The 53,799-nt window shown below is 48.8% G+C and overlaps 24 protein-coding genes across 24 annotated transcripts; 12 read left to right on the top strand and 12 right to left on the bottom strand.

Annotated features, from left to right (window-relative positions):
• Positions 1-1,446: 1,446 nt before the first annotated feature.
• Positions 1,447-5,175, top strand: FIESC28_04824 (uncharacterized protein; the record flags this gene model as incomplete). Its single annotated transcript, XM_031158971.1, has 5 exons — positions 1,447-1,879; positions 1,946-3,244; positions 3,294-4,603; positions 4,656-5,061; positions 5,114-5,175. The coding sequence occupies 5 exons, from the start codon at positions 1,447-1,449 to the stop codon at positions 5,173-5,175; spliced, it is 3,510 nt and encodes a 1,169-aa protein (XP_031016923.1).
• A 592-nt stretch (positions 5,176-5,767) lies between these two features.
• On the bottom strand, positions 5,768-7,219 carry FIESC28_04823 (uncharacterized protein; the record flags this gene model as incomplete). Its single annotated transcript, XM_031158970.1, has 3 exons — positions 5,768-5,813; positions 5,867-7,048; positions 7,107-7,219. 3 exons carry the CDS (start codon positions 7,217-7,219, stop codon positions 5,768-5,770), a joined length of 1,341 nt encoding a protein of 446 aa, XP_031016922.1.
• Positions 7,220-7,946: 727 nt separating this feature from the next.
• FIESC28_04822 (uncharacterized protein) lies at positions 7,947-8,570 on the top strand (the record flags this gene model as incomplete). The annotated part of the gene is made up of 2 exons (XM_031158969.1): positions 7,947-8,420; positions 8,496-8,570. The coding sequence occupies 2 exons, from the start codon at positions 7,947-7,949 to the stop codon at positions 8,568-8,570; spliced, it is 549 nt and encodes a 182-aa protein (XP_031016921.1).
• A 363-nt stretch (positions 8,571-8,933) lies between these two features.
• Positions 8,934-10,514, bottom strand: FIESC28_04821 (uncharacterized protein; the record flags this gene model as incomplete). The annotated part of the gene is made up of 4 exons (XM_031158968.1): positions 8,934-9,001; positions 9,054-9,342; positions 9,391-10,398; positions 10,464-10,514. 4 exons carry the CDS (start codon positions 10,512-10,514, stop codon positions 8,934-8,936), a joined length of 1,416 nt encoding a protein of 471 aa, XP_031016920.1.
• Positions 10,515-13,199: 2,685 nt separating this feature from the next.
• FIESC28_04820 (uncharacterized protein) lies at positions 13,200-15,702 on the top strand (the record flags this gene model as incomplete). Its single annotated transcript, XM_031158967.1, has 2 exons — positions 13,200-15,364; positions 15,414-15,702. 2 exons carry the CDS (start codon positions 13,200-13,202, stop codon positions 15,700-15,702), a joined length of 2,454 nt encoding a protein of 817 aa, XP_031016919.1.
• A 449-nt stretch (positions 15,703-16,151) lies between these two features.
• Positions 16,152-17,417, bottom strand: FIESC28_04819 (uncharacterized protein; the record flags this gene model as incomplete). Its single annotated transcript, XM_031158966.1, has 2 exons — positions 16,152-16,792; positions 16,844-17,417. The coding sequence occupies 2 exons, from the start codon at positions 17,415-17,417 to the stop codon at positions 16,152-16,154; spliced, it is 1,215 nt and encodes a 404-aa protein (XP_031016918.1).
• A 662-nt stretch (positions 17,418-18,079) lies between these two features.
• On the bottom strand, positions 18,080-19,162 carry FIESC28_04818 (uncharacterized protein; the record flags this gene model as incomplete). The annotated part of the gene is made up of 1 exon (XM_031158965.1): positions 18,080-19,162. One exon carries the CDS (start codon positions 19,160-19,162, stop codon positions 18,080-18,082), a length of 1,083 nt encoding a protein of 360 aa, XP_031016917.1.
• Positions 19,163-19,679: 517 nt separating this feature from the next.
• FIESC28_04817 (uncharacterized protein) lies at positions 19,680-21,651 on the top strand (the record flags this gene model as incomplete). The annotated part of the gene is made up of 2 exons (XM_031158964.1): positions 19,680-21,534; positions 21,584-21,651. The coding sequence occupies 2 exons, from the start codon at positions 19,680-19,682 to the stop codon at positions 21,649-21,651; spliced, it is 1,923 nt and encodes a 640-aa protein (XP_031016916.1).
• Positions 21,652-22,016: 365 nt separating this feature from the next.
• Positions 22,017-23,098, bottom strand: FIESC28_04816 (uncharacterized protein; the record flags this gene model as incomplete). Its single annotated transcript, XM_031158963.1, has 2 exons — positions 22,017-22,900; positions 22,951-23,098. The coding sequence occupies 2 exons, from the start codon at positions 23,096-23,098 to the stop codon at positions 22,017-22,019; spliced, it is 1,032 nt and encodes a 343-aa protein (XP_031016915.1).
• Positions 23,099-23,376: 278 nt separating this feature from the next.
• Positions 23,377-24,214, top strand: FIESC28_04815 (uncharacterized protein; the record flags this gene model as incomplete). Its single annotated transcript, XM_031158962.1, has 6 exons — positions 23,377-23,388; positions 23,496-23,539; positions 23,678-23,731; positions 23,903-24,041; positions 24,097-24,150; positions 24,206-24,214. The coding sequence occupies 6 exons, from the start codon at positions 23,377-23,379 to the stop codon at positions 24,212-24,214; spliced, it is 312 nt and encodes a 103-aa protein (XP_031016914.1).
• A 548-nt stretch (positions 24,215-24,762) lies between these two features.
• FIESC28_04814 (uncharacterized protein) lies at positions 24,763-27,111 on the top strand (the record flags this gene model as incomplete). Its single annotated transcript, XM_031158961.1, has 5 exons — positions 24,763-24,984; positions 25,032-25,120; positions 25,173-25,762; positions 25,811-25,948; positions 25,997-27,111. 5 exons carry the CDS (start codon positions 24,763-24,765, stop codon positions 27,109-27,111), a joined length of 2,154 nt encoding a protein of 717 aa, XP_031016913.1.
• Positions 27,112-27,463: 352 nt separating this feature from the next.
• On the bottom strand, positions 27,464-27,961 carry FIESC28_04813 (uncharacterized protein; the record flags this gene model as incomplete). The annotated part of the gene is made up of 1 exon (XM_031158960.1): positions 27,464-27,961. One exon carries the CDS (start codon positions 27,959-27,961, stop codon positions 27,464-27,466), a length of 498 nt encoding a protein of 165 aa, XP_031016912.1.
• A 2,041-nt stretch (positions 27,962-30,002) lies between these two features.
• FIESC28_04812 (uncharacterized protein) lies at positions 30,003-30,908 on the top strand (the record flags this gene model as incomplete). Its single annotated transcript, XM_031158959.1, has 1 exon — positions 30,003-30,908. The coding sequence occupies one exon, from the start codon at positions 30,003-30,005 to the stop codon at positions 30,906-30,908; it is 906 nt and encodes a 301-aa protein (XP_031016911.1).
• Positions 30,909-32,636: 1,728 nt separating this feature from the next.
• Positions 32,637-34,187, top strand: FIESC28_04811 (uncharacterized protein; the record flags this gene model as incomplete). Its single annotated transcript, XM_031158958.1, has 1 exon — positions 32,637-34,187. One exon carries the CDS (start codon positions 32,637-32,639, stop codon positions 34,185-34,187), a length of 1,551 nt encoding a protein of 516 aa, XP_031016910.1.
• An 807-nt stretch (positions 34,188-34,994) lies between these two features.
• Positions 34,995-35,973, bottom strand: FIESC28_04810 (uncharacterized protein; the record flags this gene model as incomplete). The annotated part of the gene is made up of 3 exons (XM_031158957.1): positions 34,995-35,168; positions 35,228-35,777; positions 35,885-35,973. The coding sequence occupies 3 exons, from the start codon at positions 35,971-35,973 to the stop codon at positions 34,995-34,997; spliced, it is 813 nt and encodes a 270-aa protein (XP_031016909.1).
• Positions 35,974-37,027: 1,054 nt separating this feature from the next.
• On the bottom strand, positions 37,028-38,958 carry FIESC28_04809 (uncharacterized protein; the record flags this gene model as incomplete). Its single annotated transcript, XM_031158956.1, has 2 exons — positions 37,028-38,158; positions 38,206-38,958. 2 exons carry the CDS (start codon positions 38,956-38,958, stop codon positions 37,028-37,030), a joined length of 1,884 nt encoding a protein of 627 aa, XP_031016908.1.
• A 2,192-nt stretch (positions 38,959-41,150) lies between these two features.
• FIESC28_04808 (uncharacterized protein) lies at positions 41,151-42,568 on the bottom strand (the record flags this gene model as incomplete). The annotated part of the gene is made up of 2 exons (XM_031158955.1): positions 41,151-42,344; positions 42,407-42,568. 2 exons carry the CDS (start codon positions 42,566-42,568, stop codon positions 41,151-41,153), a joined length of 1,356 nt encoding a protein of 451 aa, XP_031016907.1.
• A 942-nt stretch (positions 42,569-43,510) lies between these two features.
• On the top strand, positions 43,511-44,495 carry FIESC28_04807 (uncharacterized protein; the record flags this gene model as incomplete). Its single annotated transcript, XM_031158954.1, has 2 exons — positions 43,511-43,727; positions 43,783-44,495. 2 exons carry the CDS (start codon positions 43,511-43,513, stop codon positions 44,493-44,495), a joined length of 930 nt encoding a protein of 309 aa, XP_031016906.1.
• A 365-nt stretch (positions 44,496-44,860) lies between these two features.
• FIESC28_04806 (uncharacterized protein) lies at positions 44,861-45,448 on the top strand (the record flags this gene model as incomplete). Its single annotated transcript, XM_031158953.1, has 3 exons — positions 44,861-44,947; positions 45,006-45,149; positions 45,200-45,448. 3 exons carry the CDS (start codon positions 44,861-44,863, stop codon positions 45,446-45,448), a joined length of 480 nt encoding a protein of 159 aa, XP_031016905.1.
• A 575-nt stretch (positions 45,449-46,023) lies between these two features.
• Positions 46,024-48,028, top strand: FIESC28_04805 (uncharacterized protein; the record flags this gene model as incomplete). The annotated part of the gene is made up of 6 exons (XM_031158952.1): positions 46,024-46,261; positions 46,335-46,515; positions 46,575-46,791; positions 46,844-47,134; positions 47,183-47,899; positions 47,951-48,028. 6 exons carry the CDS (start codon positions 46,024-46,026, stop codon positions 48,026-48,028), a joined length of 1,722 nt encoding a protein of 573 aa, XP_031016904.1.
• Positions 48,029-48,186: 158 nt separating this feature from the next.
• FIESC28_04804 (uncharacterized protein) lies at positions 48,187-49,154 on the bottom strand (the record flags this gene model as incomplete). Its single annotated transcript, XM_031158951.1, has 2 exons — positions 48,187-48,846; positions 48,900-49,154. 2 exons carry the CDS (start codon positions 49,152-49,154, stop codon positions 48,187-48,189), a joined length of 915 nt encoding a protein of 304 aa, XP_031016903.1.
• Positions 49,155-50,166: 1,012 nt separating this feature from the next.
• Positions 50,167-51,585, top strand: FIESC28_04803 (uncharacterized protein; the record flags this gene model as incomplete). The annotated part of the gene is made up of 1 exon (XM_031158950.1): positions 50,167-51,585. One exon carries the CDS (start codon positions 50,167-50,169, stop codon positions 51,583-51,585), a length of 1,419 nt encoding a protein of 472 aa, XP_031016902.1.
• Positions 51,586-51,885: 300 nt separating this feature from the next.
• FIESC28_04802 (uncharacterized protein) lies at positions 51,886-52,338 on the bottom strand (the record flags this gene model as incomplete). The annotated part of the gene is made up of 1 exon (XM_031158949.1): positions 51,886-52,338. One exon carries the CDS (start codon positions 52,336-52,338, stop codon positions 51,886-51,888), a length of 453 nt encoding a protein of 150 aa, XP_031016901.1.
• Positions 52,339-53,149: 811 nt separating this feature from the next.
• On the bottom strand, positions 53,150-53,440 carry FIESC28_04801 (uncharacterized protein; the record flags this gene model as incomplete). The annotated part of the gene is made up of 1 exon (XM_031158948.1): positions 53,150-53,440. The coding sequence occupies one exon, from the start codon at positions 53,438-53,440 to the stop codon at positions 53,150-53,152; it is 291 nt and encodes a 96-aa protein (XP_031016900.1).
• Between the last annotated feature and the right edge of the window lie 359 nt (positions 53,441-53,799).

The following is a 53,799-nucleotide window of genomic DNA, read 5'->3' as shown; positions in this document are numbered from 1 at the left end:
ACATCTGCTTCTTTTGTTATTTCCTGTATTCCCAACAGTCAAGTTAACAGGTACTCATCTTGAAACTTTGGTCGATTAACTGTGCATGGTGTAAAGTTCGTGAGTTTACCGTTTCAAAAGACTGTTTCACAGGCGTTAAAGCTTTATATGTTTATGCATAAAAGTACGTACCAGTTACTGTATCTCATGGTGAAGTCTGAAACTCAATTCACGTAGGACGGGCATGATTTGATATCTTCCTAGATACAAAAGTGCCTACCTCATTCCAACCATGGAAGTTCAACGTGTAATAGAGGGTTGCTTGAGCCGTTTGGCGCTGTCTCATTACAGCTCAGCCTCTTTGTACGCGTTGTCATTTATAATTTAAAGTCCTATGTAGATCAGTTGCTCAAAGAATCTATCTATTTCATGACGCGAATTCTTTCAGATTTTGTTGAATCCTTTCGACGCACAGCAACTCCAGTTTCAAGAATTACCCGTTGGGCTTGACAGACCCTTGTATGGCCCATGCTACAGTGCATATAGTGGCTAACGCCATTAACTGGAGAGCTACGCCGCCGCAAACTTCAAGAACCGGGCTGGTCTAAGCTCTTCTCTTGGCTTGGGCGTAGCTTGGGACCTGACCTGACCTGACTATCCGACGATTGGGCTTCCAGATCTTCTTTCTCTCTTACCTTGACTAGCAGATTCTTTGGAGCTAGCGTCCGCTTTGTTGCCCCTGGCAGATCAAATCTCAAAAGCTATAGTCACTGTGAATATTAATTAGAGGTATTTTGTTTGTTTTGAATTCCATTGTATGGAACTTTCCAACTTGCCTGGCTTAAGTGCCCGCTTAGCTTACCGCTAATCTACTCTAGGGATTTCGAAAAACCCCGCCAAGTTTTACCCCCCTCCTTCCATCCAATTCTTCTTCCGTGGGCTCCCCCCAAACCTTCCGATTTCGATTCCTCAGGTAGGTGCTACTGTATCGCAGGTACTGTACAGGCAGTACCTTCCGTCACTGTTCAGTTCACTGCGGGATGACATCTCCCACCACAGCCTTAGGTTAACTCTTCGCACCTTCCAGTTCCCACCTTCATTCCGCTGCAACGGCTGGGCTTAATAACCTAAACCCTTCCTTCCTCTCAACCTCCCCTCCTCCTCTACATCTCCACTCGCCAGCTTCGGCTTCGTCCACCTGAAGCTTGCAGGCGAACAAATATTACCACTATCACTTATCCGCACAAGAACACGCAGTCAGGATCTGTCGTGCTGTGTGATTGGTACCCAACTTGACGACACAAGACGTCAACTGTCTTGTCGTCGGCTGTATTTTACAAGCGCCCGCCCGCCCTCTACTAACCAGGTGTCGCCGGGTACTTTCACCTGATATCGGTTGTCTTCTAAGACTTTCCCCCCTCCAACCTTTTGTCGTCCTGCGCAACGCATCGCGCACCCGCCGCCAGAATGAACGACGATGACGCGATTCACAACATTCACAAGAAGATAGAGCGGGAGAAGGCCCTCATCAACGCTGCCAATTCCATGAGGGCACAGACAAACAATGAAGCTGTCAGATCCCGTCTCGACTCCCAGATGCGCGATGGCCGCCGCAATCTCCAGTTTTTCGAAGAGAAGCTTCGTGATATCCAAATGCGCCGTGTGAACCAAGGCGTTGGAGACATGTCTCTCGGAGGACCATCTGACGAGGCCGGTGGCCCTCCCGCACCACCACCAAAGGATTCCAGCAATCCCGCGGGGGATAGAGGATCATACGGCTCCGGCTCAGGACAATACAGCCAACAGGGCGGCTCCGATCTCATGCCCCCGCGTCATCCCTATGCACCGGGACCTGGTGGATCGGGCATTCCGAAGGCCCGTCCGAACTTCACCAAACTAGGTTCGTTGTTGCTATGCCACTTTCTCTCCATATCCTCTCATGTATATATCGGCTAACAAACTTTAGACTTAATCAAATATGATACGCCGCATCTGGGCCCCCGTATTCAACTCATGCTGTCACAGATTCAGTTCAAGCTCAATGTTGAGGAGCAATATCTCAAGGGTATTGAGAAGATGGTTCAGCTTTACTCCATGGAGGGTGATCGGAAGAGCAAGGCCGACGCAGCTGCTAGGAAGGTTGAAAGCAAGCAGAAGATTCTACTGTTGAAGCAGGCACTCAAGAGATATGAAGAACTGCACATCGATGCGGACGTTGCAGATGCCCAAGATGGTAAGTCAGCGTTAAACCATGATGACCGTGAGGCTGACAAAGAACCAGATGATTCAATCAACGCCCCCAATCTCAGGAAGCCCCTCAGCGGACAGCTCTCGATTCGAATGATAGCGATCAAGGATGTCGACCACGCTGCAACTGGACGTTTTACGAGAGGTCCTGAGACCTTTATTGCTGTGAAGGTTGAGGATACCGTCATGGCTCGCACGCGAGCGTCCAGAAATGACCGCTGGGAGGCCGAGTTTCATACCATCGAAGTCGACAAGGCCAACGAAATCGAGTTGACGGTTTACGACAAGCCTGGAGAACATCCTATGCCCATCGGTATGCTCTGGGTTCGGATCTCCGACATTGTTGAGGAAATTCGTCGCAAGAGGATCGAAGCTGAGATGAACAGCTCGGGCTGGGTTTCTGCCGATAGAATGGGAAACACCAGTGCGGCCCCTACACAATTCCCCATGAGTCCTTCTCAAGGCTCTTTCGGAGCAGGTTCTCCATCGGCCGGTGGTGAGCAGGGAGGTGACTCTGGTCCGTTCGGAACTGCTGGTCCTCAGCCGCAGGTACAAACAGGACCTATTGAAGAATGGTTCAACCTCGAGCCGACTGGACAGATCCAGCTTCAGTTGACGTTCAACAAATCTAACAACAACAGCCGCCCCATCGACCTTGGTCTTGGTCGAAAGGGTGCCGTTCGTCAACGAAAGGAGGAAGTCCACGAGATGTACGGCCACAAGTTCGTGCAGCATCAGTTTTACAACATTATGCGCTGTGCGCTTTGCGGAGATTTCCTCAAGTACTCAGCAGGCATGCAGTGTGAGGACTGCAAGTACACTTGCCATACTAAATGTTATTCCAGCGTGGTGACAAAATGCATCAGTAAAAGTAACGCGGAAACTGATCCTGACGAGGAGAAGATCAACCACCGTATTCCCCACAGATTCAACCCTTATTCCAACATGACAGCAAACTGGTGCTGCCACTGCGGTTACATCTTGCCTTTTGGAAAGAAGAACTGCAGAAAATGCTCAGGTATGTACATAAAGGTCATATATTCGTCACGCAGCTAACAATATGCTAGAATGTGGTCTCACTGCTCACGCTCAATGTGTCCATCTTGTCCCTGACTTCTGTGGCATGTCAATGGCTGTTGCCAACCAGATCCTGGATGGCATAAGGACTCAGAAGCAGAGACAGGCCAAGGTTTCTTCACTTACGGAAAAGACACTACGACCTGGAAAGACTAGTCCTACGAGTACCAGCTCACCAGCTCCCTCTTACTCCAGTTCGGCTGCTCCTTCTTACCAGTCAGGACCAGCCTCTCCAGAGGCGACAGAGGCTGCCAAGATGATATACTCGAACCAGACTACACCAAGACCTGGTGGCCCTGACCGAACTTCCTCCAGTTCACAAGCCGCGGCTGCAGCATCGGCGGCTATGTCTGGTGGACCTGGTGCTGCCCAGCGACAGCATTCTGATTACGGACGTTACAGCGGAGGCTATGACCAGCCACAAGAAGATCCCTATGCTCAAGGAGGTCAATACAGTGCGGGCGGCCAGCAACGCAAGTACAACCCTGCCGATTATGCTAACGTCAACCCTGGCTACGGAGGACAACAACCTGCTGCTCAGGCTCAGCGACCTGTACAGCAGCAGCCGGCCCAGCAACCCCCTCCTCAGTCACCGCTACCTCCAGTGCCACAACATCAGTCGCAGCCCCAGCAGCAACAAGCTGCTTATCAGCAGCCCTCAGTGCCAGCGCATAAGCCTCAACAACCAGAAGCCATGTCTCCTAAGCAGCAGTCGGCAACTGGCGGCAAGCAGTCGGCTCCTTTGGCTACTGATCCTGGAACTGGCCAGCGTATTGGTCTCGATCACTTCAACTTCCTTGCTGTGCTGGGTAAGGGTAACTTCGGTAAGGTCATGCTGGCCGAAACCAAGCGATCCCGAAAGCTCTACGCCATCAAGGTGCTCAAGAAGGAGTTCATTATAGAGAATGACGAGGTTGAGAGTATCCGCTCCGAGAAGCGTGTGTTCCTGGTTGCCAACCGAGGCAGACATCCATTCTTGACAAACCTGCACGCATGTTTCCAGACAGAGACCCGTGTGTACTTTGTGATGGAGTACGTTAGCGGCGGTGATCTGATGTTGCACATTCAGAGGGGCCAGTTCGGTACTAAGCGTGCGCAATTCTACGCTGCTGAGGTCTGCCTGGCACTCAAGTACTTCCACGAGAACGGTGTTATCTACCGTGATTTGAAGCTCGACAACATTCTTCTCTCGCTTGACGGTCACGTCAAGATTGGTGATTACGGTTTGTGTAAGGAGGATATGTGGTATGGCTCGACAACAAGTACCTTCTGTGGTACCCCTGAGTTTATGGCACCGGAGGTATGTATCTGGCATTTATCTGTTCCTGGTTCTCTCCGCTAACAGTCAGCAGATTCTTCTGGACAAGAAATACGGTCGTTCCGTAGATTGGTGGGCATTTGGTGTGTTGATTTACCAGATGCTTCTTCAGCAGTCTCCTTTCCGTGGAGAGGATGAGGACGAAATCTACGATGCCATTCTTGCCGATGAGCCTCTGTACCCCATCCATATGCCCCGAGACTCAGTCTCAATTCTTCAGAAACTGCTCACTCGTGAGCCCGACCAGCGACTCGGAAGCGGCCCAACTGATGCCCAGGAGGTGATGAGCCAGCCATTCTTCCGCAACATTAACTGGGACGACATGTACCACAAGAGAGTGCCGCCTCCTTTCATGCCTCAGATTAAGAGTGCCACGGATACAAGCAACTTCGACTCTGAGTTCACTAGTGTCACTCCAGTTCTGACTCCAGTTCAGTCCGGTAAGTTTCGCAGACTTTCGATTGCCTTTCTTAGTACTAACATAGCCACCAGTTTTGTCACAAGCCATGCAAGAGGAGTTCCGAGGCTTCTCATACACAGCTGATTTTGATTAAACGACTGCACACGAGATTGACGATTTTGCAATGTTTTATTGAGACAATGGAGCCGCGGTGAGGTTAGTGTCTTGTCTATCGGATACCCAGGAGCGATAGTGAAATAGATGGCCGGGCACCGCGGGCAGGTGATGTCGGTGCGCGAACCCAACGTGGGCGTCAGGATAGGACAGCCCTTTTCATGTTCGCTCGTTTATAGTGGTTAGTATTCAGGATATAGGTAGTGGATGAGCAAAACGTATGATGGTATGGTTAGAATCATATCAATAGCGACGCAAGCGTATTCAGTGGTAGATGAATAGCTTAGACAAACAGCATATGGATGGTTGTCTTGTTAATAGAAGCAGAAGGGAGATAAAATGACAGACACCAGTACGTTCATAGCGTTTTCTAATTTGCTATGGTTTATTCAATTACCGAAATCTTTCAACTCGTACGGGGCTGTTTGGGTGCTTAAAGCTTTAGTGTTGGGTCTCACTTGTGCATGCACTCATAAGTTCGGAAGTATATTGAATTGTTTTAGTTATTTTTTTGCCTATATTTTATTTATCCCATGTAATTGTCCATCTCTTCTAGATTTCTTCTAATTCTTTTACGAGGTGTACTCCTTCTGGAGGAGCTTGGCGATAGTGTTGAGCCTGGGAAACAAGTTAGCAGGAGTGTTGTTACTTTTTATGCGGATAAAACTTACTGGATGTTGCTGGTACCCTCGTAGATGGCACCAATCTTGCTGTCGCGGAAGTACTTCTCGGCAAGACCCTCACGGACGAAGCCCATGCCACCCATCCACTCAATGGCAGATCCACTGACACGTCCAGCGACCTGAGAAGCATAAAGCTTGGCCATAGCAGCGTCCTTGACGAAGTCCTCACCAGCCTCCTTCTTGCGAGCAGCAGTGTAAACGAGAGCGCGAGCGGCAGTGATCTCGGTGTAGGCTTGAGCAAGCTGGTGCTGCATACCTTGGAACTCACCAACCAGAGAACCGAACTGCTTACGGTCATTCCAGACATAGCGAGCGGCGTTGTCAAAAGCACCAAGAGCGAGACCGGTCATCTGAGCAGCAATACCAATTCGACCCTCGTTGAGGATGCTGATGGCGTACTTGTATCCCTGGCCACGCTCGCCGAGAAGGTTCTCCTTGGGGATCTCGACATCGTCGAAGTTGATAACGCATGTGCTTGAGGCACGGATACCAAGCTTCTTCTCCTTCTTGGCGATGGAGAATCCCTTGGTGCCCTTCTCGACGAGGAAGGCAGAGATACCCTTGTAGCCCTTGCTGGGGTCAAGGTTAGCGAAGACAATGAAGAGATCAGCCTCCTTGGAGTTTGTGATCCACATCTTGCTGCCGGAGATCTTGAAACCATCGGCGGTCTCAGTGGCTCGTGTGGCCATGGCAAAGGCGTCGGAACCAGAGACAGGCTCGGAGAGACAGAAAGAGGCGACGGTGTTTGTCGCAAGGCGAGGGAGCCACTTCTTCTTAATAGCAGTAGAACCGTGCTTGATGATAGCCGTGTTGCAGAGGGTGTTGTGCACATCGACCAGGACAGAAACAGAGGGATCAGCGCGCGCAAGCTCCTCAATGCCGATGATGGCAGCGGTGAAGTTCATGCCAGCACCGCCATACTCCTCAGGAATCTCAATGCCCATGAGACCCTGCTCAAACAGCTGCTCGACAATAGTAGGATCCATCTCCTCAGCCTCGTCCATGTCACGCGCGCGAGGAAGAATCACATCTGTGGCGAACTTGGAGACGGTGTCAACCATAGCGGTTTCGAGCTCAGAGAGGTGGGTGATGGGTGTAGGAGGGATCTCGGAGATGTCGACATGTTCATTGCGGCGAGATGTTGTTGTAGAGAGGGGACGAGCAGTGTTGCTGAGGCAAAGGGTTAGCAAGCACTCTGGTATAGCTATTTCAGCTTTGTTGCGCTTACAGATTTGTTCTTGTCATGGAACGGGGAGCGGTGGCTCGTGGGGCGATGCGCTGTGTAAGACCTCGTCCTCCCCTCAGCGCAGGGCGCATAACTCGAGTAAATGACGAAGACATTTTGAAATTTGTTGTGTTGAGCAGAAGTATTGAGGAACAGGCAGTAGGCAGTAAGAGGATTGTAGGAGGTAAGAGAAAGGTGGCTAGGTTAGAGCAAGGTATGAGGCGGGTATCTCAAGACGATCACAAGCCAGACGATCACCCAGCAAAATAAGCTTAACACAATGTATGAAGGAGAAATATGAAGATGAGAAAAAGATCAGAGAATCACAATGTCAATTATAAAACCTCGGGTATATACAAATCATCCTTCGCCCCTGGAAACATAGTCACGCCTACCTTATACGGCTGAAGCGGTTGAAGAATCTCATTGTTCGGCCTTTGGCAGCCGAGGATAACCACCGAGGTCGAGGATGAGTTCGGTACTATAACGGTAATCATGGCTTTGTCGATTTTGGGGTTCAATGGGGGATGCGGGGAGCAACAAAGATGCGCCGGCGATTAACCGCTGACGTCAAAGACATGCGGGTCATTGAGATAGAAAAGCCGGGGGTTTGATGTTTGATGCGGGTCTGGCAGTCCAGCATGTGACATGATCCTGACCTGGACGGATAATCTAAGCTTCCGAAAAACACTCAAGCTCCACGTGATGAGATTCGAGAGGCTGAGATTTTGATATTGGCGTTGGTGAAGCTCGAGATTCAGGATAGAGAGAGGCCGAATACGGGATCAATTCGACCATTCCACACGATAAATTATATCAATCCGACCATAAAGATCGCCCAAAATGGTCGGCTCTATCCTCCGCCAGTTCTTCTCCCCGGCGACCCGTCGTCCCCTCACCACGGTTCTCTCAACACCACCAAGTCGTCTTCTACAACCGTCTATCCGAACGTTCACTACCACAACACCCCGCGCTTTCGCTCCCACAACCGCTCGCCCTGCGACTCTGAACCAAGTTCTGCGTGGAATTCGAAAGGGCAAGCGCGCTCGCCACGCTGTCTCCCCCGCTCTGTCCAACACACACTGCCCAGCTCTTAAGGGTGTGTGCCTCCGTGTCGGTGTCGTTCGACCCAAGAAGCCCAACTCCGGTGAACGAAAGACTGCTCGTGTGAAGCTCTCTACCGGAGCTGTCGTTACAGCGTATATCCCCGGTGAGGGACACAACATCCAGCAGCATAGTGTTGTTCTTGTGAGAGGAGGCCGTGCGCAGGATTGTCCTGGTGTGAGATACCATCTTGTTCGAGGAGCTTTGGATTTGGTATGTTTCCCTTTCCTTCTGATGTCTGCATAAGAGGCCCAGTCATTATACGAGATCAGCTATTAACATTTGCAGGGTGGTGTTGCGAGCCGAACGACAAGTCGAAGCAAGTACGGTACGAAGAAGCCTAAGAAGGCTACTGTTGGTTAAGCGAATTCTTAAAATAATGAATTAGATGCGCAAGTTGGGTTGAAACGATTGGTGGTAAAGCAAACGGCATTAAAACCGTGTCGATGATATAGAACAGGCTGAGACCATGTATTGATATTGTACACTATTTCAAGCATAAAGAAGACATGTAAACGATCCCAACCCATTCTTGATTCATAGTTCTACGATCAAAGCTGTCCAAAGTATCTCAAACCCAGACGCCTAATAATAGTTCCCATAGGAACTTCTCCTAATGCATACCCATTGTTTGTAGCTTAGAAACAATGACGACAATCTACCGAGCATAACAACCTGTATGATAAAGTACAATCCTTCCTACACACTCTTTAAATCATTTTCGTCTTAGTTCTGTTGCTTCTCGAAACCCTTAGGCTTCTCCAGGCCGTTGAGCTCGTAGAATCGGGAAGTGCCTGGCATGACGTTAGTGTATTGTTTCACATGCAGTGGTTGGAGAACACTTACAAGAGTAACCCTTCCAATCAAAGTTGTTATCGGGGTTGCAGTGGCAACGGAGATCCAGTCGTCGCTGCTCATCGGTTGGGCAGTGAGTGAAAGGAACGTGGTAGTAGGCAATATCCTCGAAGAAGTGAATTTGTTCCTTCTTGAGAAGAAGACCAGCAGCAATAGAGTGGACAGGAGCATCACCCCATCGCTCGTAGAAGAAACCGCCGTCCTTGTCAAGAGACTCGAAGAAATCGAGGTAAGGCTTGCTGCGGAGCCAGGACAAGCTACCAACCTCAAAGTTGGACCACTGGAAAATGTTAGTTTTGGATCATCGAAATATCTCGAATTAACTTACGAAATGGCACTTGTTGTAGTTTTCACCGCCATCGTCACTGAGGAAGCGCATAGAGTTGCCCTCAGCAATGTGCTCGGGGTGGTTCTGCATGAACTTCTTGGTGCTAGCCCAGAGAGTGGGAATGGTGTCGATGTACTCGTAAAGAGAAAGAACGAAACTGTACTTCTTGTTGTTCTCGTGCATGACGCGGAAAGGATCGTAGTGAATGTCGCAGAAGAGCTTGACGGAGGGCTCAACACGCCAGTAGTATTCGTAGTTCATCATGAGCTCCTGTCGGAAGAAGAAACCGGACTCGAATCGGCACATGTGACGGTAGCTGATAGAGTCACCGTAGATGATCTTGCGCTCATGCATATCCTCACGGACCTTGCGGGCCTTCTCCTGGTCAATCCACTCGGGGAAGGACCAGTGCTCCTCGGGAATCAGACCATAGTGAGTCTTACCAGAGCAGAGAGAAGTGGTAACTTTCTTGAACTGCTCATCGAAAGGCTTGTCGTTAAGGAAAACCCAGTCATAGTTGTATCGGCGGTTGAAACGATCCTCAACCTGGCGAATGGACTCGGCAATTTCCCAAACATCCTGGTTACGGGCGAGAGTGACAAAAGTAGCGTTCATACGGGGGCCGGGAGCGGTGCCCTGAAGGTTGTTCCAGCCAGGGTCGTTGGGAGACATAGGCATCTTAGCCTCAGCGAGGTCACCAGAGGCGGGAGCATCAGCGGGAACCTTGGCAGCTTCAGAAGCGGGGATATCATCAACAGAAGCTCCCTCGCCAGCAGGCTTCTGAGCGGGAGTTTCATCCTTGTGAAGAGCAGTGTCGCCCTCTTCAGTAGCAGGCGCCTTCTGGCCGGGGAAGTTGACATTGTTGCCCGCATCGTTAGGCTTAGGAACAGTGCCTGCACCTTGTTGGGAGCTGGAGCTTCCAGGACCGCCTGGGAAACTACCGACGTTACCAGGAACGGAGATAGTATCGATCTTGGAATTGGAGAAAAAGTAGAACATAGTGAGCGTCTTAAGGAGTCGTGTTAGCATGTGGCAACGTCAGCTGTCATGAACCTCGCGCAAGAGAAACATACGAAAAGCGCAAGCGCAATGTAGCGCACGTAGCGCGTATGACCGGCAGCCATGGTGAAGAAGGAGTGACGACACAAAATCGCCAACTATAGAGAAGAGTTGGAAGAAAGTGGGAGGTTTAAACAGAAGAAAAAGAAGATGGATGTTCCAAAGTCGACGTTCTGTTGCGCACGGGGAAAAAGTACACCTCCACTACAAGGGAGCCAGGGTGCCAGCTAAGGCAGATGGACCTGATGGGCTGCACTAAAAAAAGAACCCTTTCTAGATGGATGTTGGCAACAACTTCCCCAAAATTGATACTGTACTGTACTGTAAATCAGAGAAGAGTAATGTAATGAAAAAGAGAGATTCGAAATATGATGAACATGCTCGTCATAAGAGAGAAAAAGAGACTGTCGGTCTAATCCATAACAAGAGCAGTCAATTGCATCCAGAGACGCGCAGCAGGGTGTCGGTACCTCGACCAGGCTACGTACTGGAATGGGATGAACAGCGTGTTCTGGGGAACGTGCCCTGTAACAGGATCGTCGCACCCGTCAATCAGGTACCGCAGAGACAGAAAGCGATAAGAATTTCACCTTTGCACGTATCTTTTTACAGGGGCTAGACGAAGAGTACCTGACTGACTATGCCATTTACGTCCAAGAGCAAAGTATCGTCTCAACGACATGTACTTCTCATGAGCTGAACCTCAGGGTGGCTGTCTTGTCGAACGTTAGCCTCTGACGTTCAGGGGGTGCATCTTCTAGTGCATGTTAGCAGGCAATAGATGTCTTCTATCTGAAAACTATTGCCAAGTCCAGACGCTTTAGCACAATGACAATATTTTGGCGTGTCATCAACATTTCCGTACATACAATACGAAGAAAGGTGGGCTGGTTTGGAGGATTACGACAACAGGACTGATCAGTGGACAAGGACAAGGATCCCCCATCTTGCATCTTGGAGACAGCCTGCTTTCCACTGTCGTTTTCACAATTACTCTTTTGAGGTACGCCATGTGCTCGTTCAGAACGTTTGGAATGAGAGATCGGTCGAAACTTCAAGCCTCAAAAATGGAGGAATTGGCCAGACAGAAAATCTGTCCCCGGAATGGACAAGTGTTGCTTGTCGAATGCATCACCAGTTGCGCTCGTATTTGTTGATGAGATGGATGTGCCCCTTTTACGTTTCCTGGGCTTGTTTTAGGTTGACAGGTTTTGACGACCTTGTGTCAACCAGCGCCGCAACCAGCATGCAGCGGTTGCAGTGCTATCTCCACCACCAGGCCTCTAGATGAACGGGATAAAATTTTACAAGCAATTCGGGGGTGATCCTGCTTGTTCTTATTTTTCTGTTTTTCGTGCATGACAGAAAAGTCGTAAAGGTTGTCGGTGACCTCTTCTGACCCCTTTACAATCAACTTTGTGGCACAAAAACCAATAGTCTAAGCTGGCTTAATGCGTCTAGATTGTCTCTTTGCTGCTATGAGAGTTCGCTCTCAAAGCCGCATTATCCGTTAATTCAGCTGTTTCTTAGCCAATCGACCTTTTGCTGAGGGACCTATCCCATCATGAGGATATGGGTTTGTGTTGCATTTATAGGTGCATTTGGTGCTATATGTGCTGCAGATAGACCCTCCAAATGATTGACGGTACGAGCCAGTCAATAAGAGCCATGGAGATTTACATGTTTGTGGCTGGGGATTGCTACATCCAAGTAATTTGCCAGGATTCAGTGTTACCTAGACGAACGAATCTATTCGCTGCAGTACCCCGCAGTATCGTGAGATAAAGAGTGAATGAGATAATGGCGAGTTTAATTGGCAACTGAATGGACTAACAATACAATGCAATAACCCAGCATTGAGACGTCATTGAAGCAATTGACAATCGCTCGAATACATGCTCCACGTGACTGGGCACGTGTTTACTGCACCACTTGTGATTCATGGTGGGGAAGCGGGCTTGGAGAACAACGTTGGCACTTCGTCGCATCATCGTTGGCTTCAGAGCTTTGCCGCGCATCAATAACGCAGCGCGCCCTCTCTCCCAGCCAGCTGCCTTAGGTTTGACGACCATAAAACTTTTTACTAGAGCTTCGAAACACTTCCAACCCTCAGCTACAGCCAGAACAGTGCCCTCTCTGCATGACTGGCTACGATACAAACATCTTGAATCCGATTTACTGGAAGACATCATGATAGATTTGTGCGCGCTGAACGATCCTGAATATATCTCCTTCTCTTAGTGGTGAGTGGTTTTATCTCACCTGTCGCTTTCTGGCCCTGCTCGATCTCTTCGGGGCATCCCTTGACATGTGCTCGACAATCCTTGACGACCTTGGATCCGTATGCGAAATCCCTCCAAGGTTGAGCTTCTATCAAAGAAGCCTCCCTAGGGAGATCAAAGTCAAAAGGTTCCCTCCTGATCTTGCGCCTGCCACACGGCAAATGGCAATGCGAGCTGAAATAGCTTGGCAAAAACAAGAACAATGAGTTCCACGGCATTGGGTCAATGGACAACCTATTACGGGTAGCAGAGAAATCGGGTAGCACAGCGAATGCAGACATACTGTCATTCATTTATGAAGAGGTGGCCAAACCCCTTGGGGTTGGGCTCAGCAAGTCTATGGGGCGTTTCCTGAGGATACCTTGAGCGGGGCACGGAGCTCAAAGCGACAGCGGCTGAACTGGCGTCGTTCCTGTACTAATTTCTTTCATAGTACAATTGACGTCCACTCGCCCAAACTCTTTCAAAATGTCCTTTTTCGGTTTCGATAATGCGCGCCATAACACGGCAGCGCCAGGCTTCGCCCAAGCCCACGACCCTTTTGCCGGGCTGTCGGGCAGGGATGGAGACGATGATGCTCTCGACTTTGAGGAGACTTACGATGGTCTTGGAGACCAGCTCGAAGAGACTGGTGACGCATTCAACGATGATACCTTCGGAGACAGCGGGCCAGCGGTTTCGAGAAATGCTGGCAAGGACTTTGACTTCTTTGGCCAGACTGCAAAGGTTGCCGATGCGATAGAGGAGGAACATGTCCGTTTCCATCGCCAACCGCCAACCGCCAGACCAGCTGCTTCAGCTCAGGCACCCGCTCAGGTTGATCAGTATGCGTCGGCCGATTACCAGTCCTATTACGGCGGACAGCCTTATCAGCAGCAGTCTTACCAGCAGCAGGCATTTCAGCAGCCAGTGCGATCTGGCTATGAAAAGTACCGCAGCCATGACCCCGAGCCTCTTCCTGATCTGCACGTCGATCGAAGCATCTGGGGCATTGGACCTTCCAAGCCTGTTCAACAATCATCGCCTGCCCCCGTTCCTGCAGCTCAACCTGCCGCCAGCCGCAAAGTCATGAGTTTGGAGGAAGTTGAGGCCGCGATGCGATCTCAGCCCAAGCAACAGACTCCTCAGCCTCATGTTGCAGATCTCTCTTACCAGCAGCCCCCTCCCGGCTTTGCTGCCCCTCAGCACCAGCCTCCCCAAGCTCATGGGCACGGCCATCCTGTGACCATTCTGCAGAGACCTCAGAGCACCCAGTCGAAGTCCACGCCGCCAGTTCCTGGACTGCAAGGGACTCCTGTCCAGCAACACCAGCAGCTTCATGCTAACCCGACTCAAATTCTGCAGAACCCTAGCCGTGCCGGCTCGGATGCGCCTGCACCTCAGCACGGCCACCATGCCAAGCAGCCCCATGGAGCCGTTCCCAGCGCCGCCCAGTTGCAAGCTCATCCCCAGATGCAGGAGATGTCGGAAGAAGAGAAGGCCGCCTTCCTGGACCAGGAGACCAAGAGGGCTAAGCGCAACCACAAGATTTGGCTTTTGTCTAAGGATAACGGCCTGATGACACCTCAAGACAAGAACTTCATCACCCGCATCCAGCTTCAACAGCTCGTTTCTGCTACTGGCAACCCTGTCGAGGGATCCGATGCCTCAATCGCCGAGGACTTCTACTATCAAGTTTACAGCCATATCCGAGCCGGCCAGCGCCAGAACCCCAGTCAACCCCTCAGCAACTTTGCGCAAACCTACCTGTACCAGACCGGCAGCCGCCAGGGTGGTATGCGGCGACATGGTCGACCAGCCGAGAACCACTTCCAGCGAATGGAGCAGCAGGTACAGCGAGCTGTAGAGGCGGCCAAGAACAAGCCCAAGAACCCTCAGTTGGTCATCGCAGGTAGTCTGGGAAAGATCTCTTTCAGCAACGCCAAGACGCCCAAGCCTTTGCTCAGCATCAAGCGCACCGAGAGCGAGCACCAGCGACCAAACAACGGCAAGAAGGGTTCTAGCCTGGACCGAAAGACTATCTTGCGAAATGTTGAGAAGGTATACCAGACCCTCATGCAAATCGAAGATCATGTCCGCCTTATCCCGCCTCCAATGACCAGCCCTGATGAGGAGCTTGAGAACAAGCACAAGGAATGGGCTACTATTCTGGAAGCCTACAACGCCAAGCTCTGGCAGGAACTCAAGGTTCACGAACAGATCGGAGTGGTTGTTCCTCACCCATTTATCGCTTTCCTCTCGTGCGCCAAGGGCGAGAAGGCCATTCCTCGACTTTTCCCTCATCTTTCTTTTGAACAACGAACCACCATTTTGACCATGATCATCTACCATCTCGATCAATTGGATGTTGTCCAGGGTGCTGCCATCATACCCGGTGAGGTGACAACAATCAACGCGAGAATGCGAGAGAAGATTGAACTGTTTATCTCTACTGTTATGCCATCCCTCATGCAATACTTTAACGACACTGGCTTGGATATTGTTGATGGCGTCTTGAACCTCATTGCTACAAAGCTTAATGTTGATCTTATCGCTAGATCTAGAATTGGTGTTTCCATGCTCACGCTCATTCTCAGTCGTGCCGTTCTTCTCAAACAAACAGGAGCCGGCACCCCTGAGCAATGGGACAACTGGTAAGTGAACCCATACTCTCACCGCATTATTGTCACTAACAAGTAACAGGGACCGAACATTTGAAGTTTTGTTCAATAGACTCGAGCCTTCACTTCCTTACATCTTCCCAGGAAGTGTCAACACCGGAGAGGACGTGTACGTATGGCAACTCCTCGCAGCCATGGGCGTCAGCGCTACTCACGATCAACAAACCCGCTTGGTCCTTGCTGTCAAGGATCGTGTGCTTGATACTGTCACTGTTTCAAAGACACTGCCTGCTGCCATGGGAGCTGAGCGATTGAACAGTGTCAACCTGTTCATGCGATCTATCGGTTTGGATGTCGAACTTCTTCAGTAAACAGATGTTGCATACGCAAACATGATCTTGTCGATTATTCTTGGGCTTTTCTTTCTGGGCTGGCATATAGGAACGAACATGCGAGAGAATCGGGGAAAACATGATGCGACACGACGAACGGGCTTTACATGCTGGCGAAAGAATATTGGGAGTAAGCATACTGGGTGTACAAAATTCTTAACAGCGACATGGAGAGTGCTTACAGCACTCCTGTATACCGGCATACCGTCTGATGATTACACATGGAGAGAGTTTGGGAGGACTCTTGTCCATGGAGGAACTAGGTTATATCGTACTTGAAAATTTACGCGTTTTTTGAAGCAATCATCTTTTCTGTAGTGTGATACTAGATGCATTTCTTTGCGTCTTCTATGTATATCGCAGATCCTAATACGCCATCCATGCAACCTATACTATCCTGACTCGTCCATTGACCTGGACTGTAGACCTTATTCATCGACATTGACTGTCTTTGAAGCCGCAGCCCTAGGTTTAGCTCCCCGTCGAGCAACGCCTCCTGCCGCCCCACCGCGTGGCCGAAGTTTAGGTTTCCGTGACTCTTCTGATTCTGGTGCTGTTTGCTCTGGCTGCTTGCTGGCAGCTGGCTTGGGTTCTTCCTTTATGACAGGCGCAGGTGGATCCTTCTTCTCAATCCCACTGACGGCGTAGAGAAGATCCTCGTCATCCCATCGACGTGCGAACTTTGGTACTGATTCCTCAAGCACCTGTTCATTCTCTTCGGCGCCATCGGCCTTTTCTTCCGCATCTTCCTCCTGGGCAGGGCGTAAGAATAGACTCTCGTTATAAACCTCCCATGCGGCCTCCTCGTTCTCATCTGTGTAGTGCATGGTACGCCAGTGCTCAGTCTGCACCGATCTTAGACGGTCGGCCATGGTCTCTGTTGTCACAGCGTCGCCATCGCCTGTGGCCTTGACTGTCATGTGAATTGCGCGGGCAGTTCCGCCTGCTGTTGTGGGAGCAGACTCCTTGGTGGTTGCGGCCTGTCGCTCCTGCTGGACAGTTGCGTCGATGTGGTGGAGTTGAGGTCGGAGGTGAACAAGTGATGAAACGGGTGTGAGATGGAGGTCCTCTGCAATCGAGATTAGAAATTGTATAGAAACATAATAGCTGTGCAACTTACTGCCCTGGAATACACCAACCATGTGTTGGACTTCCTTGTATTCAGGATATTGCCCACCCAGTGTCTGTGTACGAAGAACCTTGTCTTGTCTGACAGCCTCTTGCCAGTCCATCACCTCGTCCTCATCTTCTGTCTTCTTTCTCCCACTTCGAGTCTGAACTGTACCGAAGCCAAAGCCACCGGCTAGGCCGTGACTACCACCGTTCTTAGTAGCCATCGAAGCGTTCAAAGTCTTTCCCCACTTGAGGCCCTTCTCACGGTCGTACGCTACGGTGTTGTCAAGAGGCACATCAACTTCTACCATGCCGGCTTGAGCTTTGACACGCAGTTCGGTTGGCGGAGGTCTGGGAGCGTCATCGGTGCGGTTGGGGTGTTGGAGAACGAGAAGACGACGGCCTAGCGGTAATGAAGGATTGATGAATACGTTATATGTCGCGGTAACGGGATCGTCGTCTTCGTCGTCTATCGTGTTGGCGTTGTCTGTTGTGGTGGAAGGCTTGACGTTGGAATCGACGTCCATCTGGTCAACGTCCATTGAGGCAGCAGAGGTCGGTGTGGCGGTTGCAGAAGACATTGTTCAAGATTTCTCTGAGTCAGATAAGCTATTGGGGAAATGACTTGAGAAAACCGGATTGAGAATCCTCAAGATTAGTCGATTGAGCTTCAAGTATAAGTCGGTCTTCAAGCTTGCTTTGCGACAATCTCTCTGCGCAACCAAAGATAGCAAACCTGAGCTCACAGATTTACGACGATCTTGTATGCTAGTTAGCAGAGATGTATAGAAGCTACAACACTTGCGACAAGTTCAGTACGAGATAGAGCAAGGTTTGCGCTGCGAATGTTGAAGCGTCAGAGTTGGGAGGGGCGATCGCAGAGAAATTTCCATATTCGTCCCCCGCCAAAGTTTAGACTGTTATCTTATCAACTCTTCAAGGGTCAACTCAGCGTCACGAACTACCAGGTACCTTAGTAGGTGACCAAGGCTACTGGCATGGATCTTTTCTGGTTTTAACAATGTACGTCAATTAAATCTCCAATAAAGTTCGGTTCGAGGTGAAAGAAATGTTTGGTGAACTAGTTCAACACTGATTAACATTTCTACCCCAGAAAGCGTACAATTCTCTTGTTACTGAGACTCCTTTTACGCCGTCAGAAAGAACCATGACATAAGACACGATGATCCTATTATCTGGCCAAATTCGTAGTCTAAGCCCATATCTATTAAGATGGTTCCATTCATCGGTTCTTGCCACGGTCTCGTCGTCCGCCCTCCAACATCTTGGCTCTCTTGTTGAATCTCTCTCCAATACCAGCTCCCATACCACTTCCACGGGGTCCATCTGTTGTGTCGATTCCACGCTTTCGGCTCTTGTCCAGCAGGGCACGAACATTTCCACCAGACTTCTTGGCCTTGGTAAGACGATCGATGCGGTCGACACCCTCTCCCAGGTTGTGCCAATCCTCTCCTCCGAATTGCATACGACCACTGCGGCCAGCTTGCTTCGCCTTCTGAGCGCGATCCTTCTTGCTCTCCTTGGGAAGACGTGTGAAGTTCATTTCTTCGTACTCCCGGCGCTCTGCCTCCTCCTTTCTTTGGGCATCGGTCTTCATCTTGCGGCCACCCTGGACAATTGTGGTACCAATGCTGGGCTCTGCCAATGGTGCAGCGGAGAGCTCTGAAGCCACAAACTCATCCATAGTATGCGACTTGCCTGGACGACGGTCGAACTTCTGTGGTCGTTGGGGAGCTTCCATTGTTTGGCGCTCTCTCTTGGGAGGTCGATAGACACCATCGGTTCCTGCCTCACGCTCTGCGCGACGGACAGTGACATCGTCAGCCATGGCGCCAGGCTTATGCGACATCTTCTCAGCGTCCACCTCCTCGTCTGAATCTTCCTCTTCTTCCTCAGAATCCGATCCGGCAGCAGCCCTGGCCTCCTTAGCCTGTCTCTCGCGCTCTGCATCGTCTGCCGTTCTGAGGAATCGGTCAATGGAGAAGCGAAGTTTCTCTTCCAAGGGTCTTGCTCCTCTCTCGAGATAGAGTCGGAGTTCTACCAGTTTTGCTCTAACAGATTCGTCGAGTTCGGAGTCGCCGTCTTCGGTATTTTCTGAGTTTGTTTTCGAGTTGCGCAACTTAAGGAGAATCAAGAAGACCAGGTTTTGTAGGTACGAAAGAAGAAGCTCGTTCTTCACATCTAGAAGAGAAATACCATCCTTCTGGTGTTCAATGGATGCGAGTTTAGGCGTCACTTCGAGTGCTGAAGAAAGCGACTGTGTCAGCGACGTCAAAAGCGCCGGTAGTGTCGTAGGGGCTGCCATGGTGATGTGTTCGTCTGAGATGGTAAATCTCTAGACAATTAAGAAAAGATGTCTTGTCAAAAAGTTTAGAGCGCTTCAACTTTTTAGCGGGGCTTTCTTGACTCGACTCCACACTGGTCGTCACAAGCCACATGCGCCACAGACCCCCTGGTTTGCCCAATGTCTCACTTCCCTTACTAAGCCACTAACTCACTGGAACTTGGCCAGATATTACAGCAAGTGCATTGAAGCTCCCTGTCTAACGTCTCATTCTCGCAGCTATACTCTGTACTGCTGGTTTGATCAACCACACGATCCTCTATCCTCAACAGCCGAAAATAGAGAGGAATTATCAGAGCTGAACTTAGGAATCGGGGGGATCATTTTACCATCGATCCATCTTTCTCGTCGTCTTCAAATTGCGGGTCGCGCAAGGCGTCGTCAGCTTGGAGCTTAATACGAGAGAGCTTCAGCACCCAGCTTTCGCAACGCCCTTTGTTCAACCTTCGCAAGTCTGCGCATGACATAACTCGTCAGGATGTATTTCGGAGAGTTTGCGCCCTCGAAGGCGCTTCTAACATCATTGCTCGCCATCCCGCAGTTAACTTCCGCGTTTTATCTCCCCGGTGTCGCCCCAGCTACCTACAAAGAGGGTGACAAGGTCCCGCTCTACGTCAATAGCATCAAGCCTGTCGACCGATCTCAAGACCCGCGATTACACGCCGTTGTCTCTTACGACTACTACCATCCTGCGTTCCAATTCTGTCAACCCAAGGACGGACCCGAGTATGTTTCGGAAAGCCTGGGTAGTATTCTCTTCGGAGACCGTATCATGACTTCTCCATTTGAGCTTGTCATGGGCAAGAATGAGACCTGCAAGCCTCTTTGTGAAGTCAAATACGATGAAAAATCAGTCAACTTTGTCAAGAGTCGCATCGAACAAGGCTACAGTCTGGAATGGTTGGTGGACGGACTGCCAGCTGGTCAGGAAGTTCTTGATCAGTTAACTGGCACAACCTTCTATAACCCTCGTTTCTTGTTGGGTCAGGATGACAAGGACGACAACATTCTATTCAACAACCACTACCAGATCGTCGTCGAGTATCACGAGGTCAACAATGATCCCAACCAGCGCCGTGTGGTTGGTGTTATCGTGCAACCTAGTTCCAAGGAGTATGGCGGCAAGGCTGATTGCGGTAACCATCAGCCCATCGTTTTGAGTGGAAAGGAGCAGCACGTTACTTTCAGTTACAGTGTCTTCTGGCGCAAGTCGGAGACTGCTTGGGCTACTCGTTGGGACAAGTACCTGCACGTCTTCGACCCTAAGATCCACTGGTTCTGGCTTATCGACACAGCCATCATTGTTGTAATTCTCGTCCTCACCGTCATGTCCATTCTTGTGCGCGCTCTGAAGAAGGACATTGCTCGTTACAACCGTCTGGACCAGATCGACCTCGATGATTTTGGTGGTACCTCGGTAGTTGAGGATGGCGTTCAGGAGGATTCTGGATGGAAGCTGGTTCATGGCGATGTGTTCCGAAGCCCCTCGCGACCTCTTTTGCTCTCGATTTTGGCTGGAAACGGTGTTCAGCTGTTCTGTATGACTGGTTGCACTATTCTCTTCGCCCTTCTCGGATTCCTCTCGCCCTCAAACCGTGGATCTCTCGGAACCATCATGATTTTGATGTACACTGTTCTCGGATTCGTTGGTGGTTATGTTTCTGCTCGAACCTACAAGGCCTGGCAAGGTGAAGCCTGGAAGCTGAACATTGCTTTGACCCCTGTTTTGGTCCCTGGTGCCGTCTTTTCCAGCTTCTTCCTCCTGAACCTCTTCCTATGGGCCAAGCAATCGTCGGGCGCAGTTCCCTTCACCACTATGCTTGTGATTGTCGCCATCTGGTTCATTATTTCGATTCCTCTCTCCTTCGGTGGCTCTTGGCTCGGTTTCCGTTCCCCTCAATTCGAGCCTCCCGTCCGCACCAACCAGATTCCCCGTCAGATCCCACCTGTGAGCACCTACCTCAAACCTGTGCCCAGTGTGCTCATCGTTGGTCTTCTTCCCTTTGGTGCTATCTTTGTCGAGCTCTTTTTCATCATGAACTCGATCTGGTTCAGTAGGATCTATTACATGTTCGGCTTCCTGTTCCTCTGTTACGGTCTTATGATCGTCGTCTGTGCTGCCGTCACCATCCTGATGGTGTATTTCTTGCTATGCTCCGAGAACTACAACTGGCAATGGAGATCGTTCCTTGCAGCAGGCATGAGCGGTGGCTACATTTTCCTGAACTGTCTCTTGTATCTTGTTACAAAGGTCAGGGTCAGCGCATTCGCCGGTATCGTTCTTTACGTCGGTTACAGTGCTATCATCTCGTTCTTGTTCTTTATCCTAACAGGTAAGTGATACCTCTCGAATTTTTTACTACATGATTCTAACTTCTTCAGGCTCAATTGGCTACTTTGCCAGTTGGTGGTTCGTTCGCAAGATCTACTCATCTATCAAGATTGACTAAGAGGCGACATTTCGCCAATGCTATGAAAAAACGAATCAACAGTCATAAGTGATTTATGAAAGAGATGGGATGCGGCGTTTGTAACAATACGTGTACAACCAGCGTCTGAAATTTTACGTTCACCTTAAGCCGCTGCTCGTATGTCAATGAAGGATACAGCGGCGGGATGGTGAAAAGGGCCCACGGTGTTGCATCAGCTCGCAGCAAGTAAGGAGTAGATTTCTTCTCACTTAGACGGATTTCAAAAATCGGGATAAGGCCTAAACAAAACCTGAGCCGCGTTGGCTACTGATGAGGGGTATTATGTTTCTGCATTGTTTTAAGCTCGTTATAGATATCAAATTCTTTGGCTCTTATGCCCTCGCTCAATCATCGTCGTCGTCATCGTCCAAATCGTCCAAATTAGTGAACTGGAACTGCGCCTTTTGTTGCGGTGGTCCAGTAGGGCTCCTCTGCTCTCCAGGGGCAGCTGGGCCATTGACCAGGCTTGCACGCCTCCAAGCCTCTTGGTCTTTCTCTCTTTGGCGCTCCCTCTCGATGCGCTGGCGCTCGCGTTCTTCGCGAATCTTCTTCTCGCGCTCTTCCTGGGCAATGCGATCCTCCTCTTCCTTCTTCTTTTTCTCTTCTTCCTCGCGACGCTTGCGCTCTTCCTCCTCGGCAGGATCGTAGCCCTTGGGATTGATGCCCTGCTCAAGCAGAACCTGGTGAGCGGCCAGAGAGCCTGCGCCAAGTTGAAGATCGTTTGGCCATGGGAGGAAGACTTGGTCGGTCAAAGGGTTCAAGAACTGGGTCCACTCGCTCGGAAGGTTGGTATTGGCGGATAACGTGGACTGCTGTGTTGCTGGATCTTGTGAGACATGTGGTGTCCCATTCATGACTGCTGGACTTTGAACCTGGGAGGATGGAGGCGCAGATGGTGTCATGACGGATGCTGTTTGCGAATCAGGTCCAGGAGTTTGAGCGCCGGGTGTCTGGCCTTCGGGCGTAGGCGGTGCCGCTGTTGCTGGCACAGGTTTGATGGTCCCAGCAGGGGGCATGGTCGTTTTGCTAATCCGCCTAGCATAGTTGAGCAGCTCCTCGTAAGCGATGGGATAGCTGGGACCAGCTGGGAAAGTCGTGGTGTGCGTTGTCACAATATCCTTTCGGGTGGTTGCGAGGTTAGAGAGTGTTTCGCGAATCTGGGCATCCAGAGCAGCTGAGGATTCGCGCAGTTGCTGTATACGTAGATAATTGTTCTGGTGTGTTTGTACTAAAGTCGCAGTCAGTCGCTGGCGACTCTCGTAAGCAAAAGTGAGCTACCTTCTTCCAAGCCCTTGCTCAGCTCTTTGTCCGCTACATTGAGTTCATCGCCTTGTTGTATGGAAGGGTGAAACTTGGTGACTGAGTCAATTAAGTTCGCGAGGGCTTTCTCAAGTCGCTCAAAGCGACCGTCAATATATGTGTCCATCGCAAGCCTCAGCGCGAATGACCGAGATATGTATGATAAAAAGATAAGAAAGTAAATAAAGGAATACAAGGCTGCTAAGTTGGAGCAGGCGTAGCTTGAAAGTCAGAGCGGGTCTTCGTTCTGTTATTGGCCAGTTATCTCTAAGCTTCTTTTCACGCCTGAGGCCAACCCCGATCTTTCCCGTTCGGCAAACTCGCGCATCCAAGGCCATTCTTTTACGACGACGAAATCGACGAGCAATTGAACCGACACAGGCTTCCACCGCCCTACGATTCAAGATGGTTTCCTACGTACGTCCGAACCCCCCGATACAGTCGCAGACGACAACCCTCGAATAATCGTCAATGACTTTCAGCTCTTCGGCAAAGCGTTCATAAACTGACGTGATTATTGACAGACTCCCATCCGCATGGCGGAATTCAAGAGCAACTATGGTCCCAAGTATGTCTTGTCCCTCTATACGGTCGTCGATATCGGTCGGCGAGTTTCACGATCACACGAGCGAATTGCGACTTTGGAGATATCGAAATGGGCGAATTGAATTTGGAAATGGTGACGTTGGCTAATGCTCTGCAATAGGTACCATGCTCAGCCCAACCTTGCTGGCTACACCCCCCAGGCTGCCTTCCGAATGTGAGTTGGAATCTTTGAACGAGAATTGGTCGAGAAACGAAAGCATGCGAGCGAGTCGAAAGTCCAATCTCCCTTCCGTTGCCCCGGATTCATTCGATGTACAACCGCGGTTGAGACGAACTTGGTGGATGAGGAAAACCTGGGACAAATTGATGAACGACCATGCTATAGGACCGACCAATTCAATCCTCGAACGAATGCTGACCGGATAATCAGTGCCTCCCGTCTGGCCATGTACGGTGCCCCTGCCGCTGTTGGTGTCCTCCTCTTCGCCAACGGTATCCCCCGTGTCCAGCGTGACGTCCTCCAGGTACGAATTAGCATAAGGTCATGAGATATTGATCGAGATACTAATTCCCGTACAGAAGATCCCCTTCGTCGGTCGTTACTTCCACAAGGAGGTCCACCCCGCCGACAACGTAAGTTATATGTGCATTGTGAAGCTATTCAAGTCAAGTACTAACAAGAACTTAGCCCTTCTAAATTATATGGTGTATTGCGGAAGATAGACGTTGCTCAGCGCCGGTGCCGGCTCTCCTTGTAAAGATATTCCAATAGACATGTTCTGAGCCTTGAAATTTGCTGTGAAATGTACGGTCTGTGATTGGTTGATGTTTAAGTGAACAAGGAGAATCATGGGCAAGACATGATATAAATAAACAATATCTTTGAGATATGAATGTGATAATTTTAACTCAATTAAATATCCCTGTGATCAATACCGCTTCTTGGTCGTATAAGTTTCGCACTTCAAGTGTCCTCGATTGTTCCTAGTGCTGCCTGTAAGTACCTACAGTGTAGTGTACATTGATTGACTGCGGACCACTATTTTCCTCCGACACGCGATTCAACCGTCTTACATCAATTTCAAGCCAATACTGCCGCTCGTTATACAACTTTTTTTTTCTCCTTATCTAAATTCGTACTCTTAACTCTCTTAAACTTTCTAACTTCAAGGTCATGCGGGGCTTGACTTCTTGATAATTTCTTCTGTGCGACTCAGTCAACTGCTTTGGTGAACACTTGTCAGGATGGAATCCTCAAGCTGGTATGAGCTACTCACTGGCGACTGGCTCAGTCGACCAATGCGAGCAGTATTAGCCTGCGTTCTCACTGTGCCTCTCGTCCTCTGGCCTCGAAACAAATTCCAAGAGGGCAATCCTCGCCTCTTTGCTTTGTTTGTTTATTTACTTCATTTTGCGACCATCCCCTGGCTGTATCTGGTAACAGAACTGGTCCCTGAACCCTACCTGGTAAGTCTCCCATATATCGGCAGGTCACAGTAACTGATACATGATAGGACGAGGTGTTCCATATACCTCAAGCACAAAAATACTGCCAGGGCAAGTTTCTGGAATGGGATGACAAGATCACGACACCCCCAGGCCTGTGAGTCCATCGCGCAAGGAGTCGATATGTTATAGAGCTGATCAATTCTTAGATACCTTTCCTCATTAATTACCCCTGGTGTAGTCCAGCGCAATGGGTACCTCGACTATGCTTGCAGTGTGCAGAACCTGCGGGCCTTCAATGTCTTTGCTCTGGCCGTCCTAGCCTACTTGGCTTTGCAGTGTCGCCGTGAGATCGAGGCACGCCTCTATGAAGCTCATTTCTCAGGCAAGCTACGCATCACTTCGCAGTACGCACTACACACTGCCTTCAACATTGTCTTGTTCCCACTGCTCTTCTTCTTCTCTGGGCTGTATTATACCGATGTTGCATCTACTGCAGCCGTTCTGGCCGCCTTTTTGAATCACCTAAAGCGCATGGGAAGAGGTCAGAGCTCAATTCTGAGTGATCTTACAACGATTCTACTTGGTGTCTTCACACTATTCTTCCGCCAAACCAATGTCTTCTGGGTGGTAGTCTTCATGGGCGGGTTGGAAGCTGTCCATGCTATCAAGACGTTGAGACTTGAACATGTTGACCCACCAGTCATCTTCACACTTTCTGAGCAGCTCAAACATTACGCTTGGAGGTATTCTCTCGGAGATGTCCATGATCCCCCACTACACATGATGTGGCCCGATGGTAAGCCAGAATCATAGTTGTTCGGGATGTCGCTAAACGCATAATCAGATATGATATTTTGTGTCCTAAGTCTAGGCATCGCAGCCGTCTGCAACCCAGTTCGTGTTCTTCGACAAATATGGCCTTATATCACTACACTTGTGATGTTTGCGGTCTTCGTTGCCTGGAATGGCGGTGTTGTGCTTGGTAAGTTGTTCGTGTTTTACTACTACGCTCAGAACTAACCAGTACCAGGCGACAAATCCAACCATGTCGCGACTATTCATCTTCCACAGATGCTCTATATCTGGCCTTTCTTTGCATTCTTCTCCCTTCCACTTCTCATCCCATACGCTTTCTGGTTCATCAACTTGATACTTTTCTTTCTTCCTACTGGAGCTTCGAAACCAGCTCCTAGGACACCTCCTGAAACAGACCAATCATTCAATCCGTCTCGCTGGTTATACAGCAAGTCTTCGTCCAGGAAGTCTAGCAAAAAGGAGTCTAGCTCCGAGAAAGATGAAGTTGTTGATACGCCTAGTAGCAAAGCCCAAGAGGCATCGAAGGAGCTACGAATCTTCCAGCTCATGTTCGGCTCCAAGATCTTCCTGTGGCCCCTTTACCTCGTTGGAACTATCATACTCTCGATAGCCATCGTCCGCTACAATACTATCATCCACCCATTTACTCTGGCGGACAACCGCCATTACATGTTCTACGTCTTTCGATACACTATTCGGCGAGCTTCTTGGATTCGATACGCCTTGGTCGTTCCTTACACTTTGGCTCGCTGGATGACCTGGGGCACAATGGCTGGATGTTGTTCGCAGTGGTTTAGGGTTTCTCATGAACCAGCGTGCTCTACATATGCGAAGCACGATGGTGACCGCCCCTTCTTGAGCCATCCTGCCTCTACTTTCAGTGGTATAAGAACACGGAAAACGACCCAAGAGCAGGACATAGGTCAGGCTTTGGAGAAGGACCCTTTAATGGCCTCTATCGAACCAGCGACCATCTCAACCGGCCTGATTTTCTTGCTTGCGACGACTCTGTCGCTCATGACAGCTCCCCTGGTCGAACCTCGTTACTTCATCATTCCCTGGGTGATGTGGAGGTTGCTTGTACCTGCATGGAGATTCCATGACCACAGCGGCTCTCGCGGGCTTTCTTCTATCCTAGAAAAACACCCAAAGACCAGGCCGTTGATCCTATTCTTTCAGCGCTATGACCTGCGTCTTATACTCGAGACGCTTTGGTTTATCGCGATCAATGCGGCGACGGGGTACATTTTCCTCACTAAGCCCTACGTGTGGAAAGCCGAGAACGGCACAGTACTAGATGGTGGCCGACTCCAGCGGTTTATGTGGTAGACTTCAAGGTGAAGGAGAGATGCGAAGTGGTGCTTGCAAAAAATAATCTTTTTGTATTTTCGTCTTTGCAGGCACATCTGAGACTTGAAGTCTTTCCATATGTAAAATATACCCTTTCAATCACTGAACGCCGTACCCGTGGTCCATGTCCTGACCGATCCATAACCGTAACCATAGCCATACCCAGTTTCATATCGAGTGTCCCAAATCCATTTCCCAAGTCAAAGTGGCCATAATGCTCTATGTATCATGAAAGGCCTCTCATGCAATGAGTGATACTGCTTCGTACCTTGCCTGTCCACCGTGCCGAATAAAAATAAAACAAGTCGTCAAATTTCGTCAAAGTCGCAGTTTATAGACTCAAACGATCCAAGCTCAAGCCATCGTTGCTTCTCACGCGGCGAATAACGCCAAGCTTGAAGAACTTCTCCTCACCGCCAGGAGTGCGTCCACCAATATACCACTTATCGGCGCCTATCACATCACGGAATCCTTCACTACTGCTGTCGCTCCCACGTCGTCCAGAAGATCCAGGAATGGGAATGGCGGTGCCGTTGCTGGGAGAAGTAGACGTTGACGGTGAGGAGGAGGAGGCGGTGTTGCGTGGAGGGCGGATGGCGACGCTAGAAGTAGTTGTTTGTTGCTGTTGGTGATTATGTGATGTTGAGGTAGATGTCGATGTTGAAGTTGCTGCAGTGGCTGTGGTAGATGTAGCTGTCGTCGTTGTATCTCGGGCGTGCTTGTTTGGTTGGTGTTGATGTTGATGTGTGGACGATGTCGAGATGGAAGGGCCTTGAGGACGGAAGGCGGCGAGGAAAGAAGAGAGGAAATACGGGCGTTGTGAAGGCATTTTGTGTCGGTTGTTGTGTGATGTATTTGAGGAAGTGGTTGGTGTAGGACTTGATGAGTGCTGTAGTCCAGTAGCCGAGCGACGGTCCGAGTCGGGTCAAGATTTGAGTTCGGCTTTAAATGAAGGTCGAAGTGATTGATGAGTACGACAGTGTTGATTGTTCGGTAACAAAAGGGATCCAGTCCCTTGTCGTCGTCGTGATCTGGTTTAATGTAGAGGTTGGATTGGGAGTCGAAGTTGGATCTGGATCGTCGTGGGGAACGGGAAGTGGATAGTAGAAGAAGCAAGCAGCGGCAGTGGTAGTGACAGCGACAGTGATCTGGGGGTAACTTCCATTAAGTCAGTCACTGACGTCGCGGGTTTTTTTGCGGGGAGTCGATTTCGATCTGGGTTGGATGGAGCTGGAGCCCAGCCCAGGCCGGTAACACCCGGTAAAGCTGCAAACGTAATGATAATAGCAGGGATATAATTGGTCACTTTTAGGTGCTGCTTTTAAGGTGTTCACGTGTTTAAAGAACCAACACCTCCAAAAGTCAGACAATTTACTGCAATGGCTTCTGAAGGAAAGAAAAGACTCGGCTGGGCTTGCACTAGTTTGAGTTGAAATGCGGAGGTGGCATTAAAGTGAGGTTTAGTTATGGGTGAGTATTTGGTTTGATTGGGTGAGGTTGTTGGTGATGTGAAGATGCATCTTACTACCCATGTAGGTAGGTAGGTATGCAACGGTTATTTCTCAATAAGAAGTTGATTAGAGATTAATTAGTTATAGACTACTGACTCTCTGGTCTTAATGTTCTAGATATTAGCAAGATGCTTCTTTAGCTGCAGTTGATGAAATGGCAGTTACAGTATAGACACTCAGACAATAAACATCCATTCATCCGTACCTGTGGTATAACCAACAGTCACATATCACATCACACCCTCCCATCCATCGAACCCTGAAGGGAAAAGCAAACAAAGTCATTCTAAGCGACGTTTCTTCAACGCTTACAGTAGTTCTCTTTCCCATGCACATCTTCCATGCAGCATCAGATTATAATGGATGGGCAACTTCTTGATCAGCTACTGGAGATCAGTCCCAGACAAGACTAGTGGGATAGTCAACCCTGTTTTCAACCTTGACATCCCACGTTTTGTATCTGGGCATCGCGATGACTCTCTATGATCTTGATAATAAATTATTTAGAACCTTGTGTTCACTAGAACAGTGATGATGATCAAGTGTTCCCGTTCTATTCCCTTACTAAAGCAGCGGCTTGTTCGTTCTCCGAGCTCTCGGGTCAAAGGACTCCTTGTGACAGGTCAAAGTGGAGGAGCTGAAGGGCGAATGCAACTGTAACTGTGAACATGATCTGATAAATCATGAATCTGGAATGTAAGCAGAGACTGTGCAGTAGAATGGACCGTCCATTTGTAGGGTGGCTGGGATTAGCGAATGAAGTTCCAGGCGTAGATTCATCAGGTTTACAACAGAAGCTATATGTCAAGGTTAAAGATACTGCTTGCCCCAAAATCATTAAACATCTTGACCAAGAGAATATTGAGATGCTATTGGACACAAGTCTACACTGCCAACTCGTGATGGTTGTTGTCTCGATCTGCCTCGGCTATTGTCGTGACAGACGATACCAGGTTACCCTGGATAGTCAAGGTACAGAAAGCACTGGTATTTTGTGACAGTGGACTAGTCAGTGTAAGCTTTTCAACTAAACATGAATTCCTATATATCTGTTCTCCATCAAATACCTTGTCGTGTTACCTTCTATTTACAGCGTTCGTTGGGAGTATCTCTCAACAAGCCCATAGTATGGATAGCGGTGTAGACCAGCCCAACCCCTCCTTATCCTCCTGTACAGCACATGCAGTACATGACCCATAACTAATAATCCCCTCCACACAAAAAACACCACATATCAGAGCCCAGTATGAACAATCCATAGTCTCTAGAAACCAAAACCACTTAATTTATCAGTCTTGACCATTCATCTTCCGTCTGTGCAGCCTCTTCTGCATACAGACACAGTTACAGCACAGCAAAATGCCCACTCTCAAAGCTCGCATCCTCAGTTGGATCATCTGGTGGTGGTTCAAGAGCACTTGGCAATCCGCAGAGGGCATCAACAACCGCATCGCCAAAGAGCGCAAACACCCTGAAAGGGTCCCTCCCAAGCATCTATACAAGGAGTTTGCTGTCGAGGATTACAAGAGGAAAGGCCATGTCGCTGACTACTCGGTTTACATAATCTCTCCAAAGACAGAGACACCTGCCCGTGGTCGCATCCTCTATCTCCATGGCGGAGGCTTCGTCTTTGACATCACCCCCCAGCATTGGGAGCTCGTGGCGCAGCTTGCTCGGCGTTTGAATGCGACTGTCACCGTGCCCTTGTATCCGCTTGGGCCAGAAACGTCGCTTATGAAAATGTACGAGGTTGTGCAGCCACTCCACGATGAGATGGCCTCTGCTCCAGATAAGACGCCTTTCTGGATCGTGGGTGACTCAGCTGGAGCCACTATGTCTCTCGTCCTCACCCAGAATGCAAAGCTGGCGGGTCGTCAGACTGCGCAGCGTCTAGTGCCTATCACGCCTTGCACTGATTCCAGCCTCATCAATCCTGACTTGCATAACGCCGCCCTTAAAGACCCATGGCTCGATGTCCCAGGAATTGCAGAGATCACAAGGCTGATCTGCCCTGAGATGAACACGCAACACCCCAACGTCAGCCCCATCTATGGAGATCTGAGGTTACCGGCCATGCTGGTCTTCGCAGCCGGACTAGATCTTCTGACGCCTGATACCCAGAAGATGGTTGAGATGGCCAAGAGGGAGGGTACCAAAGTCGAGCTGGTGTATGGGGAGGGCATGGTACATGTCTGGCCAATTATGCCCATCTGGGAGGGTAGACAAGCCGTCGACAAGATGATTCAATTTCTGGGTATTAGTTGACTGGTCTGATTTTTGGTTATTTGGCTTGGGTAACGGCGTTGGGGTTGGGGTTTGATAGTGCGGCGTGAGGATATACCCCCTGAGATGTGATGACGATGATGATGATGACTATAACGACTCTATATATGCATTTCTTATGTTATTATGATTGGTAAAGGTAAATTCAAGGTATATTTTGTGTCCTGGTTGTGATCAACCTGATGGTGACTTTCTGCATATGTCCATGATGGAATTACGACATGGAACAGGTATGTAAAATATATGGCCTTCTACTGTATGTCTATAACTTAGGCTATTATATGTGTATGCATGTTGTAGTACAGTCGGATACCAGCTCAGCCTTGCGTGCTCCATCTAGCGGTATGATATATCGTCGCACAAGATTATAGATCTTCAAGGCAAACAACATCCTGTAATCACAACAACAGACTGGACCAACATGTTGTTCAATTTGATACATTCAATTCCTCGTATATGGCACGTTGGCCAGCCATTGTTCATCGCTTTGTTCAATGCTCACCCTATATGACCAGTGGCATGTTCTGAACAATAGTATCTGTATCCCTGTGAACAAACTTCTGACATAATCTTCCAACGTCAATTCTAGTTCAAACTGAGAGCACTTGGATGTTGAAGTCCTTCTCGATAGAATCGCCGATTCATATCATTTCGATTGACCAAAGGCAAATGCTGTGACTCGACCCTACCTGTACTGTAATCCAATTGTATGATTCTACATAGATATCTATCACAAAAGAGAATCTGGTTGAACATGAAAAGTCGGTAAGGCTGTAGATCAGAGTGACAGCAGATGAAGCAGCTTCCCTTCAGTTGTGCAACACAATGTATAAACCGAACTGCGAGGCTGAGGATATACACTTATACCAAAACCACACGTCAGACGGGTTGCAGTATCTAGGTTCTGACTTGATCAAATCAGTAATTCCCGAGACAAGGATTGAACCTCCTATTTCGCAACTGAGCAATCATCATATCAAGCATTGGCCAATACATTCTCTATGCCCAGACCATATCTTGGTAAATCTGGGTAAATGCACCACCGGCCAACTGCAGCGTCCCAAAAGGGAATCTTTCCAGCATCGTTCCGACGGTTGATATACCCCCTTCTAAGACTTGTTCGCCACAGCCTTGGGGACTCGAGAAGGCTTGAGGTGCCATTGCATCTGTACTGCACTGATGACTGGATAATCAGCCTGATTGCTAGATTCCATATAAGAGACTTCGTCCTGTTCTCCAGTTCGGCCCCCAATGGATATCTATTCCATCAGGAACACTCCGTTATCCTGTGCCACATGTGAAGTGTCCGACCGAGCATCAGTTTAGATCCTTCGAACAGTAAATGTAACCAGAGAACGCCCCCACTGAAAGTTGGAACGTCAGTCCTGATCACCTTGAACGATGCGTATGCCCGCCGCAGTGCCAGTCACTTGCTGGCACTGGCATGGCAGTTCGGAACACCAGAACAACAGGATAGCTAGGGGTATTTAGTCTTCGTTTGTGACGCTGCCTTTTCGATCTTCTTCCTTTCCTCTTTCTCTTCATCCATCTTCCACATTCCACCCTCTGGTCTCTAGACTATAGTATCAACTAGCCTTTTGACCAATACACCTACTACCATCTTGACAACAACCTTCTATCCTGACAACGATCTTCATCGAGCTATCACACTCCTCTTTTTTGGAAACCTTCTTGGAAACATCCATCACAATGTTGATGTCCGCCCTCTCCGGGCTCGCAGCTATGTCTGCTCCGGCCTTGGTGTCTTCTCTCTTGATGGGAATGATCATCTTGTGCTTTATCATCCTTGGTATTGCCATCTTCAACATCTTTGTATACCCCTTCTATGTCTCGCCTCTCCGACATCTGCCCGGTCCTACCGACAACGCCTTCTTCCTTGGCCAGGCCGCAAAGTTCCTTCAGGTCCCTTGGTTCCCCGAACTCTTCTGCAAGTGGTCTCGAGACCATCCTGAAGCACCTCTTATCCGATATCTGAACTTCGCCAACGGTGAGACTCTCTTCGTCAACACCATGGACGCATACAAGCAAGTCCTCCAGACCAAAGCCTCCTTCTTCGTAAAGCCCGCCTTTGCTCGCCAGTTCGCACATGAAATCATCGGTGATGGACTTCCTTTCGTCGAAGGTAAGCTTCACAAGGTCCGCCGCCAGGCCATCAGCCAGCCCTTCTCGGCTCCACGCCTCAAGGCCTTCTTCCCTACTGTCCAGACCAAGGCCGAGCAATTGATTCGCGTTTTGACTCAACGACATGCTGAGAATGGCAACATCGAAATCGAGACCCATGTTTGGAAGACCGTCCTTGATGTCATCGGACTTGAAACCTTTGGCCTTGATCTGAACCATCTCGAATCTGACGAGTCTCCCTTGTTCGAGACCTTCACTAATATGATGCAGCCTTCTGCAGTCGGCCATATCGTCAACTATCTGAACTCTCTGGTTCCAGTCCGCCAATTCGTCCCTATCCAAGAATGTGTCGAGTTCTCTCAGAGCTGCAGCAAGGTCCGCGATTTCATCCATGGCTTTGTCAACATTCGACGAAACCTGAGCGAGAAGGGTCAATCCAACCATGGAGATGCTCTTCAATGCCTCCTGGACCACGACGATGCCGCTTGGAACGACGAAAGCATTGTCGAATACATCCTGAACCTCTTGATTCTTGGACACGACACCACTGCCTGCTCCATCACTTGGGCTATCCACGAACTCTCGCGCCGACCCGACGTTCAGCAGCGCCTTCGAGAAGAAATAATGGACCTGGACAACACTTGCCCCATGCCCTTCTTCCCCGATATCGACAAGCTTCCCTACCTGCACAACTTTGTGCGCGAAGTTCTCCGCCTCTACTGCGCAGTCGCCATGGCACCTCGCCAAGCCACTCAGGATGTCGAAATCGCCGGTGTTGTTCTCCCCAAGGGAACTGTCATCCAGCTCTCGCCTGCTGTCATGAACACTCACCCCTCCGTCTGGGGTCCTGACGCTCGAGACCTCAACCCTGACCGCTGGAATGATCTGTCGGGCAACGCTGCGAGTGCCTACGCATTTGAGACGTTCCACAACGGCCCGCGAATGTGCATCGGCAAGCAGCTTTCCATGATGGAGATGAAGGTCATCCTGGTCGAGATTCTCCGAAAGTTCAGAATCGAGAAGCCTGTTGGCGCCGAAAACAAGAAAGTTGAAGTCGCTGGCCCAACTTTCACTCTCCGCCCCAAGGAGAAGTTGGTTGTTCGCTTGGTGGAGTTGTAAGAGCCAGGTGTAACACATGGCTGAAGACACTCCCTGCATCATTGTACCATACCCTAGACTACACGACACAGCACACGCTTACGAGATACGATACCCCCCTTCCCCTTTGGATTGCCTACAGAATTAGATTCGCTGCGGAAAGCGAAAAACGAAACACAACACAAGAGATTGGAGATACGAGGCGTTATGAACAGCTTTATTAGATCTCGACCGAGTATAGACTACACACTACACAGATTGGACGACATGATAATACGAGAAAGCAAGAACGAATAGACATTGATACCCCAGGAAATATGTTAGGAATACACGGAGGATATTTGCTAGATGGATTGATAAACTGTAATTAGACAGTATTGAGTCGAAGAATAATTATGAGCAATTGATTTTTGCGAACCTTTGACAGTTTCTTGACGTGAGATTTGAAATGCATGCCCTTGTGATACCAACACTAATGCTTACCGTGGTCTCATCATCTGCCACCAAGCATGATTCTGAAAGGAACAATTTGTTTCTCTTAACACGCACAGGCAAATAAGTGAACGGTAGTAATGATTGCTTAGATTGTCATATCATTTAACAATACTACAAAAGAATTCGAGACGCCGAGCTATGCCAGATGATCCATCCATGGAACATATACCAACGCCCATAACTCCAGAAACACAATTGAAAAGATAGGAATAAAAGCTGTCGGGGCGTGGTTGTTCAAACCTCATATATTCTCCTCTGCATCGCATCGCATTGCTTTGCTCGTGCTCGTTATGCTCGCCCAGACCATGGTTGTGCATCTCAAGCTGACAAGCCTTACCAGTCAGCAGCCCAGCCATTGTTCTCGAGGAACTCCTCACAGGCTTGCTTCAACGCCAGATTTGGTCGCAACTCAGATGCAACGAGTGGCTCACGGGTCAGAGGATCGCTGGGGTGTCGTCGGAGGTGTTCCATAATAGATGAGCGCTCATATGACTTTCCTGTCTTTGACTAGATTATATGTCAGATCATGCTCTCGACGTATGTGTGCTTTCATCAGTAAAACTTACCACAACGGGATCAATCATGAAGCCAAAGCTGATATCGTCAATCGCCCAGTCGGGAACCTCTCGCTTCTTCTCATCGCCCGCCCTTGCTCTTTCAAAGATGTCCTTCATTCTCTCAATCTTGGCTTGAGTCTCCTCTTCGATTTCCTGCTTCTCCATTCCATCATCCGTTTCCGCAAGCGCAGAGACCTTCTCCCTGTTCAGAAGCTCCATCACCTCTCTTTCAAGGTCCTTAGCTTCGCGCATGCGCTTCTTCTCCATATCGTCCCAACGTTCCTTCTTGCAGCGCAAAACGAGTGCCGTCACAGCAGCGAGAGAGCGGTCGTTTGTAGCAGCGCATAGCTTGTGCGCGTGTAGTGCACTCTCTAGAGAAGCGTCATAGTCCTTGAGAGCCAGTTGCGCTTCAGCGAGATAGTAACGAGCTTTCATATTATCAGGCGTAAGCTGCAGGCAAGCCTCGCAGTCAGTAATAACTGAGTCCCAGTAATTCAACTTGAGACGGGCCATGGCACGATTGGTGTAAAGTGCTGGATTCTTGGGGTCGGCGATGATGCTGTGGGTGGAAATGAAATATGTCAGAATGGATATCACCCAGCTTATTTCTCCCGGCGCCGATGTTTGTATGGATGCATGATTAAGGTATATATGGGATGAGCTCACGCTTTGGAGTATAGGCTGTCAGCGCCGACATAGTCGCCTTGCACGAAACATTTGTTCCCTTCTTCTTTGAGTTGAAGTGATTTGGACATGGCGGCTATGTCTTGAGTGTATGAAGCGGTCAACTGTGATGAAGGCCGTTCGTTGTAGGCAATTTAAGATAATCGATGAATAGAGATACTAGCTCGGGCGCCTCGGATAAGTAGAGAACCTGCTACAAGCCTAGAGATTTATATATAAAGAACAATTGCTGCGTCGGTAAACAAAAAAGGGAAGAATATCGGCGCTCAAAGCTAGGTGCTCAGGTCTAAGTGATGCTGTGGACGTAAAGGTAAGTGGTTAGTGCCTCAAATCTATCTGGCCGGGCGAGAGATTGACAACGGGCGAACTACAATGACACCATGGAATGTTGGATTGTTTTACATGGGAAGGACCCTGATTCTAGGAAGACTGTGATTGGATTTCTAAGCGCGTCTTTCTTGGAAAGTTCGAGAAACGGGCAGCGGGCCTGGACTGGGCGGCTGGGCATTTATTACTATTACAGCATGACCGCCCGACAATTGCGGGGTGATAAAGAGATCAATCAAATTGTTGGGGTTTCATCATGACACTCAGTTCTCATGATATGGAGCCGGGTACCTATCCGTGCACCGAGTCAGGTTACACAACACAACACACATAGCCTAAAGTCTGGGACCTTAGCAGGACATCGATCATGTAATCAGATAACTATTGTTCGTATTCTCTTCAGCATATCTCATATCTCACTATCGCATTCCCATAAAACATGTCTTATCCAGTGTCCCACAGCATACACCTTGAACAACACTTAAACCTAGTACACCTAAGCTTTATTCGTCATGTCGTGTTCCTATCCTCCACTAACTCGGCCATCCATGTTCCACAGCAGTTTTGTATATACAGGTAGTCATTCATCAAGCTCGCGCTGTCCCAAAGACATGTCTATACCCTCCCACCCAAGAGCGACGACCTCATACAAGCGCTATGCAACCGAGAGCCCTTGAACAAACCAAACAAGCTACGTTACCCAGAAATAAGACCAAAACCAACAACGCCGTGCATATGCATATTTTCCCCAGCTCATAATCCCATCCCAAAAGCCCATTTTACCCAGCGGATTGGTCCCTATCGGTAGGCTGGTCCGGGGGGTGGGCTATCGTCCTTGACGAGTCCGGCCTGCTCTTCCTCCGTTGGGTCCTCGACATGCGACGTTGATCTAGACGATGAGTGAGGTCGCCTAAAAACATTGTGGAATGAAAACTGACGCCGTGTGATTTCGGGAGGTTGTCCATGAGGCGGGGGCGTCGGAGGTGCTAGACTGTTACCACTTCGGAATGACGCCCCTCGGTACTCAGTGTCCAGACCATTGAACGCGTGTTCGCGAGTTTGACCGTAGTAAGCGGTATGTTCTTCGTCGGCCTTGTCCCGGGGGACGGCAATCTCGGTTAGAGGGACGGGAGGCATCGGGCTCCGAGGACGGGGCTTATCGTCTTCGTGATCGTCGTTGGCGTGTCGTCCAGAGAAATTGGTAAAGCCTCGGGCTCGGCCCCTAATAGTCCCGGCGATACTAGAAAAGAGTGTGTTCGTCTCTTGGCGGTTATCGTCGTCGCGATCGTCATCGTCATCGTCGACCGAAGGGAATTGGGACATGCCTAGTGGTGGGTGCTGTCTGGGACTGCTTGGCCTAACGGCAAACCGGGGAGAGATCGGGGGTATCTGCGGGGGAGGAGATGTTACGGATCCTGCTCTTGAGCTGCTAATTGTTCCGGTTCGTCCAGTCCGGAAAGTCATTGTCCTTCTCCTTCTCAATCCATCCCATTCCCACTCTGGCTGCGATCCATCCTCACGGATAGGATCCATGGTTTCCATCATCATCTTTTCCTCGTGGAGTCGCTTGAGCTCTTCGGCCTCCATTCTAAGTCTTCGCTGAGAGATCTGTCGCACAATGGCAGCTGTTCCACGGATGGCGTCGGCCTTGGGATCCGTCTCTGGCTGCTCCTGTTCGACAATGGTTTGGATCTGGTCGAGATCACCATTGAAGATAGCAGCATCAGGCACATCCTTTGCTGATTTCGATATTTGTAGTAATACTACTCCAGAGCAGATGGTCAAGAAACCCAACACCACGGTCACAATAGACTGGACAGAGCCCTTAAAACCTTGGTAAAGGATCGCTGATGTGATAATGGTAGTACTGGTAAAGTAGACGTAGTATGTCGGAGTAACAAGAGCCGCGTTATAAATGTTGAGCGCTTTCTACTACAAGTTAGCAAAGGAGAAAAAAGGGTTATCGGGTTTCGTACGTTGAGATAAATGATCTCTGTCAACAGTGTTCCAATGACAAAGACAAACAGAACCCATAGGAACCACTCCTTGTACTGAGGCTTGCCTCCAATCCAAGCAATGATGGCAGCACCCAAGCCCTGGGTCGATGCGACACTCAATCCACCAATCCAACTGCAGATGGAGATGTAGACCAACATGTTCTTGTTACCATATTTTGGCGCAACCCAGATAGCAGTGACCGCAGAACCGACTAGAATGATGCCAGCATAGGTGAGAAAGCCTGGCGTTATGAAGTAACTTTGCATCTGCTGAATATCGCTGACGGACGACGAATGGGGCGCATTCATAACAATGACGACCGAGCCAACGATACACAGAAAACACCCAACCTTTCCCACCAGACTAAGACGTTCCTTGAGAAAGATACTCGAAAGAATAGCTGCAATAACGACGGATAGAGCTCCCAGAGGCGTAACGAGGATAGCATCGGTAAAAGCGTATGCGACAAAGTTGAGGATCTCGCCAATGATCATAAGAATCATACCCGTCCACCACCAAAAGTTCTTGAGGTATCCGTATCCTTCTCCAGCAACCTCATTGTATTTCTCGTTGGCACGCAATAGACCGAACTTCTTGAGGACAAAGGATACACCAATGAAGACGCCAGAACCGACAGCCAAACCAATACCAACGGGTTTATAAAATCCAGGTCGGTCGCCCGAGTCGCCGCCTCCTATACCACCGCTCCTGGCGAAGATATCGGCGTCCATTGCAATATACAAATCGAGGTTGGGGTCGAGGCTTAGCGGGAGGAGGGGAAAGCGAATCGAAGCGGGAGATCTAGACGTATGCTTAGGACCACATGTGCGATGGTGACAATGGAATCGGTTGTGGCAGCGACGAAGGACTTTTATATATCAGGGGTTATTCAAACAAACTTTACAACAAGACGATCAGGTAAGAATCAAAGAGACGAATAGGTGTGCACCGGCAAAGGTAAGAGGAATATACAACAAAAGAGGTAGAAAGAAACCAAAAAGTGTATGTATGTAGAGTAAAGGCAGAGTAAAGAAACCTTGGAAACGGCGTTGCACACACCAGGCCAGATTAGCTCAAGCTTGTGATGAAAGAGAGATCCGATGTGGATGGGCGCTCCTGAGACAAGCATCCACCATGTACAGGTACTTGGGTACGCCTAATTAGGCGCTGTCCCCGCTGCGACCTGGGCCTACCCTACCTGCACCAGCTGCCAACTTGGAGCGGCCCCCAGCCAACCACTGAAGGAAACCAAAAACAACAAGCTTCTGCAGCCAGGGAAAGTTCCCAGTCCATTGGGCGATCTTAACTGTTTCCAACTCTTTGTCAACACCAACAAAGACGACACTTCACGGACCGACATGTCACTGGCTTCCTGACATGCAAACAAGACCAAGAAAGGAGCTTATGCCATCAATTACAACTTCCTTGCCTGTCATTACTTACGTAGCGGGGGTCTTCCATGCTTTTCTCACCGAAATATGCAGCACCTACAGGGACAATATAGGTCATCACCCGCGCAACGACCCATGGCTCTTTGACCAACGGGCGCTAAATCGCTATAAACGTCAGCATCGGAAACCTATGACACCAGACTCTTCCAACTTGATTGTTGGGACCTAAAGCCCAAAATATTTGATAGGGGTCAGGTCTGATATCGATCGATGCACTGTTGACCTGCCCATCTCGGTAAGCCCTTGGCGCAGCACTCAAGCTTCCAAAGTAGAGGTACTTGATCCTCCCCTCGGCCCAATGTAATGGGATAAGCCACTTACGGGTGGCTCGCGATGACGACGAAGCATTGCGCAGCTTGTGGTCAAAACGTTCATTGTCTTTATTGTCCGTCCACTGGGAACGGAAGAATTGTCATCGAGAATCAACAACGATCACTTTGACAGTCTTCTGTATCCCGTCATTGTAAGGTTGACCGATAAACAACAGATGTCTCACTGAGCTGATGGTGGCTACAGGCTGTAGGCCAAGACGGACTCTATTCAAGCGCATCCACAAACGTGGGGTGGTTGTTCGGCACTAAAGATCTAGACTCTCTTAACCTTGGCTCACTGAACAATGGGCCCTTTTTTCAGCTCTGAACCTTCTGTCTGTTCAGTAAACATGAACTGCATCTATGAAACTCCGTGTCCATTGGAGTTAAAGATGTGGTCAGCATTGTACAGCTAGAGCTCCCGAACATCCGGTTCAATCAACCTTAATAACGCTCGCCATCAAAATCTTCGTGTCGCATCTCTAGTCTCTCACAGCCAGACAAAGGTGGGTAAAGACGATCCTCTGGTACTATTTCTGTCTCAGTAGCGACGACTCTGCATGCACGCGACTCAGCCACATCCGAATGCACACGCATGGTGTTTCAAGATATGTCTCTTCTGTTCCCACTGATCGACATCCAATCAATCTGTATCCAAAGTTGCATTCTTTTGCCAGGGCTTTAATCGACAGATTTGAATCAGCATCTAGGGTTTTATGGTTAAAAGCTGGGGCAATGTCTAGGGTCCTGATATGATATGCACATCGTTTAAGGCTGATGATGGATTCTGTGCAGTTTTGTGAAGACAAGCTTGAGAAGATGGGTTTTAGTTTTGTTTGACCGCTCTTATGATGAGCAGATGCTCTAAAGTTTTGAATGATGATAGTACCATCTATTCATGACTCTGTCACCAGACCGTTGTATGGCGTACGATAGTCTCGTTCAACGGTCCGTTTATTCTGCACATCTGGGGCGTTGCAAAAGTCAAACAATATCGGGTGACTGAATACTTGTGCTAATCCATACAAAATTATTGTCGCTTCCTATCATTATCAAGGGGTATCTCGATCTTAAGTTCGTAAATGCATCATGCAACCCAACCCAAGTTAACCAAAGGCAATCTCCCGTCTCTTTCTATAATATGTACCTTGTTATGCCATATTATTTCTTTTCAGCCTGAACAATCTCAGCCAGCCACCTGCCCACCTTTTCCTTAAGAGGTAACTTTGATGCTTCACCAATTTGAGAGACGTACTTCTCCTTCAGCATCCGTGATTCCTTCCTGGCCTCCTCTGCTGCTTTGCGAGCTTTGAACCTCGCCATAGCCTCAGCCTCTCTCTGGGCACGCCTTTCACGACGTTCCTTGATACGCTCAGGGGGTATTTCCTTTCCGGTAACGTTCCTGACCTTCTCCCAAAAGAGGTGGTGCTGAGCCTCGTCTGCTCTGCAAGCATTGTACATGACAGCTTGTATGGGATGTCTCATCATATGATGGAAAACAATTTTGTACTCGCTGGTTTTGGCCGTCTTTGAGAATCTGAGACCCATGTCGATTCCAGTCTTGGCCATATCCTCATAACTTGGATCGCTGTAATTAAGACCCAAGATAAATTCCTGTGCCTCAGGATGAAGCTCGCTTATAGGAAGGCGACCAAGTAGACCTTGGAGATATGCAGGGAGCTGGGTATTTTGTAACTCCTCTTGCGGCGCCAACCATTCTGACGGGACCAAGGACCTGGTTTCCTGCCCCTTCAGGTCTGCATCATCCTTCTCGTTCGCGGAAGGCGCTAACCTTTGCCGCTTAGTCAATGGGACTTCGGTCGCAGGGGTTTCATCTTGAGTTGTGATAAGGCCTCGTTTTCTCGTGACGGGTGTCGGTGCATCTTTTCCGGAATCCTGGACCACGGGAGCTTTTGACGCGGCTAAAGGATCGATTTTCTGTCGTTTTGCAGCTTGTGGTCTTGGCGGAGGGCAGGGACTATCATCCCGTGGTAAGCTTCGCTTCCTGACGATCGATTTCGGCTCCTCATTTTCGACGGGCATATTGTGCACCAACAAAAATAACGAATCCCATTCGCTTCCATCATCGGATTCTTCAGTTTCGGATTCCTCTTCTTCCTCAGATTCTTCCGTCTCTTCCTCTTCATCGTCGTATTCCTCTTCAAATTCTTCTTCCTCCTCTTCCTCTTCCTCCTCGTCCTCCTCTTCTTCCTCTTCAAGCCCCTCCTCCTTTCTTCGCTTCTCTGCCTCTCTTTCTTCCCTGAACCTCTGCTTTGCTGTTTCTCCTATCTTTCGCAGTTCAGCTTGGTTTTTCCTTTGAAACGATTCGTCGTCTTCTTGTGCGTAATATTCCTCCTGTCAATAATTAGTCCCAAGCGTCCTAGGAAGGTCTGGTTAATTTTCTGGTGCATACGCACGTCTGAGATTTCATCTTGCACAAGCATCATGACGGCCAATAAGGTCAATTTTGTTGTGCGGTCGTAGTCATGATTAACAATGTCGTCGAGGACAATATCCTCGATCATCTGCTGATCAATCCCTGCGACTGAGGGTAGAGCGTCCCTCGGTAGAATCGACATCCTTCCTGCTGTAATTTTGGTCGAATAAGTATGCAAAATTGTGTTGATGTCGACGTCAAAAAAGGTCAGCCGCTGTTTCTGCTCTGTCCTCAACTCCTCTTCCCGTCCAGGCCGATAAGGCTCGGTATAGTGAGCCCGACTAGTGGGCCTTGACCAATGGGAATCATTCTTGCAGTGGTCTAGACCTTTGGACCATCTGTCGAGTGAGTTGAGTGAGTGTTACTGGAGGTTTAATAATCCGAGGTTGCTATAGTTAGTACTGCAGTGTAGATCTTAACGCGTATTGATTGTTCCGCACTCGACAACGCATCGCATTCTTCATCCCGGTATCCATAGAGGCTTAGAGAGACATGCGTTATATGTCAGTTTTCCATCAATAGGCTCTCGCCCTTTTCTATCCAATCGCCAGAGGGATAGAGGATTTCCTTCCGGACATTCTTTAACTCTTTGTCTTTAGTATCCATAATTTAGGCTATGGACCCTGGACCGCCCTACGCTTAGACTGATCCTGAAATTACAAAGTCGCCTTTTGGCCAGGGGACAAATCCTTCGACCCATTTCACATGTAGTGCTGATGGGATCAGAGGCCGTGAGCCGCTCGCTGCCCTATGAACTAGTCGAAACCCTAGTCTGCAAAAGTTCTTTAGCTGTTTGAAGTCTATACAATGCATTGTGATAGTCGGAAACCTCTGTCCGAGGGCATTAATCGATGGTCCATTATAGAAGAGGAACCTGCAGGGGGTCCCTTTCATTCAAATGGAGTCGTTGATCGCCTTGACAATTTAGGTCCTCTAGTGATCCCTCGTCTTGGGTCATTCATGTCAATTAACTAACTAGCTTGTTGTTCCTTCGCGTCTTGTTTCGTCTTCGTCTTTGTCTTCTTGATCCTGAACTTGATCCTCTTATCTTATACTTATACATATATACTTATCATTCATAACAATGGCCAACAAGAACGCAAAGCACCTCGCCGAGGTCATTCCCCAATGTGTTGCTGGATGTTTCGATATTGGCGTGGCCGCAACTGGCTGTGACGATAACGACTACGATTGTTGGTGCTACAAAGCGAACCACCAGACCGTCGTCGATACAGTGGAAGTGTGTCTCATCAACCAAAAAAGAAGAACGCAAAAAGAATGTACCGACGATGAAATGTTCCGTAAGAAAATATGCATTTGCGATCACATGAGATGTTCTTGCTAACAAGCATCTAGAATATGAGAACAGTTATTGGAAGATTTGCGAACAATATTGGGAACCAACTGGAACTGCTACCGAACCAACCTCATATCCAACTGCGCCGGCGACCTCATTAGCGTCAACGAAATCTACCGATGCGAGTACAGCGACTTCATCAGCAGCCGAGAAAACCACAACTGAACTATCTTCATGGACCACCACCATAGCGACCCAATCCGGCGACTCCGAAGCAGCAGAAGCAACAGGTCCCTCAGAACCAGAGTCTACTTCAGGAGGTCTGTCGAGTGGAGGAAAAGCTGGTGTAGGCATTGGTGTCGCTCTTGGTGTTATACTCCTCGGTGTAGCTATCTTCCTCTGGCTGCGCGAGAGACGAAAGCGACGCAATATTGAGGAGAAGCTTCGAGTTGCCGAAGTCGAAAAGGCTGAAGCTGTACAGTCCGGAGGCTACGGCCCCCATGTTATGTACGAGATGGAGGGTGACCGACCTCACGCCGAGGAACTGCGCGGAAGTATGAGGACGCCAGAGCTTGGCGCAGAGCGAAAGTCAGATAGCGTGACAGAGGTTGCTCCTGTGAGTCCCTCTGATAACGACAAGGACTCGACATTCTCGAGTCGCAGCTACGAATGGCCCATTTCACCAGAGAGCCCCAACCGAGATGGGGCAGGAAACGCAGGGTCTCTGGGTGAAGTGAAAGATATAAATACGCCTAAACCACCTGCTCCTTGAGCGGGATTGGTTGTTTGATCTTTAACTACCTTCTTTTACGTTATATACCATCTTCTTATCTTACATAATTGCCCTTCATCACTACCTTTCAGCGTTTGATGAAAGAGCGTTTGACGATAGAAACAAGTCAAACAAGTTTCCCCACTGAGAAGCAAACGCTGTTATTGTGAATACTTGAGCACAGCAGTGACAATGAAAGTCAATCTTTGCTATTTCAGCGTTTGAAGACGAAATCCAAATATATAAACTCGTCTAGAGATGGAGTCTCTTGTATGTTGACTTGATCAACACAACTGTCGACACCTCCATCGACAGATCTTCCCTCGAACTACTACTTGCTTTCCCAACTTCTACAAGCTATCAACATGTCTGAAAGCGCTAAGATCAAGATCATGAACGAGGTCATCCACCGCCTCTGGGCTGAGGATCCTGATACTGCTCAGACCCTCAAGGTAAATATTACGGGAGTGTGATATCTGACAGCATAACTGACAATTCCTGTCTTGGCAGCGCTACATCAGTGAGACCGACCACATCAAGGACATCATGCAAGCCGTCGTTAAGGACATTGGCTATGCCATGAACGATCTCAACCTTCGTGGCGAGAACGCCGTTGCTCTCAACCGTTGCAAGTACGATCTTCTCCGTGCTGTTGTAAGTTGTTAGTGTCCCTCTTTAAAAATACAACGTTAACGAAGATTCAGGACGAGCACAACCGTCTCACTCGCGATGGCTATGACCGAAACTTCCGTCCCCGCCTCAACTGCACCGTCAAGAGTCTCAAGACTGTCGGTGCTGGTAAGGATGGGGCTTCTGGTGGCGGTAGTACTCAGCAGGACAAGGAGCCCATGATGGAAGTGACTCTTCGCTTCCCGGCCCGCGAGTACAACGACAGTCCTCACTGTCTTACTTCCGACAAGACCCATGTCTACATCATGATGAAAGAGCGTTGAATGGGAGGCTGTTCTTGACCTAGCTTTGGAGCTTGGGTAAAGAAAGAATGGGGGGACATTCAATGAATCTTTGACAATGAAACGAGAGGTATAGAAAAGACACAGGCAAGACTAGAGCAGCGGGATATTCTTCCTAGCCAAAAATGAACTTCATCTTTGCTTTAAAGTAACCAAAGTCAATTGTGTCTTGTTTGTGTTTGAGTTGAGTTTGCCCCCAGGTTAATTAATCTATGGCGGGGTTGTAGGATTCGTGAATATTGTATCGATGACGAATCTAACAACCTAGGTAGACAAGGTAAGAACAGTAGAATATAAGACATCTTACCTCTGTTCAAAATTCCTTCATAACCAAAAATTAGACCATACATGGCCAATATTAGTTAGGTACATTCATTTTACGGCAGATTGTTGAGATATTGGATAATACTGCTAGTGCTACTTCCGTTTGTTAGTCTCTCCACTCCACTATTTCCGTGCCTTCCTACAGTAACTCTAGCTGCGGCTCGATCCTGCACCTTTCTAATTTGCTTATCTTCCCTACAATATTTCCCGGAATCCTCAATGATTTATTCATCATGAGTGACGAAGAAATGGCAGCTATTTACATCCGTAGTGATGATGCTGGGGGCGATAATACCGCTATTGCCCCATTTAGCTGTCACCAGTGTCGCAAGAGCAAGCTGAAATGTGACCGTACAAGGCCATGCTGCGGTCGATGTCGCAAACAAAATTATGAATGTATCTACTCCAACTCTAGACAACCTTATCGAGCCAGAAATCGAGGACAAGTAAAAGATTTGGAGGCCAAACTTGGTAAGTTGCGGTTGTATCTATGGTGATAGTCAATGATTTATCAAGGTGCATTCACTAATCTCATTAACTTAAGAACGCCTCGAGCAAATACTGCAAGCGTCTCAAAAGACGAAAACGTCCTGTTTCGGTGATAGTCAGTACAGAGACGATGCTCTTTCACTTGCCGACATAACACCACCAAGCCAACCAGATGACCATGTTGCGCGGCTGGATCTTTCCGATGGATCGCTTCCTCAACATCTCATTGAAACGCTGTGAGTACTTCTTCACCGATTCTTCATAGCTATGAACTTATAATAACCATGCGGAATAGGATGAATATATACTTCGATAATATCTATCAGCCTCCGCCCATGTTACATCGGCAGCGTTTCATGACATCTCTCGTCGAGCCCGATCATATGAAGCCGCCAATGTGCCTTCAGTACATCGTAATGGCATTTGCTGCAGAGACCACCGATTCATACCGCCACCTAGGCACGATGCTTTACAAGCGTGCTAGAACGCTTCTACAAGAACATGAATTCGGGGTATGTTTCACCACGACAGATCACTGAACAGTAGTCTAACTCGGACATATAGGGGCTTGGAACCAGCTCCCTCTTGTTAGGCCATGTACAAGCCTGGGCACTAATGTCTTGTTTTGAAGCCGAACATACCATGTTTGCAAAGGCTTCCATCACTCTAGCATCCGCCTTTAGAGCTGCACAGATATTGAATCTGCATCAGGTCGATAGTCTCCAGCCATATGGGAATTTTGGAACGGACTGGATCGAGCTCGAGGAGCGTCGTCGCACGTGGTGGACCATATTCTGTTTTGACCGCTTTGTTTATGCAACAACAGGATGGCCGGCTTTGATCAATGATCAAAAAGTTAGTTTGATTAGTCAGGACTTTGGATAATAACTGACAACGGCATAGATGAACACCCGTCTTCCAGCTTCGGATGAAGCGTATACATACGGAATAGAGGAGCAACCGAAATTTCTCGGAGATCAACTTCTCGAAGCTGAACCACACTCGTCTTTCGCAGGCATGGTTCTTACAGCGCAGATCTTCCATCGAACCATAGAGCATAACAGCTCGGATCACAGTCAAGAGCAGTTTGCCAACGTTTCGAGCGATGAAGTATACTGGCAAAGACATCGAGAAATCGACAATGACCTCAAGTTCATGCTACTTATGTTACCAAAGACTCTCTGTCTTCCTGAAAACTACAAAATCCATAATGCCGTATTTGTCAACGTCATGCTACACACGGCTACCATATGTCTCCATAGAGCGGCATTGTGGAGGATGAAGTCGAATTTGCAGGGGCTGCCAAGTTATATGATTCGGTTGTCGCAAGACCGTCTAGTTCCGGCTGCGGAAGAGATTCTGAATATCTTCAAAATGGTACCAGAACTCGCAACGACCTTTGCCAATCCCCTTATCTGTTTCTCGGCATACATGGCCGCTTTGGTCTTCCTATCTAATACATCTCCTGTCGAACCCGATATACACAGTGAGGAAACTTTGGATTTCATACTAAGAATTATGGTAGCATTTGGGGATACCAATCTCGTCGCCAAAGCTGTGGCGAATGAAATCGTGAAAGAGATGAGTCAATGTGGCATTACATCTGCAAATATGTGCAAAGTAAGACATCGTTTTGTCTTGAGCCACCACGATACTGACAACTTGCTATAGGTAGACTTGCAGGACACAACCATCGAATTCCCACTGCTTGCCACTCAGCGACGATACTCTACTTTCCCGTTGGTTTGATATCTAAAGCCTCGCCGTCCAGTTAATAAGATTGCGTTCAAAATTAAGTGGAAGTCTGGTACGATTCTTGATTGGGTTTATTAAAAGAATCATCTATAACTGTGTTTATCAACAAGAAAGCGCATGCTCCGAAACAACTTCCAGGAAGCGGCGGGGAATCACTTGCGAGCAAAGTCGCTTTCCGTCTCGATCCAAGTGCCAAAGGTCTTTATCTCCGGGAAATCCTGTTTCAAGGCCTTCAAGTCCGCATCGAAACCAACATCGTTGAACCATTTGAACATATATCCCAACTCCTTGATCATGGCCATCATTGGGTAAACGATGAGACTATAGGCAGAGGGAACGTCCCGACCCGTCTTCTCCTTGAAGACCTGTTGGAATTCATCAAGCGTCAACTCGTCGCCGGCCAGTGATACCGCACGGCCCGCGTATCTCTCAGGGTGAAGGAAAGCCTCACCACCAGCGATTCCCACGTCGGTTACGGAGATAAACTGAATGGGTTTCGTCGGGACAGCTAGCTTCCAAGCTGTGATAAACGATCTTCCGAGGAAGTTATCGGTCAAGTTGTCCATAAAGGCGGTGGGTCGCAGGATGGTCCACTTCATATCGGTATTGGCGGTACGTGCAATAAGATGCTTCTCAATCTCATGCTTGGCTATGAAATGGGGAACTGGGGTCGGATTGTTTTCAGAGTCTTTGCCATGTCGATCAACTGAGGTGTAGACAAAGAACTTGACTCCGGCATCCAAGGCGGCGTCGACAAGACCTTTGCCTTGTCCAACCTCTCCACCACCTCCTTGATCGAAGCCTATGGGTGCCTATAGAGAACAAGTCAGTGGCTGCACGCTTTCGGAGGACGGAACATTATTACCTGGACACTGAACACTCCCCAGATAGGCTTGTCTGTAACACTCTTGGCCATTTTGAAGAGTCCAGCAGGATCAGCGAAATTGCCCTGAACAAGCTTGATGTTTGGTGATTTGGCGAGGAGCCTTTGAGCTGAAGGAGACTTGGCGTTTCTGGTGACGGCGAGAATCTCGAAGTCGGCTTTTTGCTTGACGAGTCTGTTGAGAACAGCACCGCCTTGCTTTCCGGTTGCACCAGAGATCAGCACTGCTCGAGACATTTTCGAATTTATTGGTGTTATTAAGGGTATTAAATCTGGTGATGAGATTTATTGTATAATTATGGAACTGAACTGAATTGTGAGGGTAGTGAAAACCATTATTGGTGTTCTACCAAGCTTCTTATATACAATCCTACCCCATACATTTACGTGAAGTGATCTGCGATCTTATCGCGATGCAATGTCGCATTGTACATTCGTTACAAATCATGGTGTATACGATGGCCGAATAGACCGAAGTCATGATGGATGGGACGCCGAGTGCACTAAGAGACGGCTTTGTAGACGGCCGAAAGTGGATCCCGGATTAATTTCGTGCTCCGAATTGTGCGAAGACCGCACCGATCGGAATAATCATCCAGACCCCGAAATATCAAGCCGGCCCGGAACATGAGAGACTGTGGATCTGAATGAGAGTGATGCCACCGATTAGAAACTGGTCTGAATGGTCATGATACAGGTGGTTCATTGCAGCTCTAGTAATCACATTCTTTTGGTACGCAGGTACTCGAATGGAGATGTGAATATCTTGAAGAGTTTTCATTCTCGTGTCATGGTCGTTCTATTTCACCTCAAATCGGCTTTATTATAGGACTACAACATTGTGAGCTCTACCCACGATCATATTCATGATCTGATAGATACTGGAGGATAGATAAAAATACATCTAATTGCAACTAGATCGGGCTACTTTCTGTTCTAGGCCTGGCTACGAGATATGGCAGATAAGAAATTCGAGATTCTATGATGGAATTTTTATCAAATCTATGATAGAACTGGTTAGGTAAAGTAATTGGGGAGACATTAAATATATATCTAGCAATTGATGTTGGCGCTTCGTTTCATGTGCTGTCAATCTTTCTTAGTTGTACTGTGTCTATACTGTGCTGCACTGGGCTCTGCAGTCCAAGGTCGGGAATTTGTGGATGCAAGTTGAAGCTTCACCCGAAACCAACTCTCGCGTCTTGTTGAACCATTGGGAGCTGGCCCGGCCCAGCATTACTTCCCAGCCATGTCTGCCGCTCTCTTCAGATCACGAGCTGCCGTCTCAGGCACCCGAATTGCCTCATCCGCCCGCCCTGCTCTCCCCAAGTCAAACGTCGTTCAGCGCCGCAACGCTTCGTCTTCTTCTTCCGCCGGTGACGGAGCTGGTCTCAGACTCGCTCTTTACGGCAGTGTAGCTGCTGCTGCTCTTTACGGCTCTTACCTCTACGCTACCGATACTCGAGCTTTCTTCCACCGATGGGTCGTTCCCCCGCTGCTGCGCTGGGCATACCCCGATGCTGAGGATGCCCACCATGCTGGTACCACAGCGCTGAAGGTGCTCCATGAACTCAACCTCAACCCCCGCGAGCGCGATACTACTCTCAACTCCCCCGACCTGGCCGTCAACGTCTTTGGAACCGAAGTGCAGAACCCAATCGCTATCTCCGCTGGTCTTGACAAGGACGGTGAGATCGCAGATGCGCTGTTTGATCTTGGAGCTGGTATTGTCGAGATTGGTGGCTGCACACCCCTCCCTCAGGAGGGCAACCCTAAGCCTCGAGTGTTCCGTGTCCGTAGCCTCGATGGCATGGTCAACCGATACGGTTTGAACTCCCGCGGAGCTGACGATATGGCCATTCGATTGAGGGACCGACTTCGACGATATGCCCGATCTCTTGGACTTACTGAGAAGGATGTTCTGAACGGAAACGCCAAGGTTCCTCCTGGAAGTCTGCGAGAGGGCCGACTTCTGGCTGTTCAGATCGCCAAGAACAAGGAGACAGACGAGCGGGATGAGAAGGCCATTGCTGAAGACTACGTCTATTGTGTGCGAAGACTCGCTCGCTACGCCGACGTCCTGGTCGTCAATGTCAGCAGCCCTAACACTCCTGGTCTTCGTGATCTCCAAGCCACTGAGCCCCTGACACGGCTCCTGAGCGCCGTTGTTGAGGAGGCTGCTAAGACCGACCGACAGCAAAGGCCTAAGGTCATGGTCAAGGTTTCTCCCGATGAGGATGAGGACACACAGATGGAGGGTATTGTCGAGGCTGTTCACCGAAGTGGAGTCGATGGAGTTATTGTTGGAAACACCACCAAGCGACGAGACGGCGTCATCCCCCCTGGTATTAAGCTTACCACTCAGGAGCGACAAAACCTCATGGAGACGGGTGGTTACTCGGGCCCTGCCATGTACAGCCGCACACTCGACCTCGTTGGCCGTTACCGCAAGATGCTAGACAAGCACTCTTTCAAGGCCAGCCTCGGCGCCAAGGGTGGTGCTCAAAAGGTCATCTTCGCCACAGGAGGTATCACCAACGGCGAACAAGCACGACAGATCCTTAACGCTGGTGCAAGCGTAGCGATGGTCTACACAGGAATGACATATGGTGGTGCCGGTACCGTCACTAGGATTAAGCAGGAGCTAAAAGATGGAGTGAAGAGTTAGACATGCTATAGCAAGCAACATTTCACGTTTTATTTGTTTATCACAAAAGGTACAAAATGGGACAATTTCAAGAGAGATAGAGTGATTCTTTTTCGACCTTTTTTGTGCTTTTATTGATTTTTACTACTAAACCAGAGCTAACAAATGTGCTTCATTCCTAATCGGAAACCAAGCTTACTCCGGAAACTTACGTCAAGTCAAGTCCGGCTTGTTTTGAGACATATCAACCTGAGAACAAGTCAGCTTTCCAATCTTTTCACTCAAAAACCGACCACAGGCGTTCAACGCAAGGCCGTCCATTTACGTCGTCTTCTGAAGATGTTTCTCAAGTGCATTGATGCACTGCTTAAGGTTGGCTCGGATGACAGTCCGCTCAACCTGAGTAGGCTTGAGCCACTCCACAGCAATGGCCTTGTCGACTGGTTTGACATCGGCATTCTTCTCGACCGCATGCCTGGTCTCTTTTATGTCGAAGGCGGCTTCCACTTGCTGATCTATAACCATCAGCCTGCCGAGAGTCGAATTGAAAAGAGCTCGTGTAGTATCGACTCTACGGGCGGTGTGGTAGGTCTCTTGGTAAACTTCCATAAGCTCACTGTGGAGGGAGGCGTTCTTCAGGCGCAGTCGGCCATTCTCAATCTCCAGATCTCTCAGAACTTTAGCCCTGGCAGCAGCAGCATCCTCCTCCCTCTGGGCATCCACCTTGGGGTCCTCCTTCTTGGGGAAAGAAGAGAAAATATTGAGAGAAGGCATGGTGGCAGGAAGTTGAGTGAAAGGGTATAGGTTTCGGTCGTTCTTGTTGCTTGCTGTATATCTCAAATCTGAGGGGCTGTAGTAGTGCAAGAACTTGGGTTTGTCTGAAGAAAAGCTGAGAAGAAATCGAAGCTTAAGATGTCAGGAAAGACCAGAGATACTTATATCCTTGGAAGATATGCGAACATTCATGTTCATTACAGCACTGAGATGTTCTATGTATGCAAGAGATATTCCACTAGATAACAACAGAAAAATAATAGGCATTGTACGAAGGTTGAATAAGAAGAAGTAGTGTTGAACAGCCGATTTGGGAACTTGCATCGCTTGGACAATGGTTGTTATCGTACGAATAGCCCTTTGTTCCAACCGAATGGCCAAGGTTTTGTAAGTTTCATCAACAACATAATTGTAGCTATACACGTTGGATGAACACTGTGATCTACCCTCTTATGGCCAACATTCACTTTGATAATGACGGGGCCGAGAAGTACGAGAGTGTATAAGATTGCCAATAGTATTTTATAAGTCTAACCAAGTCATAAGACTTATTATGTAACTATCTACAGAGACTTCCCGCAAAGAAAAGCACTTAAGTGAAATTAAAAGAAGTGGCCCGATGGTAGGTAAGCGCAAAGGATGGCGACTTTGAGCTGACAGTACCCCCACAACCATTCATTCTGATCTCAGTAATGCGGCGAGTTGATAGCGATGTTGGTCGTGTTCTCGTCGAAAGCAAGTCTGTTCTGCCTCATTATCAGTCCATGTTCAACAATAGTATTGTGGCCATTGTCTCACATTCTAGTGACGCCTAAGTAAGATCATCAACATTATCAGGGGTCTCGGCAGAAGGCCGGACCATATCTCGAATCTCTTTGTAAGTGTTGAAGGTGCGCATGTGCCAACAGGCTTCGAGACTGATGTACTTTATGAGGTTGTCCACGTTGGCACACTTTTGAGTCTGTGACTGGGGTACATGCTCTCGGACTTCGGTGAGCTTGTTGAGAGTCACCATGAGTTCCTCAATGTGCAGCTGGATTGTTTCCAGAAAGCTTTCGAGAAGTGGAATGTGGTGAGAGTCGATGGTGATGGTTTTTGGCATTCTGGCTTGATAAGGTGGTCTTGACTCGAGAGATATTAGGATGGACTAGATGCCTTGACACAGGAGACGGTAGTATCTGGAAGAGAGAATAAATAGAGAGGTAATATGACGACGGGTTCTATATAAATGTCTATGATAGTGCAATGCAACTTCATTCACATTCTTGACCTTGTTACACTGAATGTTTAGATGATAGCATAAAGATGCCTATGCGCACGGGTAGCTACAGTCTCTATAAGACAATCAATCATCTGCTTGGACCGGAAGATAGACATATAACCGTGTCAAGTATACTGTAGAAATCTTTAGTTGGATCACCAAAAGCAGTAGCTACCTTAGGACCTAAGGTGGTTTATCTT

The sequence above is a fragment of the Fusarium coffeatum genome, assembly GCF_003316985.1.
Source record: "Fusarium coffeatum strain FIESC_28 chromosome Unknown BRIP53273_contig_106, whole genome shotgun sequence".
In the NCBI taxonomy this organism is placed as follows: Eukaryota; Fungi; Ascomycota; class Sordariomycetes; order Hypocreales; family Nectriaceae; genus Fusarium; species Fusarium coffeatum.
The sequence above is the reverse complement of the archived record's forward strand: the minus strand, read 5'-3'. Positions and strand labels throughout refer to the sequence as shown.